We start from the raw sequence: 69,222 nt of genomic DNA, 5'->3' as shown, positions 1-69,222 counted from the left end.
GTGTGCCTTGGCAGTCTTCAGACGTAGTTAATTAATAAGTTATTATCCTATCCAATAGTAATCCAATTCAGAGGCAATAATGTAATATAATACATTGTTTTATATATATTTATATAGTTACAACCGGCCCTTTGAATGCAACCTTTATGCGAATGTGGCCCGCGATGAAATTGAGTTTGACACCCCTGCCTTAGAGGCTGTGTCATGAGGTAACTAATGACACTGTTTTTCTAAAACAAACCGCAAGATAATCAAGCTTCAACTAATCAGTCTTCCCCTGCTTCTATCTCACTCTTGTCTATTTTCTTCCATCAGCACTTTTTGTCCACTATTAGACATTACAAGCTAGTAAATCTGTAAACACGACGTAATTATATCGTTGCAAAGTTTCTGGCATGATGAAAAAAAGCAGGGCCTCCTTAGTGAGAGTGGCATTAGTGCAGACATTATCTTGTTGTGGCAGACAGTTCCGTAGTAAACACCCTGGCAAAGAGCCTCATAGTAAACCCTGATGGAGCTGCTGCAGTGTTCAGTGTTGTAGCCGCCCTGGCACGGAGATATGGGTCATGCTAGGCTGTCCTCTCCCTCACCCCAGCACAAGAGCCCAAACCCTGATGGGATTAGCCGGCCAGCCAGGCGCTCAGTAGTGGTAAAACAGAAACACCAGTGATTACGTGAACATTAAAGTCCGATCCCCTCACACTTCAGATCGGATCCCTTGTTCAGGGTCAGCAGCAGGTTAGTACGGTGACTGTGATTCACAACAAATATGTCAATACTGCCTGTCTGTCTTTGCATACACTGTTGACCCTGAGAGCACATAGTGATTAGATTTAACTTCACTTGAGACATGTGCTACTTTATGACTCAACGCATAAAAAAACACAGCTAGCGTCTTGGAGTCCCCCACATGATGCCTTTGACCTCCCCAATGCGTCTGCTACACCAACTCATTTGTTACAGAAATATGAAGCCACACAGATTGACATTTCCTTAATTTTGTTTGGGCTAGGTCAGTAAACGCAGCAGCTTGGCGACCACTACTCTGTGTTAAATCACTACTAAAAATGGGATTAGCCATGTTGGAATGCCAGGGTAATCACTCATTCAGCAGCAGCCAGGGGGAAAGACCTCCTTAAGGAGAAGGGGTGGGTTTTATATAGCCGAGAGCTTTGATTACAGCTTCGTCTTTAAACCGCATCCGATGAGTAAAGACATGCACTGGTCCTCCCCCACATTTACTAGACAAGTCGACCTCCTGTGTTCCTGTAAATAAGTGATGTCACAGCGCTTAATGATGCCCAGACTGCAAAGTCCTAAAGAAACACACTCCCAGCTTCATCACTACTGTGAGCACGCTGCCTAACCGTCATGTCAACAAAGAATTAGTATAGCACATCCTATTACTCTGGAGGACTGCTGATGATGCAGTCCAAGTCTGGAGTAGAGCACACAGTCAAGGGTATTCTCTCTTTTGTATGAAGGCAGTAAAATGCACCCAGTGGGAGGAGAAACATCGTCCTCATCTGTGGAACGACTGCTCTGTCACTAATGAAGATGTTCATATGGTGAGTGCATAGAAAAAGAGACACTTTTTCGGGGCTTTCTTCTGCTCTACTCGACGCAGACTTGTAGTGACAGTTGTTTCCAGTTGCTACATATAAAGGGCCCATCATAAAGCCCGGCTAGAGGAAACAGGATAAGCGCTTGAGCCAAGGCAGTAAAAAGCTCTCTGGAAACTTGAAAGCCACACAAATGAAGTCTGCGTCTGCCATCTGGAAACAATAAACAAACAAAACCCAGCAGCCAAACAAACACCACGAATGGAAGAGGGAAAGAGAGAGCCAGGGAAAAATTGAAGCAAAGATTGAGTGTGTGAATGAGTGATAGGGAGCGGAGGGTGTCAATGTTAAAAACGTGTGCAGCATGCATCATTAGCAGACACTGATGGGAAGACAGACAGAGACACCCCTTTGTATCAAATCTCTTTTGATGCTAGGGAGATGGCCCTGCTGTTTGAATGTGTGTGGTACCACTGAAACCTGGTTCTAATGAAGTGTAGCGCTAACAGGAGGCTGCCTGTCTGCAAATTGTGCCAGTGATGGGATGAGAAGTTAGAAGCCAGTTCCAAATACGGCAAAATACCAAAAGAACCCAGCCAACTCTTCTCTGCATGCCCAGATAAATAAGAGATAGGATTTTCCTTGAGTGTGTTGTATTAATTCAGAGAGAAAGTGACACAGTTGTCCTGTTCTCAGTGGAATGTGTCATGTGTGTGATCATATAGCAATACATATTAATCAATTAATTAACCTTTTCTCACTGTATGGTGCATTTGTGATACACTGCTGAGGCATGGCAGTCATGGGACAATTGCAAAAAGATAGGAATATTATAGTGAGTTCCCCTTAGTGCTGGGCAAATGACAAAAAAAACATAACACAACATGTGGGTTTGTTTGTAGTACAAACAACCCGCCTGCTCGCCTCTCACCATGGGCAATCTAGCCTTATTATTTGCGTTACATGATCATCTCAACCCGGTTGTGACAGAAGTAATTGAACAATTACAACAGATGCTTTGTTATGCATCTATTATTGAATTAAGAACAAGACAATAAGAGCTGCAGCTAATGAACAACTAACCCATTGATTCTCAACTCTGGGAAATGTCCTCAGCTGCTCATCTGCCTTTGCAATGTGTTCCTAAGCAGTCAAGAAAAAGAGAACGTTTTAATAATGTACCGACAAACTGATTTGGTCAAATGTATCCCCCATTACATTTCTGTCAAACAGCTTATGAATGATTTGGCTAATCTTTATCCACTAAATGTAATTAGAGTACAAACCACTTCCGTTTAGTTCCTTTTTGTTACTGTAACAATACTTAATTTTCACCTAACTACTATCAGTGCTTATTTTCCTGGTGTTAAGATACTTCTCAAGAGAAAAAAACAATATAACACTGGAACAGTTGATATTCCCAATGAAGTTTCCTGGATAGTCACTCAGTTGTAGTATTGTGAATATATTTAATGAGGGAAAATCACGAGCTAAAACTTCACTTGGTAATAGAACAGAACATCACAAGCTGCTCTCAAAGACCTCATCACCAAGCATACTGTCAATACTGACACCGAGGGGTTAGACAAAGAACTGCAGTCATGAGGCCACAGCATTAACTCCTGTACTATAACAGATAGTCCCACCTATAGGTGTACTAAGCTTAAACGAACAAGGCAGAATGCCATAGAAAACCACACGCACGCTAACTCACAAAACACACACACACACACAACCCTCCTGCTGTGCATGGTTAACAAACACTTCACTATAAAAGCAGGCCTCTTACTCATTAGGGTGCTGTGTATCAGACAGGAAATGCTGGGTAAATTACACCTCATCGCCCTGGAACTACCCGACCATCACCATGGCAATGAGCCAACCTCAGTGCCGTGAGAAGACCAAAACACCGTCCTCCTGGCAGACGAGGACTGGGGAAGACATGGTTTCACCCAGATAACAATGATCTAATGTCAGTGATGCAAATGTACTCCTACAGGCTTCCGAGGTGTAAACTGAACCTGAATCTGTGTCTATGTAATAGCCTAAAGAACCCCTTTGGCTTTTTGACAGTGATGCTGACTCCAAATCTGGAAGCAATATCCTGCCCACACACAACTCTAACGGCTACCCCATTAATGCTACATGGACTAAACTGTACCAGCCCAACGCACTCTTTATTAGAAATTGTTAGTCATGCCTACAGTAAATGATTTAATACCGTTCAATAAATGGATCAACACAGGCGGCTACAGCTTGTCATGGGAGTCAGGAGGAAATTGGGTGGTCTTTATAAAAAGACGTTCATGTGTAACATCTAAAATAATTTGGTGGTTGACCAAATGTATTAAGAAGAAAAAGAAGCTTGGACAAAAAATAAACATTGTCCATTTGATTAAACTGCATAAAATATTATTCTATACATACTTATATTGCCGTGAACATCTTCGACAACACACACTAGTCTTAAATAGGATTGTTTCATCAAAGCACTGTATTGGCTCACATTTGTTAAAAACAAAAACACAAGTTTCCCATTCATGTTATCACTAAAAACAGAGAACATTTCCCCAGATTCTAATTCAATACTACCACCACGCTTAAACGCTTAACCACATAAACCACTCGTGAGCCAAGTCCACCCCACGTTTTCGAGAACAAAATTCTTTTGTTGCATTGTTCACACATTCCTCCCCGGCCGTGTTTATACAGATGCGATTCCATGTGTGTCTTGGGGTCCAGAAGAAGTCCTACTCTGAAGCCAAAGATGTGCTGCTGATCAAAGGCTTCAGTGCCAGAGCGGAGACACTTGTTTTGGTTGTTTTGTTTTTTTACTATGGGGATAGAGGGTAACATATCCATCTGTTGGCCGTATGGATCCACCTTTGGTGAGCGCTGGGACAAGTGTAGGCCTCTCTTCTCTGCCTCACACACGTTTACTCAGCTGGCCGCCAGAGCTTTGTTTTCACACAGCAACATGTGTTAACTTAATGCTCTGTAACAGATTTCAAAGGCAAGACTAGCTGGGTCAACAACAGGTAATAGGGCGATTTATTGAATCATTGGCTCAAAAAAGGAAAGAGTAAAAAGAATACTGATGAGGAATACACAGGCAGTGATATCCGGTTGTCTATCTTGTTTACTTAAACCCCATCATGTATTATTCTAATGTTTCATTTGGCTTGTAAAGAATAGTGTACATGAAATGGCTAAGGGGAAAATAAAGGGAGGTCATATTTCTCTAAAGATATCTCAGACTTCGGTACCATTAAGCAATGGCCAAGAATGTGTCAAACCATTACATTAACCATTGCACAGTTCAAGAAAGGCAAAGAGCATAGGCTTTGAGGTTACATGGCCAACCTGCTCGCCCTCCCTCGCTGAAGAATTTGGTTACACAGTCCCCATGGTTGTTTTCCTGCTTGATTGGATTATGGCCACACACACCTCGAGCTCGGCTTCCACCACCAATCAATGAGGAAATGAGGTGTCAACACACTGGTGTTTATTCAACACTCATTTATTTATCTACCGGAAGCCGAGGCTATAGCTCGACCACAGAAGACACCAGATGAGTGAAGGGATTTCAAATGATTGCTTATTTTGTATTAACATTACAAACAAGGGATTTGGTGAGCCAATTATGTTAACAAATAATAAATCTGACACATTGTATGTAGTTTTACAAGCAATTTAATTGAGTTTAAAATAACATTATATTTAATGACAATAAAATAAAAAGTGTGTAACATATAGCAATATTTTGCCATGCCTCCAATGTCTTTTACAGCTGAGAAGACATAGCTTTGAAACTTCAGGCTGTGCATCCATATGACCGAGCTGAAAGAGCTGGTAATGGGAAGACACCAGGAAGTCTGTAATGCTTCCAGTCAGCATGAAGTGCCATCAAAATAAAATTATGCACAGTAGCTGCTGCTTTAAAACAACTAGGGCAATTGAAAATTCTCATCCCAATTTATGCCAAATGCCACTTTATGAACATTCTAGCATGCCTGCCAAGTGTCTGCACTGCTTTATGCCCTTTCTCTTAATTGAAAACGTTATAGGGGTGCATTACACTCGGGGTTTTTATAAGCTGTGCTATAAAGCCCTAGCAGGCCCTGGGAGGGGAAACTGCCCATTAACTTATAAGGTCCAGGCCTTGGCTCTCTTAATTGACAACCTCTAGGCTACTTTCATCACTTGTCGACTTCATAGCGGCAGCCAATGCTTCCTCCAGGATGCTGTTGCATCTTTGACACAAGGGTGTTTGTGACAAAGAGCAGTCTGCCGCCAATGCCAGCGTGAGGGCTCGAGGCTGTCCATAAAACAAGCACACATTCCTCTCCTACTCCCAGCCTTTAGAGAGGGCTGCATTTAACCATGTAGAGACTGCCTCCCAGAAACACCAGCCAGAATTAAATATAAATACCATATAAAACGATTACAACTTTGTATATGCTTATGCAAGTCTAGACATATCATAAACAAATTCTCGAAAAAACAGAAAGATACTTTAAGGGGAGCTATCATGCAAAATGCACTTTTTGATGTCTTTTATACATTAATAAATATGTCCCCGGTGTGTCAGGGAACTCACGCAGTGTCAGAAAATAAAAACCTCTCTTTTCCTCCGTACCCAAATCTCTAAAAACGGGGATACAACGGAGCTGATCCAGATTTGGGTCCGATATGACGTAATATCGGAAATGTAGTCTGGCTTTACATCCACGGCCCTATCAGAAACGTTGCTATCAGAAACAATGCCCGGCTGTTTTGGACGTAATATGGTCGGTGTATGTTTACATTAGCATCGCTAACACTCAGAGCTAACCTGTACTGCACAGAGCATGTGTGTGAAGAAGCAGGAAATAAAAAGCAACTCACCTTGTGGTATAACCGGTAAAAGCTCCATACTGTTTCAGAAATAATCCTTCATAATCCATGATATGGCATTTCATCACGGCAGAATCTGCCGGTAGAATCTCCCACATGAGATCAGCCCCCTCCTTTTTAAAAGCTTTTATAGCCCAAATCAGCACTTTTGAAACAGGAAGTGAAATAGAGGGATATGAGGCATGGCTAGAATGGGTGATCTGTTTGGTATTTTGAGCAAAACACTTCATAGACATGTTTTTTATATTTTTAATTATATATCTGAGATCTATGCTATTGCCTAAAAATAGCATGATAGGTGCACTTTAATAGAATGATTTAAAACCCTAAAAGAAAAATGCCAGATGTTAAGTAAAAAAGGAAACGCCAAGGATGTATTCATTTCTAATTAAGGCCATCACCATAGGCACTAATAGATAAAGACACACACACAGACTGGCGTGACAGTCACTTCACACTCTGATTTAGCAGGATCATCAGGTTTATGCCTCTGGAAATGCATGCGTCCTGAATTAGAGCCACATGTCACAATACAGTTGACCTGTATAGACAGACACATTACTAGACTGATAAACTCACATTAAGTTTTTTGTGACTGACATTCAAACTGTCAGAAGTTTCCCATTATAGCTCCTATGGGACTTCAGTGACACTTCCAAAAAAGATAGAGAAGCACTGGGCAGCTTTGACTGCTAACCATCTGTCACTGAATTCCATTATGTAAGACTCTTATGTCATTACTGTATTCTTTAAGGAGTAGACCAGTTCATTAATGTTGCACTTCAATACAGTTTGGGCCTTGCAGAAAAATATGGCCAACTTTGAAGCATTGAAAGGCTACATCCTGACTTATAATCCTTAATAAGATTTTAGTTAACAAAACCCTTGATTCTACTTTTGAAAATATTATTTGGCTATGACTGTGAGCATCTATTCCTTTGTTTCCTTTCTGAGTTTGCAATACTGTTTATACTGACTATGCCCCAACAACTGAGATGTATTAGACCATTGTGTATTTAATACTGGATTATTATTTTTGCCAATCCAGCTGCGTGGATTTATCGAAATTAAATTACGCTAAGCAAAAAATAGATACTGTCAACAGGAAAGATTGTGTCAACAATGTTACCAGTTCAGATGGCTAGAAATGCGTGGGTGTGCCAAGAGATAAGATGGTTTTCTATATTGGAACAACAACGATTGCTTGACCAACTCTTGAGCACTTTACTAAGCTTCAACGAGGGAGGTGAAGATGTTTAGAAGTCACCAGCACACAGAAACACTGGGTGACTGCCATGAGAGACTGACACTATGTTCACTTGTGATCAGCATGATGGATTCATTGCATTATTAATAGTGGATTTATTGCTGGACTAATCAATTACCTGCATTAGTTTTAACTATGCATGTCATCTGTGGATATATAAAACACAGGCAAAATACCTTTTCAGCAAGTTGACAATGCATGTGGAGTTAAAAAGAACGTACAGAAATGTTTGCCTCAGAAGCTTTATAAGATAAGGTTTAACCAATGACTTTGGTGATATCATAATCATGCAGTCAGACATTAAAAGGGCAGTCAGGTGCAGGGACTTCCTTGTCATCGCAGTAAGGTTACAGGCAGCCAGAGCTACAGTTAAAGATGCCCTGCACAGAAGTACTGGCCGAGAGTCCCAGAACAGAAGTCCAACTAAAATCACGGATAGTTTTATTTTTTGACAACTAGATACAATGTGTGAATTAATGAGCTTTAAGATCTGCTGGAAGGTTATTTATAAACCTAGGAGAGAATCAGGCTGACTGTTCCCCCGTGCTTCCTGTTCTAAATAAACAAAGCTAAGCTAAGCACCTTGCACAGACAGGCCAGTGCTATTGCTTTCCTTATTTAAAGCTCTGAGAGTAAGCAAATAAGCACATTTCTCAAAACGTTGAACAATTCCTGTTTAGTACAGGCTACCCTATTTATTAGCACTTTCAGATGTGTTACTGTAGCAGACAAACGTTTGACACTTGAACATGACATTGAGACAACAGAAAGTCTCAAACTTTTTCCATTAAACAATTACACTTAAACCAAGATGGAGACACAACAGAACACAAAACAAAGCACCTACTTCAACATCAAAGTACACAACAGCAGAGCAACAGCGAGAAATGTACACACTGAAAACAGCAAACTACAAGGCGACATCCAAACAATGAAAAGCTACATTTAACTGTTTTAATGCCAAACTCATACACTGGCACTGTGTGTAGCCTTGTGTGTGTTTGGCTTCAATTACCTTAACGCTTCTATTTATTCATCGCCACTTCATCACATTACACAGACATGTATCCTAGTAGTTTTATACTCGTAAGCAAAGGTTGTAAACACAGTCTGTGTGCACATGTCCAGCTGTTCTAAGCTCTTAGCAAACACATAAGTTAGCTAACAGCCAACACAACAAGTGTCATTTAACCGACAGCTTCTACCGTAAAAACGAGGACAATTCATCGACCGAAATAAGCAGTGTTACATTTCCGGTGTGAGTTTCACCTCAAGAGAAGTAGCACATTTAGCAGAAAGAACATAGCCGACTTACTTTGGAAGAAGTCGTTTCACAGCCATAGTGATGCGCGCCGCCATGTTTCTTTCGATGACGCGTTAACAGAGCATGCAGCAATTGGCTGCACAAATATTTGCCTCGTTCTGATCGAGCTTTGTGATTGGTCAGATCATGAAGAGGGGCGGGGTCATGGAGGACTCTTCACACATGGGAAGGTAAACAGCGACCATACAGTGGGATGGTGCTTTTGGGAGGAGAAGGAGAGGAAGTGCAGAGGATGGTATTTATTTTCAGAGGGAACTTATCCGAACAGTTTAAATAAAATAAAAATATAGAAAAATTGCAAGATAATTTAAAATAAATAATAAAAAATGACTTTGAATGAAAGTTATAGTTATATACAAAAACACTGGTTGCTAGACAGAAGAGACAGAGACAAGCTTGAAACGTAGAGAAATAGGAGAGAGGAATAAAGGGAAAGGGATATTTTGAGCACAAGTCACGTCACCCCAGGAGTTCTCCCTCACAGCAGTGGTGAATTACTACTACTAACATCAGCAAGGTCCGAGTGTTGTGCACAAATGACACGCAATATTTGCCACGATTAAGTCAGCAGGGGATTTGCTCCAAATGTCAGCATTCAGGGGACAGCCATTGGGCTTTGGGTGTTTTCAAAATGTAAATGTGCTGCTAAACTTACTTGATGTAGGTTGTAGAGACACATTTATAAGGTGGTACACTTTTGAATAGAAAAAAAAGGAGGAAAAAGTCCACGATGACCCTTTCTTTGTCTTGCATTTTTTTGGGAAATGGCCTTCCTTGGCTTTAGAGATCATGACAACGCAAAATAAAAAGTTTTGTTAATTTATAAAAGCAACTGTAGTTTTCCCATTTTTCCAGAGACCAGAAATCTGATTTATTTGTAAATTATTTGAACTCACAAGTGGCTTTATTTGTATTTCTTGGTCTGCAACCACCCAAAAGGTCAATGAATAAAAATGAGTGGTCAATCAACCTTAACAAAGTAAACCTTTTCTTGGCTGTTGTTCTTCCCTTTTCTCTTTCCCAAATGATTGAATTTACATGAGACATGAGTTGGAACATGTTTTAATGGGTTTGCATTGCGCTTTCATTTTAAAGAAAGCCTATGAACCACCAATTTAATGTGATTATTTGACATTATACATTCCCCAGATCATTTAACAGATAAAATATATTCTTAATATACGTTTTTTTCCTCTAATGCAAAGGCCCATTACACCTAAAAAAAAAAGAAGAAAGGTACGTAAATGACAGAAACATGGAAACTTGGATTTTTTCTTTTTAAATATATATTTGATCCCCAAACAAATGGAGCTTATTCGGGCATCCATTCCTACATGGGATAAAAAATGCAATGGAGTTGGAAAATTCCATCCATGGGTTACTTAGAAACTACTTATTTCCCTCCCCCTTCAGTTCATCGAACACAATTGTTGTCTACTAATCCAGTTTTGATAGCATTTGGCACACTTTCTTTGGATCACAGTAGGATGCTCAACTTCCATTCTGGTCTCCCCTAGGAACCTCTGAGCCCAAGAAAGCAGCCGACACCAGGTCGCGCCACAGAAGGGGGGTTCTCTGTATCCTCATAAAGCACAGAAAATTATGTTTTGATTCAAGTCACCCCTTGCCACATGCACAGACAGACACACACACATTCATCAATCTGGTTGTTAATTTAAAATATATGCTGAATATGTGTTTATTCTTGTCAATCTGTTATGTTGTTAAATGTTGCAATCACCTAATGACCCCCCTGTAAGGCAAGAGAATATAAAATATTACGTCAAAGGCAAGAGCTTTTCGCCTTTGTCCCCCCTCTGTACTCCCTGATCCAAATGGACAATGCATCACTAGGCCTGGATGCCTCAGAAGTCTGGGTTCATTAAAATCTTGAATGAGTGCCAAAGCTGTAGTCATAGATAAAAGGAATATGAAAGGATAACGAAATTTATGGATGGCAAGTCACCACCTCACCCTGGCATTTATAATAAACAAATGGTTTCTGTTTCCAATTTAAATTTCTCATTATACTGTGACTTTTGGAAAATGTGTTTTGATTTACCAACATTTTATCTGAAAAACTGTATAATTGATTAGATTTACATGGCTCTGATTTTAATGCTGATCGCCTGCCTTCCCCAGCAGCCCCCACCCGAGCCCAACACTCTACAAAAAAGAATGATCCGAACCGCTCCTGAGGCACATTAACATCATATAAAACAAACCTACATATCAAACAGTTTTTTCTGATTAAATAATTGGCTTTAACCAGCATAGAATCCAATGCATCCCTTTGAAAGAAACTTCAGTGAGGGCACCAAAAAAATAAATAAATAGTGAGATAGACTTCACAGCCCGAGTGAGATGGACATCAATGCGGTGTGCCAGGAATGGCTATATTAACCCATGGCTAAATCCCATCACACAAATGTCAGTGTATCCGTTATGAAACCATGACATTTAGATCCAAGGTCTCCATTGTGGTTTTAGAGGGAGCTGATGTTTGTCCATTCTTTGCATCCATCAAACCCGCACACAGCCTCACAGCCAACTGCACTCTTAACACACAAAGGTTAAAGATCACAAGGGCTTATGTATCTAATTTTATTGCATAATACATGGCATGGTTTATGTAATTTTTATGATCTCACATTGATTTCCTCTTTGGATATTTCTTCAAAAAATTAAAAAATATTTAGATTTTTTTTAATATCAAGTTTGACCAAGTAACTGTTCACTAATAAGATTGTGTTTAATGGCAATGACACAGGTTTACAATAAAACAATGGACATCTTAAAATATCTAAAATAAAGAACTTTTTTTGAAGTATTACCTTTTATTAAAGAAAAGGGAAAAGATGATTACATATTTTGATATAATATATATATATGATGTCTGTCAAACTTTAAAAACAATTAAATATAAGTTACATTGTATTTAATGTTGATATTTTTTTCCAGTTCTTTTTTCCAGAAAGGTCCATGAATCATTGTCAGCAGCTGTAACATTTCCAAGAGCAACTTCTAATTTACCCAATCTTCCCAAACATCATGACTATCACCGCAACACACCAGGGGAGGCCCAATCTGACACATTACAACCACTCTTAAGTCATGTGTAATGAGGAGAAAATTCCCATTCAAGAACCGGACAATGTGTCATAAAGCTCTCATGTTAAGAGTCCAACACCTATAAGCCACTTGGCTGAGAATCACGAGATGTTTAATTATTGCCTCCTTACATTAGCTTGGATATCCCGCCTCAGGCATCGGTTTGGGGGTCAGGCTGTGGGGTGCTGTGGAAGAGAGGGGCTGAGACTGGTTGAGATGGTGAAGAGGAATAAAAGCCCTTCATTACCAGTGCTGTCTCTCTCACTCTCGGTCTCTCTTTCTCCTACCAACAGCAGTCCAGATCGGGAATTGCAAATGATATCATGACAATTTTTCACGCTTTTCGAACCAGTGATGTTTTACCGACTCATTTGCTATGATACCTTGTTACGGATCCAGCTGTGAATCAGGGACGTGTCATGGGGCTGGAAGCCCACCGCCTGCTGCGCCTGGCCAATGACCTGGAAGGCAATAGGGGATGCCAGTGCCTGCAGCATGTGCTGCACTGACAAAGCAGCAGGGCACCGTCAAAACCCCTCTCATACAAACTTTGCAGATCACTCCGTTTTTAACAGATGAGTAAGCACTGGTGCTGACTTTTTTTCTCTGCCCTAACACGGGGTTTATGGATTTCCCTTTGCGAGTCTGTGTCTCTGGTTGACGCATGGCAAAACCCCTGCCCACAACGGGAATGGTGTAGTGGTGGATCTGGGATAGAGGGATGCAGATAGCATGTGGCAGGGTCACTGCGCAGGTTAAGCAACAATTCAGTTGAGTGCCTGTAAAGGAAGTGGAGTATGGTTGGAAAAGACCAGCACACCAGCTAAAGAGGGCACACTATCCAGATTAAACTTTGGCCTTTGAACATCATTTACAACATCTCCTGTGCACTTTAGGTGGTGTATGTTTATGGACTTAAACATGAACAAATACAAGTGAATATTTCATATCTTTCAGATCATTATATGGGAACATCTTAGAGATATTTATCCCAAAACAAATCAATCCCAAACTAAATTATGTAATCCAATCAGACAAAGAAGCAATTAATCCATTCATTAATCTTTTCATTCTTCAACAGGAATTCAATGAGGTTAAGGTTGTTTGGGTTTCCAGATGAAAGCCCTCACGCAATCCCAGGCCCTGATGACTTCTGCATTACTAGAATGATGCGGCCGGGACTGATGGAGCTGAGAGTGTCAGGAGGCATTAGCCTTCACAACCCAAAGCTGGTGGACAAGACCCGCCTGCGCCCCCTGACCCAGTCCACCGCCAAGTTACTGACCCAGCAATTATGAGAGAAACTGGAAGGAGCAAAGCTATAAAGTAAAGAAAAATGTTCGGGCTAACCAAAATGAAAAAAAAAGATGAATACGTATTCCAGTTGAGAGATACAGGCAGAGAACAGGAGCAACAAATACAAATAGTGTGCCTCTGACTTTCCTACATGTTACCCAAATCACAGGAAATGGTTTTAAGGGCTTTTTTTCCGTTCGGTTCACTCTGATTCCCCCTCTCTCACTTCATTTAACTGATTTAATGAGCAGGTCCAGCCAGAGTTTTCAGAATATTAACTTATTGGGCACACGCTATTTTGTTGAGGGATTGAGCTTTTGTTGTTCAGTATTTAGGTGGTGATTCTGCAATAATTAAACATGTTTACTGTGGTTATCTTGAAATAGATGCCACTTTGAGGTGTTTTGTTAGATGAAATACGAGCTAACAAAGTTAAAGATGCAAAAATGACAAAGAAAAAACGAAATCATAACACTTTCTTTCACAATCTACATCTTCTAGTGTGGGCAGTGGCTTGTAAGCTTATGAATGAATATTCCCGTAGTACTACTGTCAGCACACTGACATGGAAGAAGCACAGTGTGAAGGTGGCCTCGCAACACGACACTGGCGGACTGAGAAACACCTACATCAGAGAGGACGTAAAGCTGTGTGCACATGGTTCACCTCAGGACAGACCTGCTTACAGCACAATGTCAATGTTGGACTCCCTCTGTGCACTCTGCTGAATGCAACTCTGTGATGGTACAGTAGTAGAGGGTTCCCATAGCATGCTGCAGGCTTTATCCTACAGGAAACAGCATTATAGCAGTACAAATAGTTTAGAATGTGGTGCTCCTATTTAACAGTGAAACCTAGTGCCAAGGATAGGCCAGCTTATTTCCATATGCTGTACATCCCATCTGATTTATGAAATGATATGAGTTCATTCATTATTCATATTTGTGCCGTTATTACCATTTTCCCCATCAGGCATGCCACTGACACCATAAACATTATGAAATCACAGTTCGCCCAAGGCGTTGCTGCTGCTGTGAAAAGTGGTCACAACTGACTAGTTAGCACGGGCATGCAGTACACTGGAGACAAGCACTAAATGCCATACAAGTGACCCGTGAATTTTTAATACAAGCAAAGTGGTGACAATAAGACAAGTGACAAGGAGGAGAAATGACTGTGGAACTGAATATTACTGAGGCATGCTCTGCTTAAAACTCCAGGCCAATCTTATTATTACGGCGCCCTGAGCAGATCAACAGTACATTCAACCATGCCCTCCATGTTAATACAGTCTAGAGTGTACTGTATTCACACTGGGACCCAACATGCAATCAGCAGGCTCCATTTGTAGATGTCCTACTTTGATTATAAAGCCAAATTATTTTAAAGTCAATAAGAATTTCACACCACAGCAGACTTAGTTGTAAGCTAATTTGTCACAGGCTTATCAAGGCCTATTCATCACCGATCTAGTAATTACCAGAATGAGCTAGGATAACCCCCCTTTGTCCCCCTCCTTCTCCCCCTAGCGATGGTCAGCCTGTAAAACCAGGATGTGTTGGCACCTTTATGATATAAATACGCACACACCCTGGGCATAAGAAAGCTGTCAACAGAACATTTGTTTTCCATTTTTCACCACCCAAAGCACTTCAAGCTGAGGGGGAAAAAAGGAGACAAGGCGTTAAAAATGTACCGCAACACTAACTATTTTGCCCCTTGGTGAATTTGGGTGCTTAAACAGATGGGGCTCGAATTGGTTCCCTTTTATTTAGTGTAACAGGGTTGTCCGGATTTCCCATTCAACAAGCTCTCACCTCCACACATGCTTAGTTGTGGTTGGCACACGCAGACTAAAGGCATAAACACGCACGCAGTACATTCACACATGCCTGATTATATGTGCAGACTCAAATACACACACAGCAGCTGCTATTGCTGTTCTCGCTTAATGCCCATTCATCACTAAAGTTTTTGGTGATTCAAAAAAACAAGTGCATGTCAAGTGAACTGAAAGACAAGGGATGTCAGAGGTGCGTGAGCTGACCCACGCATGGTAGTAAGCTGTTATGACCCCCCCCCCCCCCCCCCCCTTCAATCCACCCTACCGTAAATAGATCAAAGCACATCTGTTTCTGTGTCCAGCAGCCGCACATCTATAATTGCAAACTGGCCTTAATGGCTTAGAGCGACCCATCAGATGCTAAGCAGTTTGGACACAGGAGATGCTAAAGCATATGAGCGAAGTGCAACCATCAGTAATCGCTGGACAGGGAATTCTCTGGAGCCACGGTGGCGGCTGTCTGGTCTCTAGTGGACTGAAATAGATATCACAACTTCAGCCCAGGGACGGAGGCCCTGAGGGGCCAGAGCTGACCACACAGCTGTGGAGCAGGGGTGGACCAGTGGTCAGAGGCAGGGACAGGTGTGGAGGAAAAGTTGGTTCAAGATGTCCTATGGCTGGAGATTGTGCATTCAAAGGCAGCAAGAAAACTAGTTAATCAATGTAGCAGACACTTATCCTAAAAGATGATGTTTAAGGTAAAAGAGAGAAGCCAGAACGCTTCAAGTTTAGAAAAGAGGTCTTGGGGAGTCAGAGCTGGTCCTTGCTGAGTGGAGTAAGTACTGAGTGACGAGAGAAGCCTCAAGTTGGCCACTTGTCACAGTGTGACACTGATTCAGCCTAATGAGCGTAGCGCTGTCACCACACATCTGCCTCGCATTCACTTGTAGAATCTGGCAGACTCCAAACCTGCTGGAGTCACTGCTCGATGCTGGAACTCAAGAAACCGACACCTTACTGCAGCAACCCTGATGCCAGATTACAAGAAACCTAACAAAATAACTTGTGCTGGTACCACAGAATCAAACATAACAACAACACACACTTGTCTTACGCCTGACATGCCACACAGACATGACAAGAATTGTTTGAGTTTAAAAGCAGAAAAAAAGTTATATTGACTTGCTATAAAGATTTTTAGTTTAAATATAAAAATGTAACTTAATAAATACAGTTTATGTCTTGCTAAGCAAACTTTTCAAACCGCTGTCACTAATGTATTCAAATGGTGTCTGGACTTAACACTTTTTATTTTGATTTAATAATATTTGTGTGGTAGCAAATTATATATTTTTTCTCTTTTTTTCATGACTCAAATAACTGAAATTATTTTTGAGTATGAATCACAATTCCATGACGGGTGCATTGTCTCTCATACTATACCCCATAGGTATCTTTATGATAACAAATGCTGCATTGTTCTTGACTCGCCAAATACGATTCTGCAGATTAAATGTAACAATAATGAAATTGGAGTGCATGTGGATGATATTGGCCTTTGTGTTGATCAGAAGAGACAACAAGACAAGGAGAAAGACTGTATGTCCTGTATGTGATGATGATTAGGTCGTAGTGTCTCTGATCTGCAGAAGACAGCGGTCCTCCCATCTGTCCTGACTCTGAAGGCGTCTGTGTAGACCGAGCAGCTACGCAAAAATTCCTCATGGGCATCCTCCTGGAAAATAGCACAAAGGTTTACTAAACATCATTGTGGCGGTGGCACCAATTATTGTTAATATACATCAAATAGCCGCAGCCGAGTCCAAGAAAGACTGATCACTGCAATGACGGCAACTGTCAGTCTGCTCGCGAATGAAGAGAGCTGTTGAAATAATTAGTCCATGCCCTGTGAATAAAACAATAATACAACAGACGAGATGACATCCAAAATATGCACATTGCCTCAGATGACCTGAAAACCTGCCATGGCACGGACTGTGGAAAAAGGCCACATCTTCAAACAGTCAGCCGCTGGCCACCGATGAATACAGGCTTTGTTTAAGTGATACATGTACATGTGTGGGGGAAGTTTCATACACATTAGTGAGGAAAAGCTTGAGAAAAAATGCAGCAATTGTTTGGAAATCTTTTGTTTGACTCATGGGTTTTGATCTATGAACACTGCCTTTATGCAGTTATGAAGCTATTTGATAAGAATCTGCTGTAGTGTAAGTTTGCGTTTCAGGCTTCATTAGATTTGCTGAGTTTTACCATCAGAATCAGAAGCAGAATGGGAAACAGGTTTATTTATTGCCATGTAGGTTAACCCAAACGAGGCATTTTACTTGGTGTTGTGGTGCATACATTAAAATAAGACAAAAATTAAACCATTTACCATATCACTTTTCAAAGATTTAAACATTACCTTTAACACCAAATCTAATCAGAGATAGTATAATAGAAATACAGGTCATATACAGTATTTACAGTGAAATATAAAAAATAAAAACAACTAGAGAAGTAAAGGAGGCCAAAGGTCGGAGCTTGGAAGGATTGTTTTACTGCAGATCCTGAAGATGGTGCTGCTTAGCTGCGTTTCTCAACTTATCCTTAAAATAATTTTAGCAGAAGTATACACTAGACAGCTATGTGAGATCTCTTGTCTGCTGGTTTCAGATCGTGTATTAGCCAAGTATCAGCTTTTCCTAAAAGTCCGTTACCCTGTCACCAAATCCTCCCCAGCTGCAGGGGAGCTGTACTGAGGCTGACCTCTGACCTCTGATTCACCTATGGAAGGGAATGGGCTAATTGGCATAATGTCCTTTTAATGACAAATGTATCTTAAACGTTTTATGCCAATCAAACTACTAAATAAAAGTATCTGTATCTGCAATATGTATTTTAGTTGTCAGTATAATAAAGACTATTAGGAATTGTTTGTGCTGTCTACAGTATCAGCCCTGTATTCATTTTTCAGTATTCATCGACACTGTACATGACATTTTTATGGGCATTACTTTTTTTATTGTTTTCTGACATCAATATTTGCTTTTTTCAAACTAAATATTCCCAGTAGCTTTAGTTCTACGGGTGTTTTGTAAATCAGGTGAAAAGGCTGAGCAAACAACTGACTCTACTAAAATGCAAACAACAAATGTCTCGGGGTTTTGTCAATGGTGTGTTTCATTGCAGCAATGTTTTTTGTATTCAGTGCTCAGAAAGCAGAAGTAATACATGTTTTTATGGACACTGCGCACAGAAAGTAAGTGGCATGATTAGTAAAAACAAAGGCAATAACTATCCACTGCTCCATTTGTTGTAGTTTTTTTACTGCAGTGCAAAATCATTAAATAGAAATACCATGCTTTGTTTCCGAGCAGTAAATGCTTTCTGTTAAGAACGGAGTCTTTAAATCTCGACGTGTGTTTCATTGTGCTGCATCATTTTTTGTCTGAAGCTCCAACAAAGCTTTTCACTGTCACAATGTTTTTGATAAAATGCCCAAAACCCAGGAGCAACTTCTGAGGTACTACAAAAGATGCCTCTGGCACCGAGGATCAGACCACTAAAAGTCATTGAACTTAATCCTTTTTCAAGTTTTAACAATCAAGAATCCCTCAATGTGTGCAGGCCAATCAGAGCCTACCATCTGTGGGTGCTCTTGTGAGTTTTGTATGTGTGTGATGAGCCCATTAAACTGATGAGCGTGTGTACCATGAGACTTTCCTAAATGTGGGCAAAAGGCGGAATTCACAGCACGTTCACGGGTGTGAAGTCATGAGCAGTTCAAACAGACAGCAGGCACAATGAGCTGGTGTGTGTTTTTCACAACCAGCTACAATAGTGTCAACACTGTGACATATTAGATTAGGAAAGACATACTATGAATGAAAGGGATTCTCTAAGATGCTGTCCATAGACACCTGTGACAGCATGCTCCTTCACACGCACACATCCTAAATCAGTACAAGAACACTTTACTGCTCATATTGTGTTGCTAGGGTTTTACTCCCACACCAAATAAGACATGCAGAGTGAAGCAGTGTACTTATATCTGTGAGGCAAAGGGTTTCAAAGTGTTAGCTAGTAAAACAACAAATAGCTAATCAGTGGTAAAGGTGACAAGCGTGAAGGAAAGTGTGAACGTAGTATCTTCACGCGAGCATGGTGGAGCAGGGCCTGAGCAGGGCAGGCAGCGGCTGAGGCATGAGGGGGGGGGGTATGGTGATGATGAGAACAGACACGAGCCACATGAGGCCCCCTGACAATGCAGGAGTCCCCTGCGGTATGTCCAGTAGTCTACTTACACACACACACACACTGATGCATAAATACACACAAGCACGCAATTTTAACACGACTACGCTGACTTCGTGTACTAAAAATATTAAGAAAAAGTGTGCCACGTAAATGAAACAAATTATACATTTATGAAACATTTTGTTCAAATACATTTTGTTCTTCGCTATGAACCGCTCAGTATTGTTTTTGTGATTCGTAATGATTGCACCCCCTCTAGTGGTGTCATGTTTTATAGCAGTTTCGAAGCAGGAGAACTGCATTGAAACTGTATACTATACACATATAAACAGTGTTTTTTTCTTTACATGTGTAGGTCAATATGTAAAAATCATCTTTTACTTAAGTAGTTCTTCACCAGTACTCACCAACTTTGCTTTTATTTCTCTGGCGACTGGGTGGACAGCAGCACGGTGAAGCTGGTTTGATAAACTAGACTTACATTTAAACTGTGTGGGGGAAGTTTCATACACAATTCATTTTGGCAGCAAATAACATCCCAAATTTGGTTAGGCATCGTTTGTGGAACCACGCTGGTTATTCCACACATGTTGTGGACACCAGAAGTCATTCCCAGTTTGCCTCACCAACACACCACTGGTCCCCCTCCACCATGAGGGTGCCTTTAAAACGATATGCCTTCTGGGGTGTTCTTTTATGGGCTGTAGTTGCACCATTGACTATTGTATAATTCTCTTCAAATCAGTTTGTTCCCCCCTCCTCCGCCCTTTTTTAAGCCCACCCCTGACTTAACAACCAGAAAAAGGTCACATTTCTGAGAAGTGACTTCCATGCATGTTCCATGCTGGGTCGTCACTTTCAATTTCCTAAGACCTTTCACGTCACACACCCATCGACCAAGAAAACTGAAAGTGCACTAATGCACTCTTTTATTTGCACACTTATCATAGGTTTAGTAAGATTGTGTATGACTGTGAAACTAAATGAAATATGTCCTTAGCAGTACTTTTTACTGGATTACTTTTACATATTAAATTGCTTATAAATAAAAAGGCAATATTGCAGTTTCAAGCTTTCACTTTAGCCTTAAACCATCACCAGGAAAAGGTTTGGACATATATTTATTACGTTTAAGGTTATAGAAAATGTATTGATGTGGCTCTTAATAACATCAGTATGGGTTTACAATGCTTCTTTTGAGTGGTGAAAGTAGAAAGGTCATACATGAGCAGAAGTGATCATCTCCTTCTTTCCATGTCCTCTCGTGCTCCTGATGTGTTTAACACTGAGAGACCCTCAGGACACCTAGCAAGCGCTCAACATACGACTTGTCTTTTCCTTTTTCCAGCTCACTGTTCAGATGGTACGAGATGTTTAACTCCGCGCACAGAATTAATGGAGCATGAAATGTAGGCCTGAAGTGCAGCAGGCTCCTAACCTGCAGGTGACATTGTCTACATGAAGCTCTTATTGTGACCTAAGTGAGCTGTATTATAACCGCCTTTGACTGGTGACAATTAGTGACCTTTTGCCTTTCCAGCAGCCATCCATTTCAATTACACCAACCTGGAGAGCTTTAGTGGGCGAGCAAGAAGAGAAACTGGAGCCAGTGTGGCTTTACTGTACCTCTTTAGCAGTGTGGAGACTTCATCTTAAAAGACATTAATGTAATTCAGCACACTGTTATCTTATGTGTGATATGAGTGGCGTTTTTTGTAATAAGAATGGTTACAATGTTGAGCTCTTATTTTCTGTAATATGTTTGGAAGGTGGTACACATTCAGAGCAAATGATCTTCCCTATAAAATGTCAGATGATGAGTATTTCCTTTTTCCATCAGTGGCTATGACTGAAACACAAATGAATGAGTTTGAAGCACGGACTTTATTTATGAAGGTTTGAAGTAGAATTTGCAAACCAGGCTTTGATTGCTAAAGTGGAGATGCTGCACTTTTGCTAAAGCAATCTTACTTTGCCCGGTTTTTACCACCATAACTATTCTCAGAAATGTGTTTTTTCCTCAATTTGTTCATGTTTTTAATCTTTTCAGGGGGTTGGTGGTTGAGATGTTCGAGATGTGAAACCTTCAAACTCTTAGTGAATCATCCACACATCACAGGAATGTGACGGTTTCTTTTTTACGAGCACCAGCATTACTTCAGCTTCCTTCTGTATCTCCCATCAGCTCCACCTCAGGCCTGCCTGCCTTCACCTCAGCTTACAAACTTGAGAAACCTCAGAAGCAGGAACATTGTAAAACCTCACACACTATCACTTCATCTAACCTTTCTCAAAAATATGCTGCACCCACTGAAATCATGTGCACGGTTTTATTTAACCCCAGCCACTGTAAATATCACATTACAGAGGCTTTGACCAATGCATCTCACAGAGCAAGTGATAGATAGCAACTACATTGCAACAGATGCGTTATGCATGCAGAGAAACATTTAGAAAAGCAGAACTTGTTTAATCTATCACAATCTCTCTAACATACACACACACAAACACCCATAGGCCTACTAGTTTTAACCACATTTTGGGCACTGGCCAGCCAATGTTCACAATCCTATAATAGGGACTCAACATTTGGGAATATTAAATGGGTATCCACAATGTTAACCATTACAAAAAAAGTTGATACTGAGTGACCTTTAGAGTTATTGTTTGTGTCCTCTAATGTTCTCTAAGTCACAAACGCATGTTTGTGTGAAAGATATACTGTAATTAAGAGCGCTTTTTTACATTGTGACTAACGGCTTAGATCAGGGGTGGGGAACCTTTTTCCTCTCAAGGGCCATTTCAATTTTTACAACATCCTCCGAGGGCCGTACAAATGATTGAACTCAACCTCTGCTAAAAAAGAAAAAAAATCACAGCCCATTCATTTCGCCTTTCTTTCCTGCTGTGCAAAGAAAAACCAACTTCTTAATCCAGATAACTTTCTGTTTTATTTTCAAAGTTTTTATGTTATGCTTTGGAGAGAGTGTGTAAAAGGCATAAGGACCAACATTTTTAATATTGAAGTTAAAAGCATCAATCTGTTGCACTTTGAGAGCAAAATTAGGCCCTCAGCATCCATATGAAACAGAACTGTAAACAGATTTCCTTTATATTTTACAAATCACTCCCCTTTTAAACTGTATTCTTGTTTATTAATACACTTTTTTTTACTGTCATATAGTATTTTATATAACTTTTTCATTTATTCTCTTGTTTTTTTATAACTATAATGATCATATAAAGGTGTGCCTCTACCTCACTGAGCTGAGGTTATATCTCTCACAGGCTCCGCCCTCTACTGGACCCTACTACCTTATCATGCAAGCATTCACTTACTGAGATTTCTATAGACGTAGCGGGGTGGGCCTACCTGAATGCAAGCGCATCTCACCGTATAAAAGGAGGCCTCGCCTCCTGACTGTCATCCCTTACGGCCCCTACACACAGCGGCGTGCGTTGCCGCTTCAACGCTTCTGCCCATTCACTTTGAATAGGGTGACGTCACGATTCGCCGAACTGCATTGTGGTCGCAAAGCGTAGCTTCTCTCGCGGTGCTCGCTGCAAAAGTAGAGCAATGTTCTACTTTTGACGCCTCGATGGAGGCGTCAGCCAATCGAATCATATACCAGTACAAGCTCTAGCCAATCAAACCGCATGCTTTTGTGTCTGGGGCGGGAGATTCATGTGATTGGTTGTTGGTCGAGTTTCAGCCCCCCCCGCCGGCAACCCCCCCCGCCGGCAAGCGACAACGCACGCCGCCATGTGTAGGGGCCGTTTCTCTTCAGCGAGCGGAAGTGAAACACTGAGCAAGAGACGTAAAAAGAGAAAGAGAAAGGTGCACCGGACCTGCCCGACATGCCCTGACCTGATCGCGGGGGCTGATCCGCACCGCCTGTGCTTCCAGTGCCTGGGGCAAAACCACGCCGAAGATGGCCTGAACCCGTCGCCGGCCTGCAACGCCTGCTGAATGATCCCTCGGCTAAGCCGCCGACATCACGGTGATCATTTTCGGGTGAGGTTCGGCCCACAGGACGAGCCGGAGGATTAGGACCTCGAGGTGGTGGAGATGGGGGAACAGGGTGACGAGGTGCCATTCATGTTCACCCTCCCAAGGGGCCAGGGGGCCGCGTTCCAGGAGGAGGAGGACGACGAGGACGCTTCGTTGTCCGGCACTTTCGGTTCCGGCGGCCAATAAAGGTTTGAAATGAAATGAAATGAGATCTCCGCAGCCTGAATCGGCACATTGCCTATACTATAAAACAGATACTGGGGCTAGTGCAACCGGGCGATTGGTTCACCACCATCGACCTGAAAGACACGCACTTTCATGTGGAAATTGCTCCAGAGCACCGAAAGTATCTGCGTTTTGCCTTCCAGGGGATAGCCTACGAGTACAACAGATCGAGTGTCGTGGGAGTTCGGCTACTCCCTATCCCCTCGCACGTTCAGCAAATGTGTGGCCACTGCGCTCCAGTCGCTGCGCGTCCATGGCATGAGAGTTTTCTTTTACCTGGGCGACCTGATAGTCATGGCCAGGTCCAGGAAACAGGCAATGTTTTGCACAGCACAATTGATCCTACACCTAACCAAGTTGGGCTTTGCGATCAATTGGAAAAAGAGCAACCCCATACCTCACCAACAGGCGTTGTACTTGGGAGTGGCGCTCGATGCAGGCGCGCTGCGCGCCACCCTGTCAGAGAGCAGACGTGCGTCCCTGCTTCGGGCGGTTCGCAGGCTGCGACGGGGCAACAGTGACAGCTTTAACTGTCATGCAGACTCTGGTCTCATGGCGGCTGCTCACGTTGTGGCAGAGGTGGTTCTCCAGCCTGCGTTTAGATCCAAAGAGGCACAAACGACGTCTGGTGACCATCCCCCCCTCGGTGGAGGGCAACCTCCGGTTCTGGGGGTCCCCGGATCACCTCCGGAGGGGGTCTCCACTGGGACGGGTGACCTCCTACATCACAGTGTTCACAGAGAACAGGATGGGGAGGGACCTGCCTGAAGAGGGCTATAGGTGGGCGCTGGTCTCTAACAAAAACACAGCACAGCAACCTCCTAGAGCAGTAGTGTTGGTCCTCCAGCATTTCAAGCCCCTAATTCAGGGGAGACATCTGGTCATTCAAAGGCATGCGAGAGGTACATCTATCATCCCAGGAGGAGATGGGTTTCCTCTCGGCTGAGATTCAGGCCCTGGTGCAAAAGCGGCAACAGCACCACAGTGTCATATATCAACAGGCAGGGCGGAGTCCGCTCCGCCGCCTTGTTGACCACAGCGGAGAAACTGTGGTTGTGGGCTTCAGAGGTGGTGTTATCTCTGGGAGCCCTCCACATCCCGGGACTGGAGAACAGGGGGGCCGACCTCATGTTGAGGGGGCGGCCCCCTTCCAGGCGAGTGGGTGCTTCACCCGGAGGTGGTGAAGCAGGTCTGGGCCCAGTTCAAGAGAGCAGAGGTGGACCTGTTCGCCAGCCGGGGCAACAGCCACTGTTCCCTGTGGTTCCCCATGGCTCTGAGCGACGACCCGCCCTTGGGGGTGGATGCCATGGCCAAGAAAGCTGCTCTACGCCTTTCCACCGTTGCGTCTCATTCTCCCTGTCCTGGGGAGACTGAGGCGAGAACGTCTGTCAGTCATCCTAGTGGCTCCGGATCGCGTCGGGGCGCCGTGGTACTCAGAGATATGGTGCTGTGTTCAAGGAACCTGTCCTTGGTCAGGAAAAACAGGCAGTCGCGTGTTTAATTCAATTGCGGTCTAGATCTCTTTAAAAAAAATTGCGTGTGTTTATAAATTATAAACGAGGCTGGATGTTCCCCATCCCTGGCTTAGATGGAACAGTATGATATGCTAAACATTAAATGTCATCATGTAGGCTACATGAAGATAGTTTAGATAAGTGAATGCCTCGTTTAAACTGTATATTGATTTGATACTAAAATCTTATGTGTGTAAATGTGTTAAATTGTTAAGAATAAATAATGAAAACAATAAAATGGCATGAAGACATGCATAGGAAGACACAAGAATACATACTGTTCTTTGAGATACTGTATGCAAACTGCATTTTCTGATATTGTATTATATTTATTTAGTTAACCTGCAGTGCTACATGCTTTAACAACTGAAGGGTATATTTATCAATGAACAGCTAATCTACTATGCAGTGCATCAACTTACTGCTGGGGTTCAGGATGTGCAACTTTTTTTATAAAGACATGTGATGTCAGAAAGAAGAGGTGGGATTTGAACACTGCATTGAACATTTTCAAAAGGTATAAAGTCTTGAAGCTCAATTCACAACCACAACACTTAGGAGTAAAAACAGCACAAGTTTGGAACCCTATCTCTTGTTGTAAGTATACAATGCTGATTTTCATCTATAGCTCAGTGGTATTGTTTTCCTCTGCTAATACATCTAGTTTTTCGGCCTATACTAATTTATTCTTTTCTCAAAATGAAAGGTAAGATGGCAGTTGGAAATATCACCCTGAACTCGGCCGAAAACTCTCCAAACGAGAGCAGCTGCGATGTTTTCATCTACCAGAGAGCTGCTGTGGTCCTCTTCCCTATTTTCTACTCTGTGGTTTTCATTGTCAGTGCGTGTGGCAACAGCTTGGTTCTCTACGTGATCTGCCAGAGGAAGCAGAAGTTTAACTCTACGTCAATCTATCTGGTCAACCTTGCACTATCTGACACCCTGTTCACACTGGCGCTGCCCGGCAGAATTATTTACTACATCCGCCATTTTGACTGGCCCTTCGGTGACCTTCTCTGCAGACTGACCACACTACTCTTCTTCGCAAATACGTATGCAGGTAATATTAGTGCTTCTGTTGACAATACACCACTATATAAATTAGTATGATTTTACATATGTCTACATGTATGCAACCATAACATTATGTTCAGGTTCAGATAACTTTATTATTCCATTCTAAACTTTTTGTGTGAAAAATTTTCATTTTCAAGAAAACAGTCAGAGCTCAAGAGGTCAATTATGCTGGCTTCCAACCCTCATACACTCCAAGAATATGAAGTATAAAGATATTGTTGACTAAAAGTATCAAAATGTGAGTGAGTGACCCATTCCAAGATTCAAGGCTTTTATTGTCATTTGTGCATATCTACAGTGTAGTTATGACAACGACAATCGTAGCTCACAGACTCCTCCAACAGTGCAATAAAATGAAATACATGATTTGACCCAAATACATGATCTCTACCCTTGTTTGTAATCTGCAAAAGTGTTCCTTTGTTTTGCCGCTCTGTCAGCATGTGTTAAACTGTATTTTACATCCATTGTTTTTCCACCAGGTATTGGCTTCATGACCTGCATCAGTCTGGATCGATACCTGGCCATGGTGCACCCCCAGCGGCTTCCGTGTCTGCGGAGTGTGAAGGTTGTTCGCAGGGTCTCCTGTCTGGTCTGGGCTCTGGTGTTCCTGGAGGTAGCTCCTCTGATGTTCCGCAGTATGCTTCGCGAGCACCAAGGAAGACAAACCTGTATGGAATACTTCAACTTCGAGGGCTCCCGCTTCACCCCGTACCTCCTGATCCTGGCCTGCACCGTCTCCTTCTGCTGTCCCCTCATCATCATCATGGCCTGCTACGCTAAGATCAACCTGAAGCTACGAGCTGCAGCAAAGCACAACTCTGTAACCAGTCGATCGAAGAGGAATCACAGGGCCAACACCATTATCCTCCTCATCCTCCTCACCTTCATCATATGCTTCAGCCCTTACCACCTCAACGTTATGCAGTTCATGTCTCGAAAGATACACCACCAGGCGACCTGCGAGGAGCTGAGGGCCTTTAAGGTGTCCTTACAGGTAGGAACCGTGGTTGTTAGTTTGATTGAATTCAAATATCAATGTTCCTTTTCATAATCCATCTTCTCCCTGCAGATCACAGTTTCGCTCATGAACTTCAACTGCTGTTTGGACCCAATCATCTACTTCTTTGCCATTAAGACCTACAAGAAGCGAGTGCTAAGCCTGTTTAAGGACTATCTGTATACTTCCGGTGCCTCCACCAAAATGACAGCTGAGAACAGCAGCAGTAACACCTGAGAGAAACCACAGGAGGAATACAACCAGAGCCACAGAGAAGACCTAGTTTAGATGAGCCTATTTTAGTCTCTCACTTTGACTAAGAAGTCTTTATGTGGGTTATTGTGGCAATTGTGCATGTGGAGTAAAGGTGCGATATAATGCAGAAGAAATACAGTTTGCAGGGGAAACAAATACTTGTTAACCATTCTGAATTGTTAAAGGGTTGATCACAGTCATGTATAGTTGAGACAACTGCATTAAATTATGTGTTCTTTATACATATTATTTTTATAACATAATGATATCATCATGTTTATCATTGCCTTTCTTCTTAATATGTGTGTGCCCTTGAGTATTAGTAATGTACAAATGTATTTGTTGTGTACTTTTTCTGATTATGTATGTGTACAGCATGAAAGAAATGTCGTAAACTAGAGAAATAAGCGATGCCCTTTACTCATCTCTGCAGAAAACCTTTTGTGGTGATTAATATAGCACAACGGAAACTCTCACTTCCTTCATGTAGGGAGAAATGAACCAAGTCATGTGGCAAAAAAAATAAAAAAAACAATATAATCTAGTAGTGTGTGTGATTGGTTGTAATGATGAAACTGTGATGTGTGCGATCAAAGTGTGTTTCACATATTCTCCATAGTATATGATATGCAAAATGTTGGTTAGGCCAAAATGAGAACATGTCACATATCTGTCTTTATCCCACATACCCACATCTGAGTTTTGTGTGGGAGTGCGTATAAACTCTTCACCACTTCCTCACCCACATTTCCTGCTCCCCCTCACATGACTCCCCCTCCCCTTTACATTACAGCTGGGTCCCACAAACTGTGTGTGTGTGTGTGTGTCTTAAAAATGTGAGCAGGTGCCTGTTTAAAGTGCAGTGCCGTATTTAAATATAACCTTTAACATTTCCTGTGTTTTTGGAAAATCTGCCCTATGGTTTTACATAGACAGTAATGTGCACAAGTATCCTCATGAGGGAATGTTCAACTAGTCTGAATGATTCCTGATGTGTTTCATTATTGTTGTAAAACACAACAAGATATACAAAATATTCATTAGGGGTCTCTGAAAGTCAGATATTAAGTCAGTAAGAGATCAAATGTGCATTAGAAAAGAAAGGTGTCAGCACTGGGAGAAAGTGACCCGTCTTGTATTGCATTTCCTAATTTCATGTTGTTAATATCAACATATAGGATAGAGCAGTCTTTTGTTTTTGTTGTATTTAATATTCCAGAAACGCTGTAATGAATCAGGAGGAACTAAGCCAGACATTAGCAGTGATTAAATCATCATACTGTAGTTTCCATTACCACTTTTGTTTTGTTTTTTATGGATAGATAAAGAGCTAAAAAGCAGAAGCAATCATACAAGGTTTGACGTAGGGTTGGGTTTTCCACAACTTCACACTAACCTTCAGTTCAAGATATTATGTGATTAAAAAACCTTTTTGCAAATGATTTACAAACTACTTCTTTCATTGCTCTACAGTATTACTGGATATATGTGTCACATTCATATAGTACTTAAACCTGATTCACACCTGATCGCCAAATCAGAAAGGTAGGAATAATGTTTTTAATTTGGGACAGTGCAATATTTCACATTAAAGATGTTCAATTGGACCACACACCCTACCCCATCATGTATAGTAAACCTGCTTGAAAGTAAGACATCTAAGATGTTTTGATATTTGTTCTATATATCTTGTTTGATTTATAGTCACATTTTATTTCAGATGATAGCCTTAGACTTGTATTCTATAGAATCTGTTTGAATGTAATGTTTTAACTGCATTTGAAGCCGGGTAGCCGTAAAATAACGTCAATTAGAATTTAAAAAAAATCTGCAACAATGTAAAGAGTAGTAAATACATTGGTATGATTTACTGAATTAAATCCACAGTACTCAGAGGACAAGTGTAAACCTTTGACCTATAGACCCACTGCTCCTTGAACCCACTGTTTATAAGCTGAACCTCAACATCTGCAGTGCTCTTTCCCTGCCAGAAGAGAGCAGCATTAGTCCAAGAAGAAGGGCCTTGTTTTAGAAAATAACTTTAACAATTTTGTTGACAATTTTGGCCATGTGGTATTTTTCATCAACACAAAAAAATACAATACAAGTCCAATACACAAAATTGTAGTTTGTCTGAAATTTCAAAGACATTTTTGATTTGAACAAGTTCTTGTGGCACAGCAGAAGTAATGGCCTCTTAAGTACGCAAAGTATAAAGCCACAACATGAGCATTACAACACGTCCTCTGCTGTAACAGTCTCTGATCCACATTGGAAAGGTCACTGCAGTCACATGACGCCGATAATTCAGATAAAAACGTTTTTAACAGCGTTTTTAGAACTGTACTACAGCACATTTGATTTCCTATTAAGCTGTGCCCATAGGGCTAAAGTACTCTACCTTTGAAATACTTTTGAAGGTGTTTTGGGTGGTCAAAACAAAGTAGAGTCGTAGAGCCAACAAAACAAAACGTGTCACTGTCCTATTAACTTCACCTTTCTATATGTTGCACGCACATGCTTTATCATTGCCACATGCATCGGTCAAAATGTTGAACAACCTTTGTTGCAGAAGTGAAAACACAGTCAAATACAAATAGTAAGTATTATATAAACAAAGGTTATTTACTCCAATTAGATAGCCAGAAAAACGCAGAAGCACTCCAGTAAATGTGTTAAAGGTGTAACTAACTTTGAGGGGTGAAAACAACCAACAAATATATGTTTTATAGAGGATTCATTGACTGGTACATTTAAATATTATGAATAAAATATCACACTAGTGATGTGAAATGTCATCAGTTGGCCAAGTAATGTGAATTTTGTAACACAACCAATTTTTTTTTTCTGATAAAAAAGAACAGCAACAGCAATTTCCTGTCGAAAAATGTTGCAATCTCATCTCAACCACGTGTTGAACTACAGCCGGGAGGCGTTCTATCACACTGTACACACTTCAACATCATCAGAATGAATGCAAGTGTGCCCCATGTATACAAGCAATGGTGCAGTGTGAACACAGTAGTCTTTAAACGGCATGAAATGTGTTAGACATGTGCTATTTTAAAACATTAAGGGTACTATAACTCCTAATCTTTTTAGGTGTGGAGTCTTCCATTTAGATTGTTAGCTGTTAAAAACACATGAACAGATAACGGTTTATTTCGACAGATACAGCTTCATAGGAAATCCTTTTAGAAGCTTCTGTCTTTTTTAATTATGTGCAGGATGTTCACAACACTGATTCTTATCAAATGCCAGTCTGAGCTTTTCTGAACTATGTTTTTCTGCATTTAATCATAGCCCAAATCATTGCTTCATGTCTCCATTTGAAAGTAAGATCCAAATAAATAAACTAACAGTTAACTTGTAAAAACCACTGTAAAAGTGGCTTTTCTTCTGGGATTCAGTTACATTGTTCTCTATGAATAGCCACGACGGAGCATGGTGTGTGTTGTCTGTCAGCGACGGGTGTGCACGGCCGTCTGATGGCCGGTGAGTCAGACCCACAAGGCTGGGCCATGAGGAAGTTTAACTGCTTCCTCTGCCTCGCCGCCGGACTTGTTTTGAACAAAGGAAGGTTGTGGTCAATACAAACTGAATATGATTCTTGTAGATGGGCAGTGGTGTAAAGTCACTAAGTAGATGTACTCAAGTACTGTACTTAAGTACACCTTTAAGGGACTTACTTGAGTATTTCAACTTTTTCAATCTTCTACTCCACTAGAATTCAGAGGTAGCTCGTGTACTGTTACTCCACTACATCATTTAATAGCTTTCAGATTTGGATTAATGATGTGAAATATAAACATCACTTAAATTAGACTTTAGTTACACCTGGATTAAATTAACAAGCTACCCTTAAGTATACAAAGAAATGAAAACTAGCTGCACCTTTACCAGCTTTGATAAACACACTAACGCGTCAATATTTATAGTCTAAATATATAATACATTATTCTGAGATGGGCCAATCCGAATAATGAGTCATTTTACTTTTGGGACTTAAAGGTGGGGTAGGTAAGTTTGAGAAACCGGCTCGAGATACACTTTTTGTTATATTCCATGGAATGCTCTTAACATCCCGATAGCAATGAATATCTTAAGTGCTTTGACAATAAATACATTAAAAAATGTCATCTGTGGAAGCCGTAGTACTGTAAAAAGCACGACCAATAATTTTAGCCGGCCCGGCTAAAATAACTGGATGGCCTCCCTGCCTGTCAGCCTTCCATCTGTACACACATTTATCTCACTCCCTCATTGGTCATGTGCGCCTTCGTGTGTGTTGGAGGAGGGGCTCTGTAAGGACGTGGCAGATTTGTTCCGGTTGTGTATTTTCAAATTCTAGCGTACTCGAGCCGGTTTCTCAAACTTACCTACCCCACCTTTAAAGTATATTTTGATGCTAATACTTTTGTACTTTTACTTGAGTAACATTTGATTTTAGGACTTTGTAGGACTTCTTGGTTGAAAGCCTGTCTTCAATTATTTTACAACTTTTATTTTTAACATAACATAGTCTTCCTACACTCTGGTACTTCTACTTTTAATTAAGTAAAAAACCTCTGGATATAGATTATTGTATTTAGATCCAGCGGCATTTAACTATGAGCTTAATTATTTACATACCCTATATAGAAGTCAAACCAAAAGTAGTTTTGCTTTTTTGTGTTTTGCACGGTAATATTTTTTCTGTGCAGGTGATATAAAGTGCAAAGCAAAAGGCATGTGATATAACAGAGCAAATCCGTGGTTGAATAAAAAAGCTGTGCCATGGTAGAGAGCGGTACACAGAAGGGCGGGTGTAATTCAAAGATGTGAAACCACAGGATTTCAGTTACAAAGTGTGATTCAAGTGAGCGCTTAGGCTTCTTTTGGGGCAGAGTTACAATAAACAACATATTTTCTTATAAATTGCTTATTCTCTTCACTTCTTTTCAGCTTGACCACATCTAACATTTGAAATGGTCTATGATCTCTCACTCAAAAGCATATTTGTGTTTCGATAGTGTGCTCTTACTCCTACACCTCCTACAAAAGTCTTTGCTTGTTTGTTGAGGCTTTTTGACTCTGAGGCATCGATGTGCTTTCACCACAGGAAGTCCCTGGTGATTCTGAGCAGGAAGATCTCCTCACACCTGCAATCAGTCCTCATATGACGTACATGACATTTTTACTTGAAAGCTTTTCTTCAATTATTTTACAATTTTCAAAAGAAACTATTATTTGACGCAATATGAGTCGTAGGTCTTCTTTTCTGAAAGTCATTCTGAGCTCAACAACATCAAAACAAAGAAAGGTGCGTCTAGGTAAGGGGAAGTTCTTCATTTCGCTGTCACACATTTACGTGAGAAAGATTCTAAATTTGAAATTTTATCACAGAGAATTGATCTTTCTATCAAAAAACAAAGTGTCTTACAAAAACAACTCTGACGATCAGATCTGAGAAGCCACATCCTCCAAGCGATTAACAGATGGGATGATGGGTCCTTTCACAAAATAGGCCACAGATGGCACAAACTCCACAGCTTAATCAATCACAATGACCAATATGAAACTAAAAACACCTCACTGTAGCGTCACATGTCATTTTGAGAGCACACTGTTGTTGTTTCCAAAGTGTGTACTGGGAAGAGGTTTTGCAAAAGTAAGAGAGGCACACACACATTGGGAGAGAGAGAGAGAGAGAGAGAGAGAGAGAGAGAGAGAGAGAGAGAGAGAGAGAGTTACAACACAAAACAGGCAGACGATGCAGCGGTGGTAAAACACAAATGAAATGGCACATTAACTAGTCAATATGAAAATAAAAGAAACTATTATAAAACATTAAAAACTGGCAATTTAAAACGACTTTGATTATGGGATATAAGAGCAATCACATCGACCAATGGTTTCTTGTTCTCTGTCCTTAAGGATGTTTGTAGTCACATGTCATTTTGAGAGCACACTGTTGTCGTTTCAAAAGTGTGTACTGAGAAAAGGTTTTGCAAAAGTAAGAGGCACACACACATTAGCATAGAGAGAGAGAGACACAGAGAGAGAGAGAGAGAGAGAGAGAGAGAGAGAGAGAGAGAGAGAAAGAGAGGGAGGGAGAGAGAGATACACAGACAGAGAGAGAGAGAGAGCGAGAGAAAGAGAGGGAGAGAGAGAGGGAGAGAGAGCTAACAGGATATTTTGTCACTATGGTTACGGGCAGCAGATACGGATCTTGATTTCTGTGTGTCATGCCGCTCTCATTTAGGAAAGAGCGGTTGTAGTGTTGTCAGGACAGTCCTTATAATTATTGGGTGTCTTCTGGATCAATGTGACTTCATCATACCTGCCGTGAAATATATTCAATCTGTGAGGTAAGTTTACTTTTTCAAACTTTCTTTAGGGTCAAGTTGAATCATTCATGGTAACTTAAACTAACATTCAAAATGTGTGTAATTTACACACATAACTGTATCAGTTTGCAGTTTAGCTTGTAATCGATGTTGTTGAAAATGTGGTGTAATTCCACAAAAAGATATGCAAAAGTCTTAAATCTAATTACAAATCAAGTGTATAAACTATATTCTCTATCATTTAAATATAATAAATATTGAATTATGAGAAACTGTGGTCTTCTATGAGGCACATTTACTGTTCAAAATACCGCAATCAAACACAGTCACAACACCAACAGCTAGAAGTGAACCACATTCACAAAAGCTCAGGTGTAAAAAAGTATATTCTTGACATAAAACACTGATTGATTTGTCAAACTTCAAAACATAGATCAATTTGATTGTTTTCCGCAATACTCCTTGACTTTAGTTAATAAGCCAGGAAACGAGTGTCTTGCACCATGTGCTCGAGCAGATAGCCACAGTCTGAGCGGGTTATCATTTTTTGCTCCAACAATATGACTTTCCAAAATGCCTTCCATTCTCAGGCAGAGCACCCTGGGGAGCTGACTTCCTCATAGACAAGCCCATCTTTCAACACCCTTTTTTGTTTTTGTGTTTTTGCAGTGTAAGTGCGAGTGCTGCAGCTGTATTCAGTAATCACAGTTAAGTTATGGTATTGTTCCCAGACTTCCTTCATGTCACTTTTAGCTACACAAGGCATGACAAACCCCCAGCTATGTCCTGTGAGTCAATTACACGCATGACTGGCTGAATGGGCTAATTTGTAAGACAAGGACAGTTACTGTTTGTCTGAATCCTTTCTTGCCTTCTTCATGTGTAAACAGGACGGAAATGTACCCAAAATGTTCTCTTTCATGCTCTGTCTTCCTATAGTATGTCAAACCGCAAACGTATTGCCCAATCATTGCTAAATTCAACAATACGTTTAAAACAAAGTGCTTTACAGCATCAGTTGATCATCAAAACTAGAACAAACTATGTCTTATTTGAACTTTCAACTTTTGTTTTAAGAAATGTGAAGGCTTGATTCATGGTGATCAAAACTGAGGCAAAAGTGAAGTGTGGTGTCTGCTGGGCTTTGCTCCAAAAATAACCACAAGGTGGCAATACACACCACAGAAAGTAAACATTTCTATTTCAATGAAACTGTTTGCAACCTAAACCGTTAGATAATGGTTAAAGGAAGTCATTTTATCCGTGCTGTCATTATTTCTTCATTAAAGCCTTAATATATGAGGAAGTCATCAGAATTCCATAAAAAAACAGATATTTATTATTAGAGGCAGACATTTACAGATTATGTTTTCCTTTTACATTTTCTCTAATTAAACTGCCAAAAAGTGCCATGTTTAAAGAAAACTACTGTAATTAATAAAAAGTATTATATTTGTCATCCCTTTTGAACGGAAAGTCTTGCTATTGTTTTATTAAGCAAGAGTTGAATTTCAACCAAGGCATATACTCAGTGTATCATTGCTTTTTCACTTCTGACTTTGTTTACTCTTAATACACATTTACTGTAAAATAGGAAAAGAAAGGGAAATAAAAACCTGTCTTAAAATTTGGAATTTCTCTGTTTGCAGTTACTGGTTCCTTAAATATCAAGATGGGTTCTACAGCTGCCTCGGTGATATTTACGGTCCCAACCACCAACAACTCTAATAAAACGACTTGCAACACCCTCTACGCCCACCGGGACTACGCCAGGGTCCTCATGCCTCTTTTCTATGTCGTTGTGTTTGTTGTGGGGCTGCTTGGCAACTGCCTCGCCCTGCATGTCATCCGTCCCAATTTGAAGAAGATCAACTCCACCACCCTATACTCCCTCAACCTGGTCGTCTCGGACATCCTCTTCACCCTCTCTCTGCCTTTGAGGATTATCTACTACGCCATGGGCTTCCACTGGCCTTTGGGCGAGGCGCTGTGCAAGATCTCCGGAATCATCTTCTACATCAACACCTACGCCGGGGTCAACTTCATGACCTGTCTCAGTGTGGACCGGTTCATCGCTGTGGTCCTGCCTCTGCGTTTCGCACGACTCAGGAAGGTCAGTAATGTGCGCTACATCTGTGTTGGGGTGTGGCTGCTGGTCCTGGCACAGACCCTCCCCCTGGTGGGCATGCCTATGACCAACAAAGAACCTGATGGCTTCATCACCTGTATGGAATACCCCAACTTTGAGAAGGTCGACCACATCGCAACTATCCTGCTTGGTGCTGTCTTCCTTGGTTTTGTCCTGCCTGTGTCGACCATTCTCATATGTTACTCTGTGTTGTGCTCCAAACTCCACTTTTCAGCCAAGTCCAACCATTTGACGGGAAAGTCTGGCCGGAGCCAAAAGGCCATTGGTGTGATCTGCTGCGTTTCCATAGTGTTTATTATTTGTTACAGCCCCTACCACATCGACATCCTGCAGTACATGATCCGCAAACTAGTGTCTAGCCCTGATTGCGCCGATCTCACAGCCTTTCAGATATCGCTGCACATCACTGTGTGTCTGATGAACCTCAACTCCTGTTTAGACCCGTTTATCTACTTCTTTGCCTGTAAGGGCTACAAGAGGAAACTTCGTAAGCTGCTGAGGCTTCAGGTAAGCATGTCCTTCTCCAGTGCAGTGAGGACGTCGCCTGAAGGCTCCTCCAAGGACATTGTTGAGGGCAACAAGATCCCACTCAACAGCTCTATAGTAGGTTCAACCAGTGAAAGACTCACAGAGAGGAGATTCCGCCGGGAAGAGTAAACGAGAAAACTGTCACCAGTTACTCAAGATGAAAGGACTGTTTACGCCTGCTTTAATCCAAACCAGTCTAATAGAGTTTGAACATTGAAATGGACTGCCTTCAGGGATGAGACTTGTTTGCATCAGAAAAGGCTTATAAAGGAACATGGACCAAATGAATCAACATTTTTTGAACGGAAATTCATCACTTCCTGTATTTGTGAGTTTGTCAGAAAAGCAAAGATAACAAACTGCAGCTAAGGAAATATTTAAATAAAGCATGCTTCTCTCCTGCCCGTAGACTGGGGGTTCATGAGGAAGAACATGTTCGGAAGTGGACAGTCGATCCGATACAGTCATAGCCTTATTCAAATGTCTATTGACTGACAAATGTTGTCAAAGCTAGCCTCATGTACGGTATGTGAAGAGTAAAGCAGGATACTCATCTGAAAATTACTTTTTGAAAGAAAGTAATATTTGTAACCGGAAAGTGACCTCACATCCTCATTGTGTTACTTTAATGAACTGAGATGTAAAGGTAGAAGTAGTTTTCATTCCCAAATGAAATCAAAATCTCAGTTCATTTGCCTCAAGCTTCATTTCTGCAAATTATTGTAATGTCTCAGGAAACGATACACTGTGCAGTTGTCTCGCAAAGGAATGTATATGTATTGGTTCGAAAAGCACCACATATTTTTCAGTTGTAACATGACCACAGTTGTCCTTGTGGTTAAAGTGTGTGTATTGTCATTTAATTCAAATGGGCCCTGTAAGGTTTTGCTTCTACAGAAGATGTGTTTACTTCCAGTGTATTCCCTATAATGCAATGTGTGTTTCATTTAGGTCTAACAAATGTTTTGAGTGCATTTCATTTCACATTAAACATTTGCAAAGCCATTTTTTCTGTATTCTCAATCCAACATTGTTTACAATCAGCTGCACTTTGTTGAGAAGGAACCTGCTTGTCTTTGTTTGATCTGATGTAACTCCTGTCTTACGTGTATAGGACGAAATATTTTTTAGTCATATCATTGATTAAGAAGACTGTTGACTGTTCCCATCATTCACTGAAAGGGCCATGTCATGAGATCTGATGGGTCAACCTGGGTTTGGTTGTGAAGGGAGTTCCTCAAGCATCCATTTTGGAGAACTTAATTTAATCTCAACTCTACTGTCATTCATGTAGATGCCACCAGTATTAACATTTGTGTAACATGGCAGCTTTGAGTTAAAAAGATAACTTATATGTCTAACTTTAAGTCATACAAACTCTTGTTTGAAACCTACTATGCTATGCAAAGCCTAGAAACAGTAGAAACAAAGTAATTGTCCAAAGACAACCTGAGATAGGATGTTTCTGCCGACAACAATTGCTTATTTCTCTATTCAATACAACTGGGCGACTAGAGTATGGACTATGGACAATCTGCTGTTATGGTTAGGCGGTAGACCATGTTGATGGCACACATCTATGGTTCGGGTTAGGATACTATAAAACAGTTGGTTTGTGGTTGACAGCAGTATGTGGTAATGTTTTTATTGAAGCACAAATTATGTGTTACAAGTTGTCTCAACAGCCCAACTACACTACTTACACATTATGCAAAGGCTACACTGCTTCCTGTAGTGTTACTGAAGTGTATCGCGAGATATAAATAATGCACTTCAGTCATCCAATGAATAAGAGTATGACTACAATTCACGCAGAAAATGCGTGTTGGTGTAGCATAGCAACGTAATTACAGTACCAACAGTTTATAGGGTGCTTAATAAGTTGTGTCAAGGTACTGTGTATATAAGTAACACTTAGAGATACATACAGTATGTTTAAGTGTTTCTACCTACAGTCTACTTTCGGATTCATATTTGTTTCCCTCTGTCTTTCGATGTGGGTGCATATAGTTATTATTCTTAGATTTTGCCTGAATAGATTATATAGTTCTCTATGGTTGAATTATATTGATGCTTTTAATACTTTGTATGTTAAATTAGTACTTTGGAAGAGGTTAGTCTTAGCTATTTAATTTTAAAGACTACTTTCGTGGATGATCACACTCAATTCGAAATAGAAACTTTATTCATCACAACCTTCATGTCTTCATGTGTGATCACGTGTGGTGCTTTCGGAAGGCCTCGACAGCAGATGGCACGGAAACAAGTCACAGGGGACAAAACAAGGAGCACTGGAGAAAAGTGCATTTCATCATGTTGACGGCACAACTACATCAGTCGGACCAGTCACTGCCAAGGCTCCAACAAAATCACTGATCCAAATGTGTTTATAATGAACTAAATAGAATACAGTTCTTCGTGTTTGTAAAAGTTGAAATTTAAATAATTCGTCCTAATGTCGATTTTCTCTCATAACAATGTCATGGCAAGAGGGTTTTTACTCAAATGTAGTTCTCAATTCCAGGAGCAGCTAAACAAAAATATAGGCTTTAATATGCATTTCTTCATTTTACTTTACAGAAATGTGTCCCTTGCTGATAGTCTATCCACTTGTTTTGCAATGAGCACTGTATTTCACACATATAATTGCCATCTGCTTCATGGCTCCCTTTTCTTCTATCGCCTGAATTCTTTCGGGGATTAAAGGGATGGGCTGGAAGCACCAGATCATTTACAGTTACACAATTAAATGTATCTAAAGATCTGAAACATCGAAGGTAAAGATTGTGAAGTGAAGTTTTGATACCACTCTGCATTTATTTTGACTTAGTAAAGTCCTTCCTCCCTTAAAATTCACTTTTTCAGATTTGTACTTCTGTCAGTTTGACGTCAGGGAACATTTCTCTGCTCACCTTAAAAAATATCTTAAGATGCTTTAATAGTTGATTATTACTGTATGTATCTTACGTAAATGTGATGTGTGAAACTAGCTTTCAGCGAACATATATTGAGAATTGACTTGTCAGGGAAATAGGAGATGTCTTGTGTCCATTTTCTTTTATTAACTGTTGGGGAAATATTTTCCAAGGCCCATAACTTTGACCCAGTTTATCAGTTCAAACTGTCCTGACTGAGCACAGGCACCGGTACCTTGGATGCTGTGCTCCTCAGTGTCTGTCTCGACCTGTTCCTGCCTGTTGGCGTCAGCTGATAGAGGTTATCATCTATCTTTGTTCTGCAGCATGTAATTATTCCGCTCTGAACTAGCTAAAATACACTAGGTCTGGGGTAAGTTCTTCAGATTGACGTGGCAACTCTACGTGAAGTCAGAATCTGACTCTTGTGACTTGGTTTTGGGAATCCTCCGGCCGAAGCTCCTAAATAAACCATCAGTGTTTGCCATCAAAGCTCCAGCTCTCCCCGTGTCTCCTTCCTGAGTCGGTGACTCCCAATGCATTGCTACACAGAAGTTTCTCCCACATTAACAATAGTCAATTTTGAGGGAGAAGAAGTAGAAGTATTTCTTACTTAAGCATTTTTTGTAGAAATGCCATATCACACACACACATACTATTCTTCAAAGAAAAGTATTTTGTTATCTCTTGAAAAAATGTCCTTAAGAGTCTTAAACTTCCCTTAGCAACTCAGTCATGGACAGAAAGAAAAAGACAAGATTGGTATTGTTGTTGAAAAGGAGACATACTGTAACAGGAAAACAAAAATGTGATAGGATAACATTTAAACATTTCAGACTATAAAACAGAAAAGGGATTTTTAAATTTCAAGTACGAATTTGGATTCTGCAAAATCCCCTTCTGGATGATTGCTACAATTGAAATATTATCTAATACGTTATATTATAGAAGCTTATTTTAGTTGCGTGAAAAACAGATTATTTTTAGACACAATCAATGATTAGGCACAGACACGTAAAACCCTGAAGTCTGACAGTTGTGTAGTGATTTGTGTTGGCCTCTAGAGGGCAGTGTGAATCAGGGTAAAGCAGTGACAGCTAAGGAAGTTGAACAGGAACTCACAGGCACCTTATGCCAAATCCAAATATTGGCAGGTGTAACAAGGGTTCATCTTTGTTTGTTTGATAAACAAGAATGGCAGAGTAATACAATGATTTAGGGGAAGTACAACAAAAGCGAAGATACATTCCTGTAAGACAAATGCACGTACTAATTTATGTACTGTGAAAAAGGTGAGTAATAAAGGCCAATGATTTATAATGTACTGTTTACAGAGGCAACCAGATGACAAATATCAAAGAGAGGAAAACATCACACAGACTGTTGTCATAACAACATATTGCAATGAACACAAAGTACCATCTGCTATGAGATTGTTAAGACACATCGAGAGGACAAGCCGATAGATCATTATTTCCAGCGAATAGGAATTAGGCTGAATGAGCAGATTTCATATTATCAAAAATAATGTAGTGGATGTGGAAAGAAGTTCAGCAACAAACTGCATCATTCAAATACAATGTGTGACAAATAGATATAACCTTTTGTGGAAGGCTCGCGTAGGGCAGTCAAATGAAACGAAGGAGGAAATGATCTAAATCGTGGGATTGTGTGGTTTACTCTTTGTTTCATACACGAATGGAAAGTACCAGTTAGGAGATAAGGGGAAGAAGTTTTCATTGCACAACGTTCTTTGAGCCAAATGTCCTAATTCCTAGTTGTTACCAGCTCACACACACATTAATCACACACATGAATCTGTATTCAATCCAGGTCCAGACTGACCTTGAGCTTTTCACCTGAGGTATGCGCTTTGCATCCATTAAGTCGACGTGGTGTAAAACCATCTCACAGCATCAGCGTGAAGTGTCTATTACCACCGTCTTATTTCCTGTTTATATGGCAACTGCCTCAACATCCTGTTTTTAATTACTTCTCTCCAGCAGCAGATGCTTCTCACAGCAACCTGCTGTGGATTACTCCCCTGAGAACTAATGTGCTGTGACAGACCCCACTTTTCCAATCAATAACTCGCCCTAAATCTGCCATCTCTCTGCCTGCCAAACACACTCCCACTTCTAATGGCACATCATTTTCTTTAAGGGGGTGTAATTGCAGACTGTGGAAAGCAGTAGCCCTTTGTGTTCCAACCACGCAGATACTGTAAAGGAATCTAAAGTACAGAAACTACAGCACACAGGAAGTGATGGGGGGCTTTACACTGTGCTCAGTCTCACCACCATTTCCATCACATTACCCTTTGAGAAAGCATTCACTTCCCTGTTTTGGCTGAGTGCTCAGATAAATCGCTGTGCCGCTTCATAAACCTGTTGGCGCAAGCTTGTCAAGATGTTTGTTTGATTTCTGCGGTAAGTGCAGTCTTTTATTGTTCAGGCAAGGCTACCTGATCTGTTTGACCTTTAAGATGGACACACATGTTTGACAGTCACTTTCTGTTTGTGTGTGCGAGTGCTTTGGTGCTGAGTAAAGCGACAAACATATTTGAATTACCGGTACTCTATTTGTTTTATTCATGTCTTAATAAGTTTCCTTATTTAAAACGATATCACACAATTCGCAGATAGATAAAGTACGGTAAACAATGGTTAACTGTACACATTTCAAATCAAGAAACAGTATTTACTTTCACTTCCACATTGTCCCCCTGAACACAGATTATAGTACATCAATTCTTTATACAGTATAATGTGTATTTAGTTATTTATTGGCTTTAAATATTTGTTTCTCTATTCATTTTTTTATTAACCACACATCTAGACATAGACGGTCTGTTTCTCTTCCTCTCTCTCGCAGTTCAGCTGCTCAGCTTTTAATAAATACGTATTTAAATGATCAAGCGTCATGTTGTGTAAAACACAATAATGTATAGCACTTATTCCATTCTTGTGTATTCACATATTTATTTGGTTTATGTGTTAGTTTATTCATATATTTTTTAATTAACCACACATCTAGACATACATGGTCTGTTTCTCTTCCTTTCTCTTTCAAAATGCAGCTGTACAGCTTCTAAAAATAAGTATTTACAGTAAATGATCAAGCAGCAGGTTCTACAAGCTGTAAAACCCAGATCTGTACAGAAGCCCCCTCTGGCTAACTCAGCTGCAGTTTCTTCCAGAAACATAATTTTTTCACACGTTTTTTCTCTCATATAGATTGTTTCCCTGTACTCATGTTGAAAGGAAAATCACTCTTTTATGGAATTTGTTGGTTGTTTTTTTCATAGATTTCCAACTCAAGTGGACTTGTGACTTCTACAATATGTTCAAAAGTAAGTTGCACTACTTGTCCGTCTGATCTTTTTAAACTAGGTGTATTACTTTATGTAAAGGCACCACGTATAGCCAATATATCACTTTTACCTCCTGAAGACCTCGCTAGAAGCACATGACCTTTCAACAGAAGTGAATTAACAGGACTTCAGCTCCAATCATGAAAACAAATTGGCTTTAAAGAGCAAAAAAATATGATGAATGGATTACTCAATAGAAATAAACACCAATTTACTGCTGTTTTGTGCAAGTTTCAGGATGGAGCTGGATCTAAACTCCTCCAACATGTCCGTGGAGTCTGTTCGGCCGGAGCAGGGACCGGTGGAGTACCGCATGGCAGGCCTAGTCTTCTACTGCATCGTCTTTATCGTAGGATTCATAGTGAATATCACTGCTTTATGGGTGTTTTCTCTCACCACCAAGAAGAAGACCTCTGTCACTGTCTACATGATAAACGTGGCGCTGGTGGACCTCACCTTCATCCTGCTGCTACCCTTCAGAATAGTCTACCACTATTTCGACTATTGGCCCTTTGGAGACGTTTTCTGCAGAATCAGTGCCGCTCTGACCATCTTCTACCCCTGCATGGCTCTGTGGCTCTTTGCTCTGATCAGTGCTGACCGCTACATGGCCATTATTCAGCCGAAGCACAGCAAAGAGCTGAGGAACATCCCAAAGGCCGTGGTGGGGAGTCTTGGGGTGTGGCTCATGACTCTGGGCAGCACCGTCCCCCTGATCTTCTCTGAGGACGATCCAGACAGCGTCTCCAACTACACCACCTGCATCAAAATGCAAGACATCATCTACATGCGCCGCGACAACCCCGTCAACTTCGTACGACTCCTGTTCTTCTTCCTTGTTCCCATATGTATAATGATTGTCTGCTATATTGTCATTGTGGATAATCTGAAGCACGGCCGCACCTCTAAACTCAAACCTAAAGTCAAGCAGAAGTCAATCCGGATTATCATCACACTCATTGTCCAAGTGTTGGTGTGTTTTGTGCCCTTCCATGTGTGTTTGGTGGTCCGCTTAGTGGGGACGGGCGAAGATGGCGGGTTTAGCACATGGGCTGTCTTCACCACATTCCTGATGAACATGAGCACAGTGTTAGACATCATTTTGTTCTACATTGTCTCCAAGCAGTTCCAGGACAGGGTGATCAGCGTGATTCTGTACAGGAACTATCTGCGGAGTGTGAGACGGAAAAGCAGGCACACGGGCAGCGTCCGATCAATGAGCAACTTGACCAGCGCAATGATTTGACGCGAGCATCACACTTTCATGTCAAAAAACAAACTGTTATCTACTGTGCTTGCTTTGGCGCAATGTAACACTGAATGCTTCAATCTGTACATAGTTCATTATCGAGAGGATCAGAACTTGCAATTAATTTCCAAAGTGTAATTTACACTCACAGTATGGGAGCGAGTGCTGCTGTTGTGGCAAAAAACATCTGTGTTCAGAGCTGATTGACTCACCCATGAGACGTTTTTTTTTGTGAATCTTTGCTCTAGCAGACAAAGCACGAGTGTCTGTGGCTCAGGTGTTATACATGCAGGTGAAAATAAAGATCATAATCATTCAAACATAGCCCACAGTATCACAGTGTTTGCTTTGTTATTTTTGCATCAACTATTCTTCTCAGCCATGTGAATCAAGAACTATGAATGACCTGACTGCCTCCACGGGGGGAAACTAACAGGAAACAATAGTGGGTTGTTAAAGGTTGCTGCTTTTTGTTTGTGGTGGCTGCACCATTTTTGGAACATTGCCTCTCAGTGTTGCACCGTGGTTTAAATATAACCCTCAATTCAAATACGTTTCCTTAACCAGCGTGACTTCATTGTTTCATATTGGTGGAGTCTGAGTTACCATTTGATACAAGACATCGTTTTAACACAAACCACAATCGTCCTGGAAGGTGCTGTTAATATATCGACCAGGTGAGGGCAGCATGGCACAGCTAGACCCTATCTGCCTGAAAGAGAAGGAAACACTGCTTTCTTTACTTTTAAATTGAAAAGTGTAAGGTTCTTGATTCTCTGCTATAGAGTTATTTATACTTGTAAAGATATCTTTGAACTTGAACTGTTTTGTATCTGTATTTTGTTAAATCTCAATTGGCTTTATAAAATAACCATTCCACTTCATCAGAAGAGAAGTTGTTAACTCGTAACAGCTTCCTCAACCGGGAGTCAGACTAAAGTGTGTTTATGGCGCAATAGGAATCGTATTGATTAGATGTTAAATGATTCAGCCACTTGAAGTGCATGTAACAGTAACATCCTCACGAGATGTCAGCTAGGCTATTTAGCAGATTTAAAGCAACCTTAACCTTAAAAAGAGAACATATTTTCTGCATATAGAGTCTTTATGTCAGGTCTCTGCTGTAAGCAAAACGATGTAGAACATGCATTGTGTCCACGATGTATACCTAAAATGACGGAAAAGTGAAGATTTAAAAAGGTACTAAATGTGTGACGGTTCTATCTCTATGGAAAGACTGTATAATTTAAATGAAGGAAACACTCATCTTGAGCAAGATGGTTTGATAGGTGTCCTGCACAAACAGCAAATCATTGATTTGGTGTTGCCAATTGTTAGAATAATCTAGTTAGTGTGTGTGTCACACCAACACAGCCCTAACTGGATTAGACAGTGAGTCAGTGTGGCTGAGTAACTATGTAGTGTCTCATACAATTAGACAGTCTGGGCGTCCTGCGGTGTGACCACATGTACCATAGCATAGTAGTGTATTGCTGATCGATTGCCAACAAACTAAATACATTGTGATATACTGTCAAATTGAGATTGTATTTTCTTTTTCAAGCCCCGTTTAATTTAGGTAAGTAAATATAATACGGTGGTAAGCGAAAAAACTGCACTCAAGAGTCCATGTGGTGCTCGGTTGGTTTGTACAGTGGGATAAAGATGGACTAGATTTACACTGTGCTTAACAAGAGGAGGCAGGTTACAAGATTTCCATCTCACATGGAATTCTGGGAACTGCAGTTCATCACATGATGATAGGTTTATTGGCCGGCGGACTACAAGTGAATTTATAACCAAGAGGTCAAAGGTCAAATGAAACATCAGAGGGTCGTCTATCTGTCCCACCTGTTAGACATCAAAGGAAAACCAGTCACGCTGCTCACAGCAACTGGCATTTAAAACAATTAAGTTTCCTGTCAAGTCCCTGTGATGAATTATCCGGAAGCTTTACCCGCTGTAATTCTAAATCTTCCCAACAAGTGCCTTTGTTGTAGAGAAATTAATGAAAACAAGATTGTCTTTCATAGGAGCTGATCTAACAGCGCGACAGCCAGCTGCTCTTCTTTGGGAATAAAAACAGTCAGCATTAAACACAGCTCGCACAATATACTTTTTTTTTCTTCTACCACTCGTGTGGAAAACAAATCAGGCGGCGAGCGCAGTGGCCATCTGTTTTGTTATTTGATATGTGTGAATACATGTTGTAATGACTTTGTTTGTGAATCACTCTGCGCGGCAGAACACACGAGAGCTCTCGAAGTGCTGGAGTGTTCAAAGCTAATCATATAATTGGACACAATAGTCGATGACAAATGGAGACGCTTGGAGCCAGCCAGCTGGGGAAGTGAATATGTAATCATTGTAAAATCATATCATTTTTGCATATTTGAAGACAGCTTAATAGAGTTTGCATGTCAGCACACCATCAAATGATGATCAGAGACAGTGTTGCTGTATTTGTTTTTCTTTAGAGTGCTTGGTTGAATTACTTATCTTTGTTACAATTAAAGTGTTGCACAAGAGTTTGTGTCTTACAAGTTTGTTTTTGTTCAATGCCATTTTGAATGTTGGAACAGATTTCGGACAAATGACCTCTGTGAATATAAAAAAAGAAATATGGTACATCAGTGAACTGCCTTCACCAGGGGTAATTCTGCGCTTTGCCAGGAGCTATGTGTAAATACTGTTTTGAAAGAATGGGAATGCAGGTAATATTGTACCTGAACAGCACACGATTTTCTACCGACAGTACTCGAAACCTTGTTAGCAAACAAAGTCGTAAAGGTTAGCTCAAGTGAATGGATACATGGGTGGAATAACATCTAAAAGTGGTTAAAATATTAGGCGCAAACAATGTAATAGTTTGTTAAAGTATTGGATAATTTGTTGAAATGTCCAACTGATGCCACCACAAGTTCTGGTACAACAAATTCAATCTTGACCAAACCAACCTAAACATTAAAAGGAACATGTTATTAGTTAAATCATTATAAAAATATCATGTTATAGAATTAATAGTCTTAATTAAAATCCAACTTCAAAGCAATTAAAACGAACATTTCTTTAACATGATTGATGGTGCTAATGGAGTTAGAGTAAAGGCCTGTGGGGGTGCGTCAGAGAAAAAAGGTTTTAGAAGCCTATTTATAACATATCAGAAATGGTTCAAAGCCATCATAATATCTGCATATAATCTCATTTAGCACGTACTTTTTACTTGCTGTGTTGTTGTTTTTGACAAAACAGAATATGTTGCAGTTTGGTTTTGAAGCACTGGAACGTTCACTTTTACTATATCATTAGTCTTCATATTGTTTCCATTAGAGAGCGAGAGGACATGAAAGAGAGCCCATAACGTTATATAGATACTGTACACATCCACAGCCTCGCCTGGGCCTCCTCGTCTACTGTACGGCATTAGCAGCAAGCAGCTGCCTGCGTTTACATCATTTAGCGTTTCTCTCAGGGCACTTTAATACACTGAACCTCTCCCCTGGTAAACTTTACAATAGGATGTAGAAGGATACTTCTAGACTGCCATAGGAAATGAGAGGCACATGTGTGTGGATGTAGCGGTGCAACAGTGGGTTCCCCCCTGTGATGCTGAGCTTAAGGGCGGCGCAATAAGACTAATGGATTCCTTTCGCGGACAAAACTAGGTTAAGCACATGAGCTATTGTCCTTATCACCGCACAACGAAAACTTGAACAGTAGGAACGGTGTGAGGTATTCAATTTCATTCTGTACACAGGATGGCTCTGCAGTAATCTTTTCCTTTGGCAATGGCAATCTACTCCTGGATTGTCTTTAGTCTCCATTAAAAGGAGATAATCTACTGCAAGAGTTTCAAATGCTGCTAAACTGACTCCAATTGACCCTGCCGTTAGCAGAGAACAGAAGAAGAGGAAATGTTTGGCCTTGATTACAGCTGTGTGTCTATTTTAGCAGATTGTTCTGTTGCTGATTCACAAACAGACAGCCACCATTAGCACGTATAAATAATGTAAGGCCCTCATCTCTCTCTGTTTTTTTTCCAACTCTCTACTCAGCTAAGTGCCTGCATGGAAACCTTGGCCTCCTCCTTGTCAGGTTCTCCATAGATTAGTATACGATTTATTTTAAGTCTGTACAAAGAAGCATGTTCTTGACAAGTGTTCCGTTCAATGCATGTGGGAATGTTTTTAATTGTATCATGTGAAGTGGAATAGGAGCTCCGGTGGGGACTGTGTCAGATTGTGTTAATATTTAATCCGGTCTCACTTCAGTTTCCTCATGATCCATGGTATCGTAAGAGCAGAATAGGAAAGCAACATTACGGGATGGATAAAGAGACACGAGTTAAGACATTGTAGCTCCAGGACGCTGTCTCAGTCAGGATGCAGCGTTGTGAAAAGCTTGTGAAGACACCATTACAAGACTCTTCTCCGCCGAGGCCTGGGCCATTGTGCCCCGAACAGGGAGTGATATTACGAGGGCTAATGCTAATGCACTCACTTCAGCTGATGTGCATCTAAAGAGAGCCGACAGACAAATTGAATGTAAAAGCAGGTAGAGAGGAAGCGTTGTGTGTGTGTGTATGTGTGTGTGTGTGTGTGTGTGTGTGTGTGTGTGTGTGTGTGTGTGTGTGTGTGTGTGTGTGTGTGTGTGTGTGTGTCTGTCTGCAGGGCTCAGATCCATGTTGTTTGGTTTGTTTCTCCATTAAGAGAGCTGTAAAGGAGAGGGAACAGATGGCTGCTGGCCCGCTCTGTCCTGCATCCTCTCACAACTGCCACACTTCCTGTGCGTCCATTAATCTTCTCTCACTACTCCTGCAGCACAACTTTATTAAAACAACTCAGGAGAGAGCGAACAACAAGCCTGCGCAGCTGTCAGGAGCAAAAGACAGAACCATTCGTCCACAGAAGAACGGCCTCGGATTTCTAGACGCATCTGTAAAACAGCTCGAGTAGAAGCTGCTTGGCTTTGAAGCAGGCTCTGCAAAGCGCTCGCTGCAGTGGAGACACAATAAATGCTCATTACAACGCAGCTGGAACTGCTGTTGTTGCGTAGTTCATAGGCATAGTTTGTCAAACTTAAACATGTGAGGCCCTTGCTCCCTGTCTGGGAAGGACTACTGTTTCCTTCTGCTCTGAGAACATGTGGGAAATCCTCTGTAATAGTAAAGCTTTGCCTGAGTGATGAAAACCTCATAAAAACTAAATCTACAAATCTAATAAACAAACTGCTAAGATTATCACTTCTAAATGTGGTGTTTGTTTGTTTTAAAAAGACAATAAAATGGTTCTCTTAGCTAATTAGTGTTGACACGTTGAAGGGAAATCAGAGTTGCATTTCCACACCACACATAAGTGAGAGAAAAATACCTGATGCCTTAAGACCTACATTTGTTTCCCTTCCTGATGGTTCTCACAGGAGGAAATATATTAGTATTTAGTCGGCCTGTGCACATTTACATGTAGCATGCTGTCATGACAAACATTCTGGGAACGTAGCTCTATTTGGCCCTGCACTCTGTGTCCGTAGCAGTCAGCGGGTAAATTGAAAAATCAATTCCAATTTAAATTATTGGAATAAAGAACTCCAGGAGCTGGAGATAAAAAAAAAAGCAGAGGAGAAAAAACTCTCTTCTTCAAGATCCCCTTTAATTGGAAAGTCATTTCTTCAGGGTATTCTAATGGTTCTGAGGGAAGATTGCAAAATAAAGTTGATGAGCTGGGGGGAGGTTAATAGCGCACGCTTGTGTTTGTGTGTGTTCGACTGACCCTGTGTGTTTTCTTTGCTTTGCCACGCAGTGTTCAGTCTTCCCCTCCCTTATGACAGAGGCACCAAATGAAGACTAATCCAGTGGGCTCACACACACTCAGACACACACTCCCTCACGCCTGTGGTCACTCGTCTCATCCATCTGCTATCTGGGGGAGTGTCGGGGGCTCTTGGGTCAAACTAAATTAACCATCCCTCTCTCACAATTGTAAAAATGTAATTGACTTAATATAACCAACCCTGGTGATTTGGATATTTCGTGCTGTGAGTAATTGTGTGAAAGCTTACAGACGCCACTTCAGATTTGGAGCATCTTCAAAGTCTAATATTGTATTGATGTATCGTGACAAAGTGGGTTTGCGGTGGAAGCTAATTTAGAAAAATGACAACAAGACTATTGTGAGAGTAATGTAAGTTATTGAAAATGTGTACCCTTTGTATTTGGCATTCATATAGTGGATCAACTCTCTTTATTGATATTCACTGTGATGACACAGTCATTTTATACAAATGTATTTATTCTGAGGTATGGAGGGTAGGAACAACTTAAAGTGGCAACAATAAATACATTTATAATATCAATGGATCGTATGAGTATCATGTTTGGGTTTTACGACATGCAAGTTTACTCTTTTGGTTATTTCCAACCATTCTTATCAGTTTGCAACAACAGGCTTTTAGCAAAGAAGATAGAAAAACACGTTGTTCACTACCAACTTAGCATCCAAACAGCTTAACCTTAAGCAGCTAAAAAGACAGATATTTCCATCAGGAGCTGATGAGGACCATAGAGGTGAGGTCCAACAACGGAGCAAAGATAATATTGGACCATGGTTTGGTTCTAGACAGACTTAACCATTGACAAGTCACAACTGAGCTAACGTTAGCAACACAGCTGAGCTAACGTTAGCATGCTTAACCCGTTAGCTCTGCTAAAAAAAAAAAAGTTCCGCTGTAAAATAAACCACAGATAAAACAAGTTTACATGTATTAAAACATTTACCACAATTGATATCATGTATGCTAATGTTACCAAGTGTAAACCAAGCTAGTGAAGGTCAAGTTAAAGTTTTTCAAATTACAGATATCATCTGCCTGAAAAACAGTCAACATAGAGACACACAATATCTCATGGAAAGAAAAGTAGGCTACAGCAAAATCATGTTATTGTTATTTTAACTTACCAGAATTGAATCAGCGGAAGATGTCATGAGAGTAACACCTACGTCACTTCCGAGAGGTCAATGGCGAGAGAAAAGTTATCTTTCACCACAATGAAACCGAATGAAACACATCCAGAAGAATGTCATGCAAAGCTGCCTGCCTGCATTCCTTCGATTCTCCCTGAACTGCCTGATCTTTTTAATGTTCAATGTTGACCATTTGTGCAGATAGCATGAAGTAGAAAAGATCGCCGATGCTAATGTAGCGTTAGCGTTAGCATGTCTCCCTGGGGGCATCCGGGCCTAAACGGTGTATTATATAATAATCACACCAGTGTGAAAGTACTCTTGAAAGGGTTCACGAAATACGACTACTACTCTTCTTACTGTTTAAAATGTTGGGTTACCTAATGTTACTTCATGTTAAGGCTAATAAAAATGACAAGGCTAAGGCTGTAATGCTAACTAACGTGCTTGCTACTAGCTAGGTAGCTAACTTGATCCAGCCATTTCTGGTCCTCTCATCAGACGGGAAGCGAAAGCACGAGCAAGACCCATTGCTGGTATGATTACAACCTGGTACAAAGCACACAGGCATCTTGTTAAAGTTATCTTATCTTAGCTATCTCTTATATTTAGTGGAGGAAAACAATTATGACATCACTTACGCGACTGGGATTTGTAGTCTTTCTAGTTGCATATTTTTCATAGTCTTTCAACAGTTTTACAACAAACTGTGACTTTTTTGACACGGAAATTATTTTTTAAGATTGACAAACATCATATTCGTGGCACAATTCAAACGGGATCGAAAGATAACTTTTCTCTCGCCATTGACTTCAATACATAATTTTTCCGAAATAAGGTCCGATGGAGGTCCACCGGAAAGGGAGGGACTTCGCCTCTCTATAACCAGCTTCTGTCCAGTGCAAGAGAACGAGCTAACCGCCGGGATGACTATAGGTCTTCTTCTTCTCTTGTTTAATGCGCATGTGCTCGCCTATGTGTACTTTCATTTTATACTTTAGTCCAAACAGATTATCTGTGTTTGAGCACCTCTACAAATATTCACATTTGAACATATTTTGAAACAAAATCCTTAGTTGAAAAAACATAAAAGGATTTAACTGAGTGGAAGTACAATTATAAATTGGATGAAGTACGGCTCCAAAAGAAAATATCAGTGGACATTTTCTTAGATAGCCAGAAGCAAAAATGCTAATGTTGCTTCATGTCTGTCGGATGTGTTATATTCAAATGCTTGATAGGGATGGGAAAAAACGGTATGTGAGTGTTGTGATTTCAGCTTTAATTGCTTCACCCAAGTGGCTAAAAAGTACGTTTTTAATTGATTGTACAGAATGGCAGTAAAACAAAAAAGTGCCCGACAGTCATTACAAGTTGGACAACGTGGACTTGACAAGCTCTTCCTCGGCTACCCACTAACCAAAAAATAGGTGCAATAAAAAGCTACTTGCCTGTTAAACAGCGACCAGAGTAAAAGACATTTGGGATAATTGTTCAGTTAGCCTAAATAATTACAAAATATTATAAACATAACCTTAAAACCATAATTTCTGTGTATGTTTGTGGATAAACCCATTTTATCCTCCATCATTCTCGCAGCTAACATCATCACTTCAGTAGGCCTATATCACAAGTGTAAGCCTTAAAATAGCGATTCACAAGCCAGCATCCATTATATATCAACAGGGCCTCATTCTTCACACACTCTTGTGTAAATCACTGTACTGTAGCTCTCTTTGGGGCCCCTCTCATCGCAACCTGGTCCGAGACCTTTCTGCGCTAGCCTTGTTGACATTAAAGAAGCAATGTGCGGAGACATTTCCATTCAAGAAACTTGTTGACATAGTTATCAGACATCAAAGAGCTGTGTGTCATTTTGAAAAGGCCTTATGAGAGTAATGGAGATGTTAAAGGGCGTGTTGGCCCCACACATCACAAAAGGATGAGAGGATATGAACACACTTTGACTGAAAGACTGAAAGGAGAGACAGCAAGATAAAAAAAAGGAAAAAGAAAACTGAAATACATTCTCTAGAGAGCGAGGGAAGCGCTCGGCTCCATTTCCGCCTAAGAAGCGCAGAGTTAAAAGGTGGACCCTGTACAAATGAAACTCAATTTCACGCCACATTATCCCTCCCTGTTCTCTTTCCTGGCTTTCATTTTCATTAAGACCAGAGACAATCATAAATTAATAATTACTGCCGAATGTCTAAGCGCAGGCCGCAGTCCTAGCCCTCGCCTCTGTGGTCTTCCATGTTCACGCTTGCAAAATGTTAATTTAGGTAATGTGGCCTGGCCCTTGTCAGATAAAACTGTTTTGTAGTTTCACTAATACATAATGGTCTATCTGATTAGGTGACATTAGTCCTATCTTTCAGACGATCAGCCTGCACCTTCCTAATGTCTCTCCTCAGGCTCGGGGCACCACTCAGTTATCAAGAGACATGCAATATCACTGCTTTCACTAAATGGCCATCTCCTGGTTGTGAAGATGAGCAAAGAATTACAACAGGGAGGGGGATGCTGAAGTACGAATATAACTTCATCTCTCCTGGGTAACTTTTTTTATCCTTTAAAAAAATAAATCTATCGGCAGTGTCAGGATGTTTCCTCAGCTGGTCAAGCAAACACATATCAACAATGTGCAATGTGATGTTAGGCAAACCAACAGTGAAATAAGAGGAAGGGTCATGCGGAATAATCACGTCTGGATGATGTCTTCATGAGCACATCTCCGCGTCAAGCCGAGGAAATAAAGCACACGGCTCACACGGCTTTGAATGTACAATCAGCACTGTGTTTTCCACACTACACTGAAGGAAAATGTAACAACACAGCTATAATGCACATTTGGTATTTAAAGTCTTCGTGCCTCATGGTCATATTTGTACCGAATTGAATTTATTACAAAATGTGCAGTGATATGAAACATGTAGCTGCAGGGCCTCCTCTCTCAGATGCCGGTGCATGGGGGGAAGAAAGCATCAAATAGAGAAATAAACAGAATATCTGAGTAATAGCTGCACACGTCTCACAGGCTCATTGGAGGCGAGAGGAGCGAATCTCTCACTGCAGCAAAAAGAGGGAAAGATTGAGTCATTAAACGCATGAAGTGGACGTAGTGAGCTTAAGTTTCCTGAGAAGCTGCGACAGTCAGCGTGCGTCTGAACTCAACAAGAAGCATGGGTTCATGATTGATTGCCCATTGGGTGTCATATTGTTCTTTCAAGGTTGATTGAAACTTTAACCTCATTTTTAATAAAAAGAGGAAAAGCTTGAAATATATCAGGTCTTGAGTTTTTACAATGCAGCATTGAATTATGCAACAATCAGTTAATTATTCATCTCTGTGGCTGTGTTACGGCCATGCCTTAAAAAGCATGCAGAATGGGAATGGGCCAAGCCTGCTGTGTCAACACATTTCACTCAGAATTGCTTACTAGAGAAATTTGTCTCTCAATGTCGATTTGGTGTTTTCTTATGCGTTTTAAGAGCCGTCCCTGTTACAGCTGTTCTGAAATGATCCCTGTGGATAACCGTCGTGTCTCGAGAGCAAAACAAATAATGTCACTCAAGACCAGTCAGCTCAGATTATAATTAAAAACACACAAGGAGAAATGTCGGAAGTGCCACAAAAACTGACAATGTCACATTTTCAAAACAGAATCATTTGACGTATTCAGCGTTAACAGAACAGCTTGGAAATGTCTTAACAACTCCCTGGAAGCTTCAACGTTATATAAAGAGAATAATATGATGCATGACCTTACAGCATGTACAACTGCTTAAAGGACTGCTGTTTATTTTATGGTGATATATTGTGAATTAGTGTCATACACTTCAAAGTACACAAGAAATAATTTATTTACAGTGAGCTCGGTCACACCCTCATTTACATAATTTATATAGGATTAGCCTATGCAGTTTTTTTTTCTTGAAAACACACTCACACATGCAAGTCAAAGGTTACACACACACGCAGCCACTCAGGGAAAAGGAAAGGTTACACAATATATTCCAATCCTTTGATACCCATACACATTTTTTTGAAAGTGAAGAACAATATGCTCATTTGTTTTCTACAGTTTACCTGCAATGTTTTTTAGGCTATACATAATACATGGAATGAGTTAGGGCTAAATATGCCAAAAACACAATATTTCAAAAATAAAAAAGAGCTGCTCACAACACCTGCTTACATTTCAGAATATTGAAACGTATTAAAAGCTGTATCTGGTATTTCAAATGTTCAGTGTGTGTCTCTCAAAAACCCTCAGCCTTGTGAGCAGAAGTTCGACAGAGGTGTGTTCAGGCAACATTAACTCACATGTGGTTTATCATCAACATGTTAACTTTATTTGAATTTGAAGTACAATGAAGAGATGATTCGAGAAGCTATATAAGTTATCAGTGACAACAGACCTAGACACTCCATTGAGAACAAAAAGAACAAACACATCGTGAACATGGGACACTCCTCCGCTCCTGATTGTAACACATAAGGTCTAAACTGTTCTGCAGTTAAAGGACTGACATCAGCTTATTATGTCTAGAGAATATACACAGGTGTTTCAGCACCAACAATTCAAAAGTGTTCAGGGAAAGTAACAGGAAAATTATAACTTATGTTTTTTTTTCTCATCAGGATATCATGAAACACTCTAGAAAGGAAAGGAAAAGTGTGTACGTTCAACAGCGATTTGAGCAATGTTATTAAATGGCATTCAGTCCGTAGAGTTGTGTCATGACTGATTGTTTCACAAGCTGACACGCGATCATTCGTCTTGATATTTTTTTTTAGAAAAGCATCGAGAGGCGTTGTTTTTGAGTGTGTCTCATGACAAAAAATGTACAGTAAATTCCAAGAAATATTACCTCTGTTACAAAGATTACAGTACTATTGACAGCAAAAGTCTTCATTTTGAAAGTGAAATGTCTGATAGTTATGTTTTTCAAAATCATCTGGGCTGGAGTGAGTCAACCCTAAGATTTGTTCAGCACAATATAGGATTTATTAAATATCATAATTCCAGGACAAACATTTACATGCCTGCATGCTTTCTCACCAAAATGGCAGCTATAGGAAAGAATGATGGCTCAGAAATAGAACAAAACAAACTGTAGGTTTATATAAATGGTGGTATTGTTTGCCTACTAGCTCTACTGCATACACAATACCTCTTAACGTTATATACACATACCTTATCAATCCGCTGGGGTTCGATAGAGTGAGTTCTCCTATCATTATCATCAGATCTTGTATATACAACAATGGTAAAAAGGAAACTTGATTGTATTGTCATCTAATTTAGAAAACATGGAAATCAATCTTCTCTTTTGATGATCACATGGATAGATTCACATTTTTTTTTTCATCTCCACGTGTCATTTTTAGCTTCTCAGAAAAATTCAATTTGAAATACAAAAAACAAAACTTCAGTCCAATCTCTTTTTTGAAGCTTTCTCGCTGGCTGAGATACAGTATAAAAATCTTCAGTGCTGTGAATTTACGAGTTATTACCAACAGTGTACCATGGGTACGTTTTTACTGTGCTCGATATATGTGTTTATCCTTCACGTAGGCCAACCGCTATGTCAACACCTCTTCTATCAAACTACTTAATGTTGGCCTCTGTGAGAAATTCTTATTCTACATTCAGACACAACCTCCTTCAGCATTTGGGTGAACACAATTTCCATTCAACTTCTACAAGCAGCTTGACTCCTTCCCTCAACTAAATCAGCCTGGATAAGGGCTCTTGAGAATCTTCATGGGTTTTCTTTTTTTCGTATTTTTTCGTATTTTTTTGAGTGTATTTCTCCTCCAGCTCTTCACGGCCTTATCAGTACATCACTGTGGTTTTCAGGAACAGTCTTCCATCTGCAACAGAGGACACACAGGAGCCAAGGATTAGCCAACAGCTAACTTCCTGCTGACGCACATGCACAATTCAGGAAGTGATTGTTGATGAAACTTCAAAATGCTGCCCTCTAGTCTTTCACTTTCAGCGGTGTTACTATGGATTCAGAAACCGATTTACGGATAAGATTAAGTTAGCAACCATGACTAATATGATTAAATATCATGCAGAGTCCATTACTTCACTGTATAAAATAAAAACAAGAAATTATAATGGTGTCAGGTAGAAAGAAAATGGGACTAACCATAACACATTTTTTACTTTTGAATTAAGGATCATACACAATACATCAATATAATTACACAGTTAAATGAATATTTCACTACAAACACAGTCCCTTCTGTAAAAGCAGATATCATCACCACTTTCCTCGCATCGGGATTGTGTTGAAGACATCTCTACTGATGTGCTTGTTTGAACATAATACTGCACTCATGATGTTAAGCGCTCTCTAAGTGACATTTCCTGCATGGAAATAGTGTTTATTGAAAACGGCAGACATTCCTCTACTGCGTTATCTCCAGACACCTCCAACCTAACGAGCTTTGTCCATTTCCAGCGAACACTCTTGTCTGAGTGTTCGCCTGAGCGAGCAGTGCTGCTCCGACGCTGAGCTGGTAAAAGCATCTGTTAGGCACAGCTCAGGAGCATGTTTGACGTTTATTACCTTCACATTTCCTCTGCCGGAGAATGCTACAGTAATGCCTTTAAGAAGCACACCTCTCTATGGCAGCGCGCCCTAAATAATTCAATGTTAAAGAGATACGCACACAAAGACATTTAGCAGCGCCAGTTGTTGGACATGACACAAGCAGCGCGGGACAAGAGGAAACGCTTGACTCCCGTTCTGCAGAGACATGAGAATACACCTGGTTACAATGTCTGGAAGTGCTTCTACTAACGCTGGGAGTCACATGTAAAGCACATTATTTTCTATAATTAAAAAGCATTTTTTTCATTATTTAACCACTAACAAATTGTGCTTAATTTAAAATCTGTACTCATTACATTATCAATATTTTATCAATTGGTCCTGTTCCCCCTATTAGCCTGTTTTATATATCGCCGTGCATGCAGAGGAGACAACAAAGGCTTGTTGTGTGTGTGTGTGTGTGTGTGTGTGTGAGTGTGTGTGTGTGTGTGTGTACAGTATGTGTGTTGGGGGGAAGGGGGGGGGGTGTACAAACACACAGGCTAATTACCCAGCACTGCCGTAGGTCTCGGAGGCATTGCACTATGGCTGCCTCTATTCAAGCAACAACCACAGAGTTCTGTGTAAAAGTCATTACAGCATGAATGCAGCGCGATGGAAAAACAGACAGCCGGGAGGGGGCCGGTGGGGGGCTGGTGGCGGGGGGCCGGAGACACACACACACACAGTGCGCTGGGATACACAACTTGACACACACGCGTACACACACCTTAATAAAAAAGAGCAGATGAAACATCACAGGCTCACCTCGCAGTCTGTCTACCTGCCGGCCCGGCTTCACAGTTGGAGCAGTTTGTAAAGGGTGTTAATGAAAACGAAGATTATAAGACGGATGACGACATTTAACACGTTGTCGAGAGCAGCTTTAATATTGCAGCATTTTGCTTCTAATAGATGAAATTATAATGAAAGACAGGGAATGAGTGAAGAGGTCTGATAAGCTAATCTCACTGCTTCAATTCCTTCTTTTCAAATCGGCGCGCAATATTCATGCAAATGTTGAAACATCTGCTTTACACACATAACTAGAAAAATTGGTGACGTCCTGACACATTGTTTTATGAAGGACCGCCTCATTAAAATATGTTAAAACTTTAGTATTTTTATATTCAAATCAAGATGAAAAGTTCATTAAAGAGAATAAATATTTCATTAGATGCTAAATAAAACAAAGGGAATTTTTGGCTTCTCTCAGCATAAAATTCCTTTGAAAGATTAATTAATACATGTAAATTATGCAAATTATGCCCATGCAAATATTTTATGAAGACAATTAAGGGATCCATTAATTACAGTCTTTTTTGCTTCAGTGACATTCATTCATTTAATTTTAATTTCACTTTAACTGTTTTGATGTTTAATCTTGCAACAAAGAACTTTATCTCTGTGCACAGGGTCGTGTAAACTCGCCGAACACACCGAGTGGCAGGCGGCAGGGAACCAGGAGAGATACTGGGGGAAGATATTCACATGCGCACCGTTGCCAGGCAGTACTGGCGAGGTGCAGTCCCAGTAGCTCTCTGCCTGTGAAAAGAGCCACGTTCCCTCTTGGACGCGATTCAAAACACTGTAAAAGCAATTAATAAACACAGACTGTGTTAATATCGCAGAATTAGAGAAGTGTGACAAAAGACAAATAGAAATAATTAGTTCTCTAAAATTATGCCCTCATTATTATTTTTTTCTTCCCTCTCCCTCTCTCCTTTCAGCCTCCCTCAGTTTGGAGTTGAGAATATACCCACACATTTCTCTCGGCTTTCATGCGAGTGATAGGCTTGTTTTTTTCCTTCTGCTTGTGTAATTTATCAACATCATTTTTTGCCATTTGAGGTTAATTATACAGCGAGGCTTGCGGAGTAGAGCAGGGGAGACATGGGTGGCAGACAAATGCTTCTCTAATTGAACAAAAACACAAAATGCTGCCTGTTATTCAGCTCCCTCCTTCATCCCACTCTTCAAGGCGATGATCAGAGTGATTGAGACCGCAGAAATGATATGGCTGCTTTGTGCTGCTCCTAATAGGGTTTCGATTTCTTTCTAAAAAAGCAAAGAAAAAGATCTGTGACTGTACATTTAAGCAGAACAATGGCCGCTGTCGCTATAATGTGAAGATTCAACACGTTTAATTTCATACAAAAGCCCCACAAAAGGACCAGCTCTTCAAAGAAGTGTAAAGAAATTAAAGTGGCTAAATGTACTAATTTGGGTATGAAATAAGGGGCTATAATTACGCTGTATCTGCAAGTTATCTTTGTATTTAAATGATGACATATGGATTTCCTTTTTTTGGACATCAAACTGCCTCAGATCCCCACAGTGACTGAATGACATTTAATTACGGAGGAGTCATCGTTTCTCTCTTTCTTTTTGCCCTTTCACAAAATATCAGTTCAAGTAGACCAATCAAACATTAGAGAGTTAAAGGGGACCCAACTTATTCCTCGCATACAAAGAGGAATATTTTCCACTTTTCACAGCAAATTACACGGAGCATTTTCCCAGATAAATTGGGACCCCTCCCACTGATAAGGGCGGTTGTGAGCACACGCAGCCGAGGCGTATTAAAGGGAGACGTCCGAGTAATAATGAGGATATTCAACCTCTGCAAGGTGTCTTGTATCTGGGTAAACACAGATAGCAGACAGTCTACAGAGGTTATCAAGAGCGCGCCCTTCCCCAAACACATACTGCACCCCCAAGGCTAACAAACAAACAAACCATTAAAAATGTACAAGGCTTATTCATAAAATGGATTGATTTGCCCCGTTTATTACTATCAAAGGGGGGATTCCAGTGCTTTTTGTGGTTTTATGACTCATTAATGCTTCCTGAGCTGTAAACAAAACACTTCTGTCTTTCTCTGCGACATTCTAGCCGAGGCTATTTTATCTACTGCGTTGTACGGGGTTCCAACAAAGATCTGAGAAAGCTTCACCAAAGCCTCTAGAAGTCAAGTTAAAAACAATATTATTCCAACAGAAAAACCAATGATCTTGACCTAGTGCTGTGGCCCAGATGGCGAGCTGTATGCCTGAACAGCAGGCACAGAAACACTAATGTTCATAAAGTGAAGCGGTGTGTGTGTGTGTGAGGGGGAGCGAGAGAGGAAGCGAGGGGTGGGAGAAAAAGAGAGCAAGAGTGAGAGCCAGAGGAAGAGAGAGAGATTTATTGTCTCATCTGAGCCCCTGTACCTTGTATTGTCCTTTCAGCATCTGTTCTTCCACTGCTGCGGTCACTCTCCATCTCAGGGGTCAGAGAGTCTGCGAGGAGAGAGGGATCGCCGCCGTTAAACATCCGTGACATCAAGCCATCACAACGCCAGCTTCACAGCATCGCTCATTCAAAACAAGAGACCCAGCCTTCAAGCTATATCTCTCCATCGCATCTACCTCCATGTGTGCATGGGAGGAACTACGCTTAACACTAGTGGAGGAAAAGGAGCTCAAATCCTTCATTTAACACTTTGGAATATTAAAATCTAACCCCGCATTCAAGTGATTGTTAAGTCCGTCAATATGTCAAAGGTTAAATTGTACTAGCACTTTTGCAACTGGTCTTTTAACATTGTATTGTGAACTGCTGCTGGCCACAAACGCTCTTAACTTAAACAATCACTAAAAATGACTTGACCGATATAAATGAAAAAGTTTGTATACAAATGATCCCATTACTCTTTGTCGTATTTAAACAATTTTTTTCTGACGCACTGGGTAGTTTAAACTCTGACAATAAATCATGTGTGATGAGCTCATCGTGTTTTGTAATGCCTCACTTTGCAACTGAGTAGTAACTCCTGTCAGATCAAAATAATGAAAAATACTCTTCTTAACTTTAATGCTTGGATATTTGGTCAGTAACTTTGTATTTCTATTAATAATTAAACTGTCAAGTATGCATTACAGGATTCGACAATTATTAATCTGCAAGTTTGTGGATGATTGATTGTTTGAATTATTTTTTGAGCATTCGTTCCACTTATTTTTACACTTTTTATAGCATTCTTAGGTTTTGGGATATGGATGTTAAGAAGTAAAATCAAGGCATTTGAAGATGTCACCGTGGGCTTTTAAAGAAATATAATCATAGTTAGACATTTCACAACGGAATAATCAAGACACACTATTTATATAACGAAGCGTTATGAGAATGGAAAGCAGGGATGAACACAGGGCTCTTACAGCTCAAGGCAAGTTAGAGTTAAGACTTTTTATGAAGCCGCTCGGAATTTAATTTAAGACCAATTTCACGCACTATTTTCCGCTATCTGGATCTTCCTGATGAAAATGTGCACTTGAGATAAGATACAGCGCTCACAACAGCTTTTCATTTAAGGCTCGTGATAAGATAACAGTCAGCATGCAAGTTGGTTTATTAGTATTTCTATAATCAAGTATAATAGAGTCATCTATGACGTCACAATATTTGCTTCAGGTGACTTTTATGTCCTGAAAAATCACATTTTGAACTGACTGATTGTCATTTTTTCTCTTATTCTGGCCCACTATAACCCTGTTGAGTGTGTGAAAGGGAAATGTTTAGGATTGTGTCTCACTGTGGAAGTTCTGACCGTTGAGGGAGCGCATGCTGTCGGAGGGCGATGGCTGCTTCATGCTCTGCTCCACCTGCTCTCTCCTCTTGGACTCATACTCCAGAGCTTCTTGGAGTTTCCTCTTGGCCTTCTTCTCCTTCTTCAGACGCTTCTGAATGATTGCTGCGAAGGGGAAAGTCCACAGTGACAATGAATGAGCTGTAGGGCAAATGAGCGTAGCCTTTTTTTCTTTTTTTTGGCAGAAATCTGATTACTGTAGCCATCTAGCAGGAAAAGATAATAACCACATTTCAAAAAAATCTAGCACACTATAATAGAAAAAAGGGAAATCAATTAAAGCTAAATATTTGATAATACATAAAGATCCTCCTTAATAAAAGAAAATACCGACTGCGACTTAACAAACTGCTAGAGGGAATTAAAGCAAATTGAAAAACGTATTGGGATATTTTTCATGAATTTCTCTCATTAAACATAAACGACACAGTTAGCATGAGAAGCTGATGCATTTAACATGAGAGTGAGATTTCTCTAAATGAATGTGTATTACCAATTATGTCAACTGACTAAGAGCAGGGAAAGCGGCGCTAAGCAGATCACAGCGTGTCCGTGCGCGTGTGTGTGTGTAACCAAAGAAACGCAGTCGAACGTGTCACTGTTGCAATAAGAAACATTAAACATACATGCAGGAGCGGGGATGTACATTCAGGCGCTATCACATCTACATGAGCATACGCCTGTGAACTGCTGGGAGAACACACACATACACACACACACACACACACACCACACACACACACACACACACACACACACACACACACACACACACATATATATATATATGTTTATACACAGTATGTACACACAGATATAGGTAAGGGAAGGAGAGAGTGATGTGGGCTATTTAAGAGCTTCAAGAGGAAGTGACAGCAAACCCCATGGAAAGTGTGTCACAGCAGCTCCTCACACTGCCCTCAGTGGTGAGGCAGAACTCAGGGACTACAACTGACTGCTGCTACATGATGGCTTTCAGGCATATTACCACCTTTGATGGTGCTAGTGAATATGTTTTTAGCTCTTAGCTGCAACACAACTCCCACAAGGTCTAGGAACATGAGCTTAGATCTCCCAAAGTTTTGTAATAACAATTTTTTTGGATAATTTGAGGGCACTGGGAATTTCTGACACTTTTTGGACAGAGCAAGATTCAAGGCTTTTATTGTCATTTGTACATTGCTACAGTGTAGATATGTCAATGAGAATCTTAGGTCACAGACAAAATAGTTTGTGCAAGTAATCCAAATAAAATAGAATAGAAATAGTGCAAGGACATTCTTTATTCAAGTAATTGGAATATGATATATTAGATAAATATGTAGATAGACAATACATTTTAGAGGTGAACTGAACTGAACCAGACAGAAGCTTGATAGACACTAGGGGTTAAGATGGAGCTCACCTATTGGTCAGAGCTCCACTCTGCTAAGTATAGGTATTTTTATTCTACAGACTGGATCTGTACATCTTTATGTTCCTAAACTATACCTTCTCTTCCCATTTACTACACAGCTGACAATTGTAAATGGATTGGTATTGATATACATGAGTCTCTGTAGCACATTTCCAAGCTCCTCACACAGCACACCAGGAATGAATAATATGAATGACAAGTATCTCATCATGTATCAATTACATTACTGCCATTCCAAATATACTCCTGACATTCCTAAATTGAAAGTTGCGAGACTGCGTTCTGGTGAGAAAAAGCTGCTCGGCCATTTTCATCACACATATTCCCCATCCACATGCAATTATATCGAATGCACTGGGCTATATCTTACTAATTGTTGATTCTTCTGACCCCAATTTACTCTAAGTTGCTTTATCTTAATTTTCTGCTTGGTTTCATTTTGTTGATTTGTATATAAATATCCAAGGCGAGGATCATTATCAAAGATGACTTAGTGGAGTGTTGGGAGCCTGCAACGAGTTTACTTGTGACTTTCTAATTACCACACAGTCAAAGGAGAAGAAGGACTCGGATGCCACCGGTACGAGTGCAAGGAGAAGGGCAGCAGAGTACACACATCATTACACTCAGACAGAAGGCAACACATTCATCTTTCTGACTGAGGGGGGTGGAGCCGGAGCCTAAATAGCACTCTTGAGTAGACAGGTATTGTTAAGATATGCAGATTCACAGTCCAGTGTGAATTGTAGTCCTGATGTTCATGTTACTGGAAGGACGATGTGGGTGACGTCCACCTTTTTGACTAAACATTTTAAATTGGCAATGACTTTTACTCACATCTTCTAGAATGGAAATCCTTGAATTGTTGAAAAACTATTGCTGTTAAAAACACCTGCTTAGTTTTATGTTCGGAGATAAAGGAAGTCTTTTTTACTGATTTAGTCCTGAAGCCTTCACGACATAATAGATAGGCATTGTATCGCTAGATTTCTTAGGAGCTTTGGAAATAATTTCACCCTGTTTCTTTTTACAGTAGCGGATGGAGTTTGCTCAATTATCAAGGACAACAGCTGCTTAGTTCTCAAGTTAAGACTCCAAGGTCCAAAAATTGCGCAGATAGTTCTCATTCATAACACTCCGTTCGATGTCTCACTATGGGATGCGCCTCATCGCGGAGCAAACAGAAGCATCAATCTCATTACGCCAATCCTGATTGGCTGGTGATCTTGACGTCAGCGTCAGGGAATCCACCCACCCTATAAGTAGCTTGCGCCACGTCGCAGCGTCATTCAAACACCTCTTCTCGCTTCAGAGCACATCTCGATAGATCGGTAGCCGGGCTAGCTTAACAGTCCACAGACTGAACCCAAAGCTAACTTTCAGTCGACGGGCGCTCGCCGGCTACTTTTCTGCTTCGCAAGAAGACTGTTAATCTACCTCGCCGTTTCTTTCTTCGGAAATAAAGGTAAGGTTTTGATTTTTCAAGCAGACTGCCAAGGCACACANAATCTACCTCGCCGTTTCTTTCTTCGGAAATAAAGGTAAGGTTTTGATTTTTCAAGCTAGTAACACACCTGTTGCTAGCTTGCCTTCCCTCACTACCGACACCACGGTAGCGAGGACGTTTTTTCTTTTTCTCTCTCACACCAGAAGAGGGGAAGATAAAAAGGTATTAACACAACAGTTAATATTCTTTGAGAATAAAATTCTACACCGTCGCTTTTTCTCCGGATTAACGACAGGTGGGGAAATAATTTTTTCTCAGCAACGTACCTGTTACGAGCGGGTCCTCTCCACGCCGTCACCACGGCGAACGAGATGGACGCTTCTCTCCCTCACACCAGAGGAGTCAGGGACTCGGAGGCTCGGCTCTGCGGCTGCGGGTTGAAGATATCAGGCACAGACTCACACCAGGTCTGCTCGTCCTGCCTCGGGCTGGAACACGTCCAGGAGGCTATCGACAACCCCGGCTCATGCGGGCATTGTGCCCGCTTCACCATCAAGAGCCTCCGCCGACGGCTAGCACGCCAAGCTAGCTTGTCGGGACAGGACCCCGTCATGTCCGCTGTTTCGCCGGCCGGCAATCAAGACATGGGGGCGTCCACCGCAGTAATTGAGCCCCGCGCTGTGTCAGGCTGGGGCTCAATAACAGCGGCAGCCGCTGAACCGGAGCCCCGCGCCGTGTCAGGCTGGGGCCCGGTGGCGGCAACAGCCGCGAGAGCGGAGCCCCGCGCTGTGTCAAGCTGGGGCTCCCAACTGGACCTCACCATGGTCTCGCCCGCGGAGGATGTCCTGGAGTTGGACTACATGGAGGACGAAGAGGATGCCTCTGAGTTCCTCCTGTCCGACTCGGATGAGCAAGACGATGATGTCTTCGTGTCATCAGCTCAGGCTGCAAAGCCGGGAGCGATGGCTGCTCTCCCGGGCGATAGCGCACCAGCTTCGCCCTGTCTGAGCATGGACCTGCAGGCCGTGTGTCAACGCGCCACGTCCAGGCTGGACATCCCATGGCCTGAAATGGCCAAGGAGACCTCCAGGTCTCGCTACGAGGGGAAGACTTTGCCCCAAGCAGCGAGGACAAAGAGGCAGCTCCTTCCAGTCTTCCCGGAGATGCTGGATGAGGTGTCGGTCTCATTGAGAGAGGAGAGACGGCTTAGGCGTGGACGGGGCGTCGCGCAGCGATTGGCCGCTGCCGGTCCTCGCTGTAAGGCGCGTTTGCGCACCGCTGGCGCTGATAGCGCTCCAACAAACTCCCCTGGCCATGAGTGAGGGAACCGGCGACCCATCACAATTGATCCTGATAGCTCCGCCAGCTGGCTGCCAATGTACTGGCGGCGGAGATATATCGGCGGCTGCTCGCGGTCAGTCGTGGAGATCCGCTACCGTTCAGGTACATAAGTGTCTCAATGCCAGGGGTAGCGATCTTTCACCCTGAGACACCCGGAGCGGATGGACCGTACTGGCCATGGGCGGACATGTTATCATATGCGTGAATACCAGTGGGGTCATCATAGCGCAGAATAGGTGAGTAAACCTATTCAGGGTAATTTCTCCCCAAAATTTTTTTACTCCTATAAACAGCCCACCAAAATATTTTCCCACCAGAGCCGCACTGACGGTATGACTTGGTCACTTGAGTGAGTGGCGTTCGGCGCAAACTCACGATGTTTCGAACGTCTTTATATGTTCGTGTAAAATGCAGCGAGCCGGTCTAGACGCCGCGAAGTGCCGCGACGTGCGCGCAAGTGCAAAACAAGGCTGCATACATGAACATTGGGCAAATGGCACATTTTGGAGATCGGATAGAGCGACCGTTGTAGATTTTCGACGTTGTTTCCATCGTAGCTAAGTTTAACAATATATCCAGTCATACATAACATTTTTCGGGAGTCTCTTGAATTATTGAAATAAAGTTTGCATATATTCACTAACTAGTGCAATATTATTCCGTACATCGTGTTAAAAACTATTCCATTGATTAATTGATTATCGCGTGAATGTTTTAGCACGTAAATGCTTTCGGTTTAAAACCAGTCCGACCTCGACACAAAACCATCAACCAGCTTGCATAGGATTAAACATGTCAACACTCACTCACCCCGTCTTAAACATTCCCAAAGAATGCCTCTTGTCTCTCGTTGTGCTGGATGAAGTCACTGGCGACGATGTAAACCCAAAATAGTCCCCAAACAGGCGCAGAGGCATTTTTCTTTTTACTTAGTTGTCCGAGTTCGGGGCCGGCAAAAACTGCTGCCCGCCATCTTGCTCAGCTCAGCTTCTGTGCTGAGCTCTGAGAGCGGGAAAGAGGACTGCCCTCTGCTGCTGGCGCGTGCTGTGGCCATTCATGTCTGTCCAAAACTCCTGTCAGTGTAATAGATGAAACGGATCTGGATTTGGAGCACAGTCTGGTGACGTCCGGTATTGAAAACATACCGACGGTATTTCCAAATACCCCTGGTATACCGTAATACCGCATACCGGCCCAAGCCCAGTATTGAGAGGCTCGGCCTGCCCCTGCATACCGCCCATTGAACCGCTGGTGCAGCCACCTCCACCGAGGCCTGGCTCCGACACCGAGTCAGTGAACCCCACGCTATCGGTTAAAGGCAGACCGGTTCCAGTCGCGATGAACGGAACAGGCCTATAAAGCCGCGAGTGTTGTCGCCAGGGCCTCAACATACTCACTGCTGACCGCCTACCAGGTGGAGCTCTGCGAGCGACCTTCGACGCAAACCCTGGGCCGGGCCGTGTGGGACGAGATCGCAGGCGATACCACGACATTTGCCTCTGTGTGCAGCGCTGTGCAGTCCAGCGCCAAGTATGGCCATAAGGTGGTACAGGAGAGAGGCCAGGTGGCTCAACCTGACCAAACCTCCCACGACGGGCGAAAAGGAGGATGTTCTCGACGCCTACTCGTTCCGAGGTACTTTCGGCTCGCTCTAGTCTCTTGCCGCCGCGAGATGCTGAGTCGAAAAGAAGAAAGACAAGGCCCCACCCTCTGGTTCCAAGGGTCGCCACTATGACGGTCTCGCGCAGTCATTCGCTCCAAGTTCCCTCACGTCATGCCCGGTTCAAGAACGAGGCAGATAGATGCCAACAGCCCGCCCCGAGTCCCCAGCCAGGCCAAGGAGACGAGGCGCGAGCTGGCCGAGAAATCCCGTTCCGGCCAGCAGCCGGTTCAGGCCTAGCCGACCCAGGTTTCGGCCCGCCAGACCCGAGGAAGAAGGAGCGCGCTGGACAGCCTCCTCTCCTCTCCTCGTGACAGAGCTGGAAGTTCCCTGTTCCCCAGCTCCAGATGTTTTGGGGGTCGCGCACCATGCCGATCTTCCGCGCCTCGTGAGCCAGAACGTCATCCAACTTCCGCGCCAGAAGGGAAACGGACACTTAGTGCCAGAGACAGCCGAGTCTGCTATCTGCCCCTAAGTCCCAAAACACATGTCCACAAATACCATTGTTTTCAATAAACCCATTTTCCACTTCGCATCCCGCTTTGCGGTAAGAAAGGCAAAACCTCCATAGTGTCATGTTCCTTTTGAGACGGTTCTCAAAGCGCGATAACAGAGTCTGTGAAGCCCACCACGCGTATGCGCAGTGGTAGGCTGGTGGTTGTCAACCGGGGCAGGAGTCAATGCACGGTCTGATTTTCAAAGACCCGCACCCGCGACGTGCAATACCGAACCCGCCCCGCTACCAGCACATATGCCAAATTAGTTCGCGCAATCCGACCCGACCCTCGGCACAGGATCCGCAACCCGACCCGACCCCGCATATATATGAGCAGCTGAAAACGTGCAATTATTAACCACGCATTGCATATTGTCTAAAAAAAGCGTGGGATGTTGGTTATTTTCTGCATCAGGATGAACCCAAAATCGTCCCCAGACGTTGGATTTCGCCTTGAAGGAAGTGTTATTGAAAATGCTGTATTCTCACAGAGAGCTTTCACCTCAGCCATTTCGAATGTGATACCCTCAGAATCTCT

General features: G+C 41.4%; 4 protein-coding genes across 5 annotated transcripts in view; 3 read left to right on the top strand and 1 right to left on the bottom strand.

Annotated features, from left to right (window-relative positions):
* The first annotated feature begins 25,770 nt into the window (after positions 1 to 25,770).
* LOC104962230 (G-protein coupled receptor 183) lies at positions 25,771 to 27,750 on the top strand. The gene is made up of 4 exons (XM_010790653.1): positions 25,771 to 25,847; positions 25,957 to 26,310; positions 26,810 to 27,324; positions 27,400 to 27,750. Exons 2-4 carry the CDS (start codon positions 25,962 to 25,964, stop codon positions 27,562 to 27,564), a joined length of 1,029 nt encoding a protein of 342 aa, XP_010788955.1. The 5' UTR covers positions 25,771 to 25,847; positions 25,957 to 25,961; the 3' UTR covers positions 27,565 to 27,750.
* A 5,980-nt stretch (positions 27,751 to 33,730) lies between these two features.
* On the top strand, positions 33,731 to 37,606 carry gpr183a (G protein-coupled receptor 183a). Its single transcript, XM_010790652.1, has 2 exons — positions 33,731 to 33,932; positions 35,561 to 37,606. The coding sequence occupies exon 2, from the start codon at positions 35,584 to 35,586 to the stop codon at positions 36,715 to 36,717; it is 1,134 nt and encodes a 377-aa protein (XP_010788954.1). The 5' UTR covers positions 33,731 to 33,932; positions 35,561 to 35,583; the 3' UTR covers positions 36,718 to 37,606.
* A 4,202-nt stretch (positions 37,607 to 41,808) lies between these two features.
* On the top strand, positions 41,809 to 44,449 carry gpr18 (G protein-coupled receptor 18). Of its 2 annotated transcripts, none has more exons than XM_010790651.1 (3): positions 41,809 to 41,932; positions 42,811 to 42,855; positions 43,114 to 44,449. In XM_010790651.1, exon 3 carries the CDS (start codon positions 43,115 to 43,117, stop codon positions 44,120 to 44,122), a length of 1,008 nt encoding a protein of 335 aa, XP_010788953.1. In that variant the 5' UTR covers positions 41,809 to 41,932; positions 42,811 to 42,855; position 43,114; the 3' UTR covers positions 44,123 to 44,449. The 2 variants fall into 2 exon arrangements, with proteins under 2 accessions (XP_010788953.1, XP_010788952.1); XM_010790650.1 differs by having other exon boundaries at positions 41,810 to 41,932; positions 43,108 to 44,449.
* An 11,263-nt stretch (positions 44,450 to 55,712) lies between these two features.
* Positions 55,713 to 69,222, bottom strand: part of LOC104962237 (dachshund homolog 1-like) — a 61,015-nt gene continuing 47,505 nt past the window's right edge. Inside the window, exons 8-13 of the mRNA XM_010790660.1 lie at positions 68,434 to 68,597; positions 67,719 to 67,881; positions 65,908 to 66,043; positions 62,270 to 62,428; positions 60,909 to 60,977; positions 55,713 to 56,965 (exon numbers count right to left, since the gene is read on the bottom strand). Of these exons, the coding sequence (XP_010788962.1) occupies positions 56,928 to 56,965; positions 60,909 to 60,977; positions 62,270 to 62,428; positions 65,908 to 66,043; positions 67,719 to 67,881; positions 68,434 to 68,597 (729 nt within the window). The 3' untranslated portion in view covers positions 55,713 to 56,927. The remainder of the gene's footprint in view (positions 56,966 to 60,908; positions 60,978 to 62,269; positions 62,429 to 65,907; positions 66,044 to 67,718; positions 67,882 to 68,433; positions 68,598 to 69,222) is intronic.

The sequence above is a fragment of the Notothenia coriiceps genome, unplaced genomic scaffold, assembly GCF_000735185.1.
Source record: "Notothenia coriiceps isolate Sejong01 unplaced genomic scaffold, NC01 NC01_scaffold00034474, whole genome shotgun sequence".
Classification (NCBI taxonomy): Eukaryota; Metazoa; Chordata; class Actinopteri; order Perciformes; family Nototheniidae; genus Notothenia; species Notothenia coriiceps.
This window is presented reverse-complemented; position numbering and strand designations above follow the sequence as displayed.

Bases quoted from the DNA above. Each gene is read 5' to 3' on its own strand.
- LOC104962230 (XM_010790653.1), top strand. From the start codon at position 25,962: ATGGCAGTTGGAAATATCACCCTGAACTCGGCCGAAAACTCTCCAAAC. The intron at 26,311-26,809 runs GTAATATTAGTG...TTTTTCCACCAG, and splicing joins CTTCGCAAATACGTATGCAG to GTATTGGCTTCATGACCTGC. The intron at 27,325-27,399 runs GTAGGAACCGTG...TTCTCCCTGCAG, and splicing joins CCTTTAAGGTGTCCTTACAG to ATCACAGTTTCGCTCATGAA.
- gpr183a (XM_010790652.1), top strand. From the start codon at position 35,584: ATGGGTTCTACAGCTGCCTCGGTGATATTTACGGTCCCAACCACCAAC.
- gpr18 (XM_010790651.1), top strand. From the start codon at position 43,115: ATGGAGCTGGATCTAAACTCCTCCAACATGTCCGTGGAGTCTGTTCGG.